Genomic DNA, 71,373 nt, shown 5'->3' on the forward strand with positions numbered 1-71,373 from the left:
CCACAATGAGATGGGAGCTGCAGGTGGAAAAGGCTTTGCGTTTTCCAGCAGCTGATGGAATATTGAGGACGGTAGTGAGGATCCTTAGGTAAGAAATGATGATGCATGCACACGGGACCATTACAGAGGCCATCCCTTCTGTCATGGCCACAACTTCATTGACAGAGGTAGAAGAGCAGGCCAGTTTCAGAACAGGGCTGACATCACAAAAAAAGTGGTGGATAACATTTGATGCACAAAAGGTGAGCCGATTCACCAGGATAACATGTAGGAGGGAGTGGAGGCAGGAGAAAGCTATGGAGAAGATCGCTAGCGACATACAGCGTCTGTGGTTCATAATAGTGACATAGTGGAAAGGGTTACAAATGGCTACATAGCGGTCAATGGCCATAGCTGCCAGGAGATAACTGTCAATGTTTCCAAAGACCAAAAAGAAATACATCTGTGCCAGACATTGAGCATAGGAAATGGTCTTTGCATCTAATAAGAAGTTCACTAACATCTTGGGGCTTATGACTGTTGTGTAGCAAATATCTGCAAAGGACAAGATGCCCAGGAAGAAGTACATGGGGTTTTGGAGTTGAGGATCAGAGCGGATAGCCAAGATGATGAGCAGATTTCCCATCAGGGTGACCAGGTACACGACAAGAAAGAGGGCAAAAAGTGGCTTCTGGTCCTGAGGGCGAGAGGAGAGTCCCAAGAGGATGAATTCAGGGAATCTTGTCAGGTTGCACACTTCCATGGACTTATATGCACCTATAGATAGACACCACTGTCAGTAAGTGATTCTTGTCATCTGGGACATGCATCTTTCTTGTTCATACACTGAAAAGTTATTAATAGAGCTTAAACTCCAATGTTTTTCTTCCTGAATATGGAAAAATTAGAGCTAAAATGTGTTGTAACTTATTCTTTTAAAATCTTTGAGATAGATATCTAAAGAAACAGACAAGTGAAGAGGGAGAAAGGGAGGGAGAGAGACTAGGATGGAGAGTTTGATTTTCTTTTCATCCTCCTTACTTTGGGCTGATAATTACCATGGATTAAGGCTATGAATCAGGTTCAGGTCAGCTTCAAGTCAAGGATTATCCGTGGCTAATCCACATCTAGATAATCATGAGATAGCCATCTTACCTAGTTTGTGGTTGATGAATAACCACCCTTTTAAGTCAAGATACTTCTTTCCACATCATCTACAAGGAAAGCAAGGAAGTCATTTAAAGAATATTGAATTGAATGTAAACAGTTACAGGGAAGAGCAAGATGGAGGAAGGGAAAGAGAGAGAGGGAGTGAACTTGTGTGAGAAAATTCTCTCCAAAACTTCCCTGCTTTTTGGCTGACGATTTATATCCTGGGTCAGGGGACCGTGCCTCCCAAGTAAACTAGGGTAAAGGAAGATCCAACTTTAGAGTATAGATGCAAACCCCCACCCCTCCCCGCAATTAACATAAGTTAGCTCTTTTATTTAGTGTCCATTGAGAACTCAGACATTCTCAAAGTTGATTTCTTACCTGGAGAGGACATTGAGCTCTTGCCTCATGTAGTCTATTTATTCCACTCCTTTCATTTATGCTCCATGCAATCATTCATCAGAAAGAAGACAAAACTGTGTCAGAAGACAACGTACAGAAAAGATACTTGATGAAACTCTCCTAATACTTCTTGAATCCAAATGCTCCCTTCCTTGGATTCTTATCATCTTTCATAGTATATATACTCATATTCCCTGCGTCCCTCATGGGAGTATCCTCTGAGACTACGTCACTAAGTCTCTGGTGTTTGATGAAGAAGAGAGTAAGAAAAGGAACATCTGTGAACTTAGTGCAGGATTGTCTCCAGGGATCCAGAGGAGTTAAAGTGTTCTCCCTTTCCAGGTGGCCCACATCCCTCTTCTTGACCCTCTGGGTACAGTGCAGTATCTGCTTAGCCTGGCATAGGTGTTGGAGATAGACAATGATTTCTGTCCCTGGCACTTACAGCCTTTCTGGGGGCTCACCTTGGAGATGTTGTCCCATGTGGCACTGAGGGCAGAGCACCAGGCAGGACGCCAGGGTCCAGTTTCCCCTTTGAACCTATAAAGCTTTGATTAGGTCTCCCCTTACGACCTCCATTTTTCTGAAGAACAACTACTCTGTACTGCAACATTGGTAACCTTCCACTCCACCCTTCCTCACTAGAAACATCTGCTAGTTTAGTAGCTTTGGCATTATGACTGTATCCTCTAACAAAAGGGAGTGTTATAACCTTTGAACCCAACCTCAGATTACCCTTCCGTTGTTAGCCAATCCCCATTGCTTGTAATTACAACTAGGGAGGCCACCATCTTCGGGTCTTTACTCTTCTCAGTTTGTGAAAGCGCACAGAATTCATACATCAAGGTCCCAACATGCCCTGCCAAATACATATTAACCATTTCCTGTGACTTACTGATTTCTGTTCACATCTTACAATTCACTTACCTCACTTATATTTCTCCTTTCACCTGGGTCCCCAGGCTCAAATGCAAACTTTTACAAAAAGCATTCTTTGATGACCTAATGGAATGTCTTCTCTGCTCTCTTCGTGTATGCATTGTCATTAAACACGAATCACATTCATTGTTGCATAATTTTTCACTTAGAGGAAGACAACTAGCATTTATGTCCTCAGTGATATATAAACTTTTTTCATGCAAACCATACTACAACCTTATAATGTATACTTATTGTCTTCATTTTTATAGTGACTTAGAAAAACAGGGTAACTATTAAACATAACTTGAACCAAAGGCTGTTTGAAGTCAAACCATGTGGTTAAATCACTACACTAAAAGGCCTTTCTGTTTTGCTCTGACCAAGTTAAAATTTTATGTTAAGGAACAGCTTTCAAATGACTGATGGAAGCAAAATTTTGCCTTCTTTTTTTCTTTGCCTGATTAAACTTGAAGGCATATACTTTAAGAATAAGTACTACTTTCCTTTGGAATGCTAATTCAAATGCAGGGCTGATCCCAGAAACTATGTTCTATATTTTGTGTGATCCAGCTATCATATTTTATAGATAGATGATATCTGAGACTCATATTTTCCCACAATTTAACATCTCTTATATGGGATGAATGTAACTCTATGGCATGTCTGAAATTATTGGCAGCAGCTCTTCTCAATGACACATTAAAATAATGCATCTTATGCTCAATATCACTAAGTATTTTGACATGCAAATCAAAACTATAACGACAGCACCTCACACCTGTTAAAATGCCTATTATCAACAAGACAAGTAATAACAAGTGTTGGGGAGGTTATGGAGAAGAAGGAACCCTCACTCACTCCTGCTCAGAATATAAACTAGTATGGCCAACCACTATGGAAAACAGTATGGAGGTTCCTCCAAAAATTAAGACCTATTGTCCTCTGGGTATGTACTTGAAGCATTTGAAAACAATTTGTTCACAAAGATGTATCCGCCCCTATGTTCATTGCAGTATTATACACAGTGACCAAGACATGGAAGTAACCAAGTGCCCTTTGATAGAGGATTGAATGAATAAAAAGATATGGTACATATATACAGCAGAATATTACTGAGACGTAAGAAAAGATGAAATAGTGCCATTTGCAATAACATGGATGGATGTTCAGAATATCACAATAAACAAAATAAGTCAGAGAAAGTCTAGAACCATATGATTTCATTCATATGTGGGATATAAAACTGAAAACAAGAAATGAACAAACAAGATAAACAAACAGAAAGTCATAGACACAAACAATAGAATGGTGATTACCAGAAGGAAGAGGGGTACAGAGGTAGTAAAGGGCAAAAGGGGGCCAAATATATGATGACAGAAGAGTTGGCTTGGGATACAACATGTAGATGATGTATTACAGAATTGTACACTTGAAAATGATACAATTTTATTAACCAATATTACCCCAATAAATTTAATAAAAAATAGTGCACCTTACAATTTCCATATATATAGAAAAGGAAATGAGAAGGAATCAGGACAGTACATTAGGAAAAAAGCGATTAAACATCAGTGAGCAGGGGAGAGGGGAGTGGTGGGGGGATAATGGAGACAGTTGTACTTAAACAACGGTAAAAAAATAAAAGAAGGGATGGGAAAGTTTAGGAACAAAAAAAGATGTAAGACATATAGAAGACATGTAGTAATAGGGCAGAAGTAAGTCCTTTTATAGCAGCAATTATGTTAAAGGTAAATGGATTAAACTCTTTTAATTAGAAAACAGAGATTGGCAGAATGGGTTTAAAACAAAACAAGTCATGATTCAACCATGTACTGTCTATAAGAGATTCACTTTAGATTCAAAGGCAAATTAAAGGTGGAGCGCCAATATCTCTATGAACAAAGAAGCAAAAATCTCTCCATAAAATACTAGCAAACCAAATACAACAATACATTAAATGGTTTGTACACCATGATGACACCATCATTTGAGTCTACCTCCTGCCTTTTCCCAGAACTCATCAGAATAAGGACCTGGTAGCTGTCATTACACCTTTGGCCAAGCCTTTTGTATACAGCCTCTGCAACAAGGATGCCAAGAGTGCACTCTGAAGTCTGGTTGGAATGAGGAGGGCGGGCTCCTGATTAACCAGCCATATTCATTGGGTGAGGGAAGAAGTGGGCAGATGTGAGCATGGCTGATTTGGGAGAGGCGAGAGGGAGGGAGAATCTGGACAGCTCACGGAGCTCCAGATTTTGCTCTTATTGATGCAGTACTCTCACAGGGTGTGGAAATTCTACATTCATGCCACATGGACTCAGGGCTTCCTCATCAGCAGGCCTTGGACCCCTCAGGCCATTGACCTTCAGTCACTAAAGTGGATATAAATGAGTTCCTAGGCCTGGGTTGTTTAATTCCAGGGTTTGAAGACATATGACAGTTCTGTGAAGTTCTGAATTGAAGCAGACACAGTGAAGTTAATTATAATCACATTTAATTTGGTGTGCTTTCTGTGGGAAGTGTGTTGGTGTATATCAGAAAGTTAGTGGAAGAGGACAGATCCATGCGGATGGCAATTCCCTACCTATTCCATTCAGTGAGTAAAATACATACCCAAGAGTGAGTGTAAAATGGGGGCCGTGATTCTGCTATTCCATATGTTGGCTCCAGTTTCCATAGGCTTCTAACAGTGTGAGCATCTTATTTTGACATGCGTGAATTTTATTTTATATATTTTATTTTATTTTTTTTTAATTAATTTATTTACTTTTTAAATACATTTGTCTCTGCCTTCCCCCCACCTTCCCTCCCTCAGCTCTTCCCCTTTGGTTTTGTCCATGAGTCCTTGCTATATGTTCCTTGACTTTCCCCTTCCCTTCCCTTTCCCTGCCCCCCCCTTCCCTCTTGTCTCTGTTGATTTCTTTTCCTTTCAGTGTTGCTGATCATATTTGCCTTGCTTCTTTGCATTGTTGGTTAGGTTCCGCTTATAGGTGAGATCATATGGTATTTGTCTTTCGCCCCCTGGCTTATTTCGCTTAGCATGATGCTCTCCAGTTCCATCCATGCTGTCGCAAAGTTTAGTACTTCTTTTTTCTTTCTGCTGCGTAGTATTCCATTGTGTATATGTACCATAATTTTTTGATCCAATCATCTACTGATGGGCATTTAGGTTGCTTCCAACACTTGGCTATTGTAAATTGTGCTGCTATGAACATTGGGGTGCATAGGTTCTTTTGTATTGGCGTTTTGGTGTTCTCAGGGTATAGTCCCAGCAGGGGAATCGCTGGATCAAAAGGCAGTTCCATTTTCAGCTTTCTGAGGAAATTCCACACTGCTTTCCATAGTGGCTGCACCAGTCTGCATTCCCACCAACAGTGGACTAGAGTTCCCTTTTCTCCACAGCCTCGCCAGCACCTGTTGTTTGTGGATCTGTTTATGATGGCCATTCTGACCGGTGTGAGGTGGTACCTCATGGTGGTTTTGATCTGCATTTCTCTAATGGCTAGTGATGCAGAGCATCCTTTCAAATGCCTCTGGGCCCTCTGTATCTCCTCCTTAGAAAAGCATCTGCCCAGGTCCTTTGCCCCTTTTTTTGATTGGATCGTTTGTCTTCTTGGAGTAAAGTCGAGTGAGTTCTTTGTATATCTTGGAGATCAAACCTCTATCTGATGTATCATTAGCAAATATATTTTCCCAAATGGTTGGCTCCCTTTTCATTTTGCTGATGTTTTCTTTAGCCGTGCAGAAGCTTCTTATTTTGATGAGGTCCCACTTGTTTATTCTTTCCTTTATGTCCCTTGCTTTAGGAGACATATCAGTGAAAAAATTGCTGCGTGGGATATCTGAGAGTTTCCTGCCAATGTTCTCCTCTAGGACTTTGATGGTGTTGCGACTTATATTTAAGTCTTTTATCCATCTTGAGTTTATTTTTGTGTATGGTGTCAGCTGATGATCCAATTTCAATTTTTTGCATGTAGCCATCCAGCTCTCCCAACACCATTTGTTGAAGAGGCTGTTATTGCCCCATTTTATGCTTCTGCCCCCTTTGTCGAATATTAGATGTCCATAGAGACCTGGGCTTATTTCTGGGCTTTCTATTCTGTTCCACTGGTCTATGGATCTGTTCTTGCGCCAGTACCAGATTGTTTTGAGTATGGTGGCTTTGTACTAGAGTTTGATGTCCGGTATTGTGATCCCTCCTACTTTGTGTTTCTTTCTCAAAATTGCTGCGGCTATTCGAGGTCGTTTATGGTTCCATATAAATTTTTGAAATGTCTGTTCTATTTCTGTGAAATACATCATTGGTATCTTAATAGGGATTGCGTTGAATCTATAAATTGCTTTGGGTAGTATGGACATTTTGATGATATTAATTCTTCCAATCCATGTGCACTGTATATGCTTCCATTTATTTGTGTCTTCCTTAATTTCTTTTTTCAATGTTGTATAGTTTTCTGCATACAGGTCTTTTGTGTCTTTGGTTAAATTTATCCCTAGGTACTTTATCTTTTTTCGTGCTATATCGAATGGTATATTTTTCCTGATTTCTTCTTCTTCTATTGCATTGCTGGTGTACAAAAACGCCTTTGATTTCTGAATGTTGACTTTGTATCCTGCTGTTTTGCCAAATTCACTTATTAGGTTGAGGAGTTTTTTGGTAGAGTCTACAGGGTTCTCTATGTACACTATCATGTCATCTGCAAACAATGATAGCTTTACTTCCTCCTTTCCTATTTGGATGCCTTTTATCTCTTTCTCTTGTCTGACCGCTGTGGCTAGGACTTCCAATACGATGTTGAAAAGAAGCGGTGAGAGCGGACATCCTTGTCATGGTCCCGATCTTAGCGGGAAAGCTTTCAGTTTTTCCCCGTTGAGTATGATATTGGCTGTAGGTTTTTCATATATGGCCTTTATTACGTTGAGGAATGCCCCATTTATTCCAATTTTGCTGAGTGTTTTGATCATAAATGGGTGCTGTACCTTGTCAAATGCTTTTTCTGCATCTATCGAGATGATCATGTGGTTTTTGTCTTTTCTTTGATTTATGTGGTGTATCACGTTTACTGATTTGCGTATATTGAACCATCTCTGCATCCCTGGGATGAATCCCACTTGATCGTGATGGATAATCTTTTGAATGTATTGCTGGATGCGGTTTGCCAATATTTTGTTGAGGATTTTAGCATCTATGTTCATCAGTGAAATTGGCCTGTAGTTTTCTTTCTTTGTAGGGTCTTTATCTGGTTTTGGGATCAGGGTGATGCTGGCCTCATAGAAGGAGTCTGGCAGTCTTCCCTCCTCTTGGATTTTTTGGAATAGTCTGAGAAGGACAGGGGTTAGCTCTTCCTTAAATGTTTTGTAAAATTCTCCTGGGAAACCGTCTGGCCCTGGACTTTTGTGTGCTGGGAGTTTCTTGATTACTGCTTCAATTTCCCCAACTGTTATCGGTCTGTTCAAGCTTTCTGTTTCTTCCTCCTTCAGTGTTGGAAGATTATACTTTTCTAAAAATTTGTCCATTTCATCCAGATTTTCAAATTTCTTGGCATATAATTGTTCATAATAGTTTCTGATAATCATTTGTATTTCTGTGGTATCAGTTGTTATTTCTCCTCTTTCATTTCTGATATTATTAATTTGGGTCCTCTCCCTTTTTTTCTTGATGAGTCTGCTTAAAGGTTTGTCCACTTCATGAATCTTTTCAAAGAACCAGCTTCTGGATTGGTTGATCCTCTGAATTGTTCTTTTTGTCTCTATGTCATTCAGTTCTGCTCTAATCTTGACTATTTCCTTCCTTCTACTTGCTCTGGGATTTATTTGTTGTTGTTTCTCCAGTTCTTCAAGTTGTAGTGTTAGGTCTTTTATTTGAAATGTTTCTATCTTTTTAAGGTAAGCCTGTATTGCTATGAACTTCCCTCTCAGGACCGCCTTTGCTGTGTCCCATAGGTTTTGGACAGTTGTCTGTTCATTTTCATTTGTTTCCAGAAATTTTTTGATTTCTTCTCTTATCTCATTATTGACCCATTCATTGTTTAATAGTGTACTGTTCAGTCTCCATGAGTTTCCAAGTTTGTGAAGTTTCTCTTTGAGTTTGATTTCGAGTTTCAAGGCCTTGTGGTCTGAGAAAAAGTTTGGTATTATTTCAATTTTCCTGAATTTACTGAGGCTTGCTTTGTGTCCTATCATGTGATCTATCTTTGAAAAACTGCCATGAGCATTTGAAAAGAATGTGTATTTTTCTTCTTTGGGATGTAAGGTTCTATATATGTCAGTTAAGTCTCTTTGATTCAGTGTTTCATTCAGCGCCACGATATGTTTATTAATGTTTTGTTTGGAAGATCTGTCCATTTTTGACAGTGGGGTGTTGAAATCCCCTACTATCAGTGTGTTGCTATCTATATCTTTTTTGAAGTCATCCAACAATTTCCTTATAAACTTGGGGGCTCCTATATTGGGAGCATATAAGTTTACAATATTGATGTCTTCTTGATAGATTCTTCCTTTAAGTATGATAAAGTGCCCCTCTGGGTCTCTCTTTATGGCCTTTGCTTTGAAATCGACTTTGTCTGATACAAGTATGGCAACGCCAGCCTTTTTCTCATGTCCATTTGCTTGGAATACTATTTTCCATCCCTTTACTTTCAATCTGTGTAGGTCTTTTGCTCTGAGGTGGGTCTCTTGTAGGCAGCATATGTGTGGGTCATGTTTTCTTATCCACTCAGCTACCCTGTGTCTTTTGATTGGGGCATTTAGTCCATTCACATTGAGAGAGATTACTGATAGAAACTTACTCATCTTTTCTCTTTGTACTTGTGTTCCTCTCTGTCTCATTCTTTTCCTTCATCTGCTTAAACCAGTCCCCTTAGCATATCTTGGAGTGCTGGTTTGGTAGAGATGTATTCTTTTAGCTTTCTTTTGTCTGGGAAACTCCGTATTTCTCCTTCTATTTTAATGGAGAGCCTAGCTGGGTAGAGCAGCCTTGGCTGTAGGCCCTTGCTTTTCATGGCTTGGAATATTTGTTGCCATTCCCTTCTGGCTTGGAGTGTTTCTGTTGAGAAGTCAGCTCCTAGGCGTATCGGGGCCCCCTTGTATGTTACTTTCTCCTTCTCCCTTGCTGCCTTCAGGATTCTCTCTTTGTCTTTGACATTTGCCATTTTAATGATGATGTGTCTTGGAGTGGACCTCCTTGGGTCCTTCTTGAGTGGGGTCCTCTGTGCCTCCTGGATCCATGAGAGCCTTTCTCTCCTCAAATTAGGGAAATTTTCCATCATTACTTTTTCGAGGAGGTTCTCTATCCCTTGCTCCTCTTCTTCTCCTTCTGGTATCCCTATTATACGGATATTATTGCGTTTCAGGTTGTCCTGCATTTCCCTAAATGCTTCTTCATTCTTTTTGAGCCGTTTTTCCATTTCTTGCTCTTTCTGGGAGCTTTTTTCTACCTTATCCTCCATCTCACTGATTCGATCCTCAGCTTCATCCAGCCTGCTTTGGATTCCTTCTACTGTGTTCTTCAATTCAGAAATGGTATTCTTCATATCCTCTTGTGTCTTCTTGATAGTTTCTATGTCCTTTTCCAGGCTGATATAGTTTGCTGTAAGATCCTGATAGTTTCTCTGCAGTTTCTCATAGTTCTCCTTGAGCTGGCTGAGCTCATTGAGCTTCCTTAGAACCATTGTTTTAAATTCCATATCTGATAGTTCCCTTGCCTCTATTTCATTGAGCTCTCTCTGTGGGGAGTCCCCTTTTCCACTCATTTGGGGAGAACTTCTTTTTCTTCCCATTTTTGTGAGAGTCTGTTAAGTATTTTTGTCCTTTACTTTTCTTTCTGGGCTTGCCTCTGATGATGTCAGTTGTTGACCCTATAGGGCCTTGAGTTGTTTGTTTGAGCCTTTCAGGAGTCTAATGCCTGTGTCTGACTCCTGCTTGGAGCAGCTCTGTGACCCCTTCGGTCAGGGCTGGGCTATTTTTTGGGATCTCTTTGCGCTCTCACGAGAGCTCCTTGAGCGCGTTCCCAGCGCGGCAGGGTCCCCCACCTGCCTGGGCTCGCATGTGTTTGCCCCAGACCAGGGGGCTTTTCGCGACCTCCCGTGCTCATCTGACCTCCCTGGCACGCGAGCTTCGCGGCACTGGTCAGTGTAGGGTCTTCTATTGTGTGTTTTCCCCGCTTTTGGCTCTTTGGGTGCATTGCTTGCCCTCGCCAAATGGGGACTACGGAAATGGGAGGAAATCAGCTCTAGGACTCTCTGGTTAATCCTGTTTCTGGTCTCTCCTCCAGGGACTCTGGGCAGCTCTACTTATTTTGTGCGCTGCTCCGCAATCGCGGCGGGTAGGTCAATTTATGCCTGCCCTTGCCCCTCTGTGCAATCCCTCGCAGGCCGTATGGGTGCCAGTCTGTGTGAGGCCTTGCCGGCAGGTGCAAGCGTTCGCCAGCCCGCGTGGGTCACACACACGCTCGCCAACCCTCGCCAGTCACTTGGCGCAAGTGTGCGCGCCTGCTCTGGGTGTTTTGGGGGTGTCTGTGTTTGCTTTTCGGCTTTTGGCTCTTTGGGGGTGTGGCCTCTTCCAGTGCAATGGAGACTACGGCAAGGAGAAGGAGTCAGGACTCCCCGGTTCCTCCTCCCGTTCTTTCCCCAATGCCTCCGTTTCTAGTCTCCCCTCAGGGGCCTCTGGGCAGTTCTGTGACCCCTTCGGCCGAGGATCCAACCCCTGTGCAGACTGCGTTTCAATCGCAGCCAGTCTGGTTCATGCGCGCCCCGCTTCTGCCTCTTTGGGGTCGCGCCTTTCCAGCCCACAATGGAGACTACCGAACGGGGAGGGAGTCGGGACTCCCCGGTTCCTCCTCCCGTTCTTTCCCCAATGCCTCCGTCTCCAGTCTCTCCTCAAGGCTCTCCAAGCCAGTCTGCACTCAGCCCCGCAGCTCACACGCGCACAAGCTGTGTGCGGAGCGCACAAAAGGCAGGTTAATTGATTCCCTTATGCCTGAGCGAGATGGTAGCTGCAGAGTGGGAAGTGCGTTATCACCCGGGCTCCACCGGCCGCAGTGTCAGTTCTCTTCACAAAGTTTTCCTCACCAGTCTTTTCCCAGGCACCAGCCCACCCTGCTGCCGCCTGTACCCAGCGATCAAGGAGGGTGGCTGCCGCTGCAACTTTTGCGTTTGCCCTTTAAATGTCTTTTTGCATCCCCAGCCACTTGTCTCTGGCAGAGAGCGCCCCTAAGCTTTTTGGGGTTGCGTTTTGTCTGTATTTTCTCGGCTTTAGCTGCTGTAGTTTAGGGGTTCCTGTTTATGATTCAGACCCCGTTCTTCTCGGGGGGACGCTAACTGGCCGTTTCAGTGTCCCTCTGGTGCCAGTGCCCGTGCGCACCCAGCCCACCCTCTCGAGCCTCCACCGCAATTCTCACCCGTTGGGATGTGTGAGAGTCGAATCTGCTGTCCGCGGCACCAAGGCTCCTTTCCCACTATCGCTCCACTGCTTTCCAGGTGATTACTCCATTATTTAGTTGCAATTCCAGTTTGGTTTTGGGAGGAGGTCAGCGTGACTCCCTTTCACTCCTCCGCCATCTTTTTCTCTATTTTATATATTTTAAATAATTTTTCATTGAAGTTTAAGTAAAATACATAAAAAAATTCAAATTACATACTTTGCTGCATAAAACAACGGCCAGTGAACTATTTTAACAATGGAGAAAACAAGTAGGCTGACATAGCTTTTGGGAGCTGGATATTGTTCTTTATTTTGTTAGCTTTTAAGAGATTCACAATGATAATTTAAAAAATTTTGAGATATAATTAACATACAACATTGTATGAGTTTAAGCTATACAATGTATTGATTTGATACAATTATATATTGCAATATGATTACCACCTAAGTATTAGCTAACACCTCTATCACATCATATATTATCATTTTTTTATGTGGTGGGAACGATTAAATAATCTTTTAGAAACTTTGAAGTCGATAACACAGTATCATTGACTATAGTCACTATACTGTGCATTCAATCTCTAGGACTTATTTATCTACTAATTGCCAGCTTGTACCCTTAAACAACACCTCCCTGATTCTCCTACTCTCTGGCCCCTGGTAACTACCATTCAGTTCTCTGTTTTTATGAGTTCATCTTTTTTAAACTACACATATGAGTGATACCATACAGTATTCCTCTTTCTCTTCCAGACTGTTGCACTTAGGCTTACCCTCAAGGTCCATCCATATTGTCACAAATGGCAGGATGTCTTTTCTCCTGGCTGAAAAATATTCCATTGTATTTCTACCATTCCATAGGTTGCCTTTCCATTGTTTCTTGTGCTGTGCAGGAGATTATTAATTTGATGTAGTCCCACTTGATTTTTTGTTTTGTTGTTTGTGCTTTTAGTGTCATAACCAGAAAATTGTTGCCAAGGCCAATGTCAAGGAGCTTCTTCATTATGTTTTCTTCTAGGATTTCTATAGTTTCAGGTCTGTGTTTAAGTCTTTAATCCATTTCAAGCTAAATTTTTTTATATAGTACGTGATAAGGGTTCACTTCCATTTTTCTGTATGTGGTTATCCTATTTCCCTGGTACCATTTGTTGAAGAGACTATCCTTTCCCCACTGAGTGTTCTTCATTACTTTGTCAAAAATGAATTGACAAAGTTACAGGTTTGTTTGTGGACTCTCAATTATATTCCATTGACATATATGTCTACCCTTTTCCAAGTGACACATTCTTTTTATTGTGGTAGCTTTGTAATAAGTTTTGTAATAAGTGTAAATCCTCTAACATTTTTTCCCCAAGATTGTTTTGGGTACTCATGGTTCCTAGCAACTCCATATGAATATTAAGATTCCGTTTTCTATTTCTATAAAATAGTCCATTGGGATTTTGACAGAAATGGCATTGAATCTGTAGCTCAATTTATGGGTACTTGCTGTTTTAACAATATTAAGTCTTTCAATCCGTTACTTGATCTGTATTTCCATTTATCTAGGCATTCTTTAATTTTATCCATGTTTGGTAGTTTTTAGTATACAAGTCTTTCACCTCTGTAGTTCAATTTATTCCACAATATTTTATTCTTTTGATGCTATTGTAAATTGTTTTTGCTCTTGCAGATTATTCACTGCAAATATATATGTATATTATTAGCAATATATATAAATACAGCTGATTTTCCTTATTGATCTTGTATTCTACAACTTTGCTAAAGTATATTAGTTCTATTCATTTATTAGCTCTAACAGTTTAATTGTTTGTGGAAGAAATTATGTAGTTTTTTTGTAGAATTCTCTACCGTCTGGATTTGTCTAATTTTATTACTGTATTGTATCAGTATGTGTTCCTCTGTACTCTGTATTTTCCATAAGTTTGAAGTTGAATGTAGACGCTTGATCTGATTCATGCTTGACTTTTGGAAAGAGGGGACTATTTCATAGGTGGTAGTGTGTTCTTCCATCAACAGGAAACATATCAGATATGTATGTTACCTTTTTGTTGCCATTAGCAACTGTTGCTCTTTTATGTCTAGATCCATTTATTAGAGCAATAATTAAAGCAGAGGTGTGCATGAATAAGCAGGAGTAAGGAGTCAGGTGGAGTGTGGAAAAAACAGCCTAAAATCCAGGACTGTCTGCTTAGAGTGAGACTGGTAAAAATGAATCACATCCAACCATTTTTCAGTCCCCTTATCTCCTACCTCAAATACTGGGGTGGGAGGGCATTTGACAATACCATCAACCTGTATCTGTTAGGAGAAGAGTTCACTTCCCCAAAGTAAGTAGGGCTGTTAAAGAAAGTCAGATAAGTAGATGATCTGCAAACAGAAATAAATGTCTTACATTTTTTTTTAGGAAATTAATTACATTTTGATCAATTATAATCTCTTTCTGTTTACACTGAATTTTGATCATATTTACCAATTCGTAGTTTGGTTCTCTAGCTTGGGACTGAGTTTCCTCTGTGCAGGTCAGTGGTGGAAAATACTGGTATATATTCAATTTGTGACCATTTCCATAATGTATAATCTATATCAATAAACCATATGTCATTATTATTATATTTTAAAATAAGACCAAGAATCTCTCCAGTTGGCGTATAGTCTCAGATTTTTCGATGTGGTGCTCCACCTCATGCTGTTTCTTTTATACTCAAAAGACTTGTTTAAATCAAGTATTCTCAGGATGATAGTTCTAAAACAGGTCAGAAAAATGGCTAAAAGAAATCCAGCAAAAGGATATAATTGGGTGAGGGCAAGAGATGAGGGAGTCATTGGAGAACAGGCTGGAACCATGCCCGTGGTCAGAGTTGTCCTGCTGCTGTCTCATAAAGCCTCAAACTTTGCAACTAATGCATCTGAGTTAAGTATTTGTATTAAGAGCAAACACTCAATAATTACAGAAAGGATTGGTTGGAAAAGATAGTTTCTTGAAATGGTGAAATGAGCATCAGTTTCCCCTTGGTGTTTCTTCTTGCCCAGCTGTTGACGTTGTGCAAGGCTGTGGTGATCCCCAAAGGGTAGACCTTCCCTACAGACATACTTGTTTTCAGAAGCTTGATGGGTTTTGCCTCGGTGAGATCTAGGTATAAGCAAGGAGAAGCAGCAGACTCCTAAACTACAGCCTAGTTTCTGAACAAAGGTAGAAGGGCTCAGCCCATTCTAATCAATATTTTGTCTGAACACCACTGGAGGCTTCTGTAGTTGATAGAGTGTCAGAGTGCGTGCATGTAAGTGAGACTGCGTCATTGGGCTAAACTGCCCTAGGGAACACTTATGGAAAATTACACAAAAGGAGTCCCTAATTTAGTGTAAATGTGGCTAAAAGCTCTAATCAGGCTTTCTAACTTGAGTGCATGATGTTAGATCCAGAGAAAAGTCTGAGAATAAGGCAGCACTCTGCCCTAATAGTAAATAGAAAAGGAAAAGAAATAAGACATTGGAATCCCCTTGTAGAAAGTAGTGTGATATGCGTACCAAGAAGACCAATGAATAGAATGAGCTACGAATAATACAGTCAAGGGAAACAGAAGGATAGAGAAATTTTCAGAAATAACATGGAAAGATGGGTTTTTCAGTGAAAATATGAAGGTTTAGCTGGAGAATGTAGTCATGCAATCAGGCAGGATATGGAGAGATATTTCAGTTTCCAGGTACAAGAAATGTGAGACAGAGGACCTAATTTGTTTTGTGAGAATTTAGAAGATACGTTCTTGAGACAGAGAAAAAGAAGTTCTGATTGTATATATCAGATTCAATATCTGTGAGTCATCAACTGTGGGTACAGATTAGTAATAGAATTTAGACCAAGAAAACAGTAAATAGTGCATATTCCTAAGATTTAGATATTGATAAAACAGTGAAGACTCATATGTGCCTTTGTGTTTTTGTCAAAGAAGGACAAGAACAAGGAGGTTTAGGGCTTGACATGCCAACTCCCTCCCTTCTCCACGCCTCTAGATGTCTCTTCAGGTAGAACCGGGAAACCTGAGACACTTTTTGGTCTTTTTCCAGGGATTCTTCCTTTTGTTTTCGTTTCCCAGATTTTGGTTTAGGTTACTATTTTAAGGTGTTCAAATCTGTATATGTGTGTATCTTTATATCTCTTCTACCAAATTACTCTTCTCTCTGGCATCAGCATCTTTTATCCCTCAGAGTTGCCTGAACAGGACCCACAGAGCTTAGCTCTGATGGGAGTAATGTTGAGATATTAGAAAATAGGAAAGATAAGGAGGTGAGTCTTGAGGAAGTCAGCCAATAATAATACTACCACTGCTTATTACTCTTACTGCACATAATTAGTTTTAAAAAATAGCATTTTGCTGTACTTGGAAGAAAATGGACTCTATGTTATTACATTCTTATCCTGATAATGGATAAATTTATATTCTTTGCTACTTTTTTCCTCTTGGAGACCACTTTCTTCTTTCCCCCATGAAGAGACTTATATCATCTCCCTTTTTTCTCATCTCTTCCTCTCTTTCACCTTCATCTTTACGTCAATATAGATGCCTCTATGTGGCCACTGCCTTGAATGAGTAATAGGATCACAAGAACATGTAGTCTGAGCTGTATCTACTGACACAGAAAAGCATACAGGAAGGAATAAAGAGGAAAGGTAAGTTTTATTTTTTAAGCTCCTGCTTTATGTGTGATCTTTAGAGTAGAGAAAGCACCAAAAGAGATGTCCTTAAGATTCTTTATCTCAATGTTAGGGGCATTCTCCTTTAGTTGGGTGAAACACTGGACTCATCAAGGAATAAATGAAACCATGATACCATGATACATATCTTGGCTCTGCACTGAAAAGTATTTACAGTTATGCTCATATAAATGTTGTCTGTTGATTTGTAGCTTTTACCTGAGAGAGTTGCCTATAGTTACAAGCCAAAATTTATAATTTTTCAATCTTGACAATAAACAAATCAAGGTACAGCTTTCCAAAGTTTGGGAGGATGCAGAGGTAGTAGAAGTCGATATAATGAGAAATACAGATTTAAGTATACTATTTAAAAAGCAAAATAGCAGCCCTGGCCAGGTAGCTAGGTTGGTTAGAGTGTTACAGGTTCAGTCCCTAGTCAGAGCATATACAAGAATCAACCCATGAATACATAAGTAAGTGGAACAACAAATCTCTCTCTCTCTCTAAAATTAATAAATAAAAAATTTAAAAAGTAAAAATAACTAGGGAACTAAAATAATCATTAAAAGTGGGTAAATGAGAAAAAAATGTAAACAAGATAAAATTTTATCTTTCATAGTAGAGAGATGAAAGATATCTTAAGTTGATAAAATTGTTATATAAATGTGTAAGCAAATAGCGTATTATTTACAGGCATAATGATATGAGTCACTAACTCTGGCTGGTGTGGCTCAGTGGATTGAGCACCAAGCCTGCAAACCAAAAGGTCGCTGGTTAGATTTCCAGTCAGGGCACAAGCCTGGGTTGCAGGCCAGATCCCCAGTAGGGGGCACTTGAGAGGCAACCAACTGATGTTCCTCTTGCGCAATGACGTTTCTCTCCCTCTCTGTCTCCCTCCCTTCCCTTCTCTCTAAAAATAAATAAGTAAAACCTTAAAAAAAAAAATATGAGCTACCAGAAGAGTTAAAACTAAATAAACATGGAGATGGGCAATCTTAGAGTAAGAGACCTCTGCTTTTTATTATATGTTCTTTTATACTCTCCTATTTTTCAATTATTTTTCTTACATTCATAAAGAAATACAGTATTTCATCAAAATTTCCTTATCCATATAGCAACCCCTAAATGTTACTTCTTTGGTTTACCATGTAGATCTACCTGCAGGGAAAACCTGAACTGAAAAACCCATATACATGAGAATTCTACTATAAGATTTTATTATTCATTGAAAATTAATCATTAATAAAATCAATGATTGATCTACCTATAGGGAGCACCTGAATTGAAGAGACATGAAAATTCAATCTACTGCAAGATTTTATTATTCATTGAAAATTAGTCATTAATGAAATCAATGATTATATTAATCACTCCAACCCCAGGTAAGCTCAGTTGACTTCATGGAATGAGAACGCCCCTACCAAAAGAACAGTAGCTTCTGAACATACAAAGTTAGAACCAAATCTTCACTCCGGTGCCCCCATGATAGATGGAGAGACTCAGACATCTGGCTGGAGCCTTCACCTCTTTCCCTTCCTTCTCCAGCTGTGACAACCAGCCAAGTGTGGTGCTTCAGTCCAACGAAATTACACAGGGTTAAGTCTAGGTTTTGTTACTCAGATCCTATAAGACCTTCAACACAATAGTCTCTTTGTTTTAGTTTCCTCTTCTGTAATATGGGACTGAAAGTACTGTAGTTTCTACCACATGGGATTGTTGTGAGGGTCAAATGTGTGATATTTAGTATGCTTTTTAGCTCATACCAAGTACCAAAGGAATTCAGTGTAAAGTGGTGTCTTCCTTCTTATACAGTGAATTTTGTAAAAGCAGGGACCATGTGTGATTTATCCTACTGTCTTTAGTATCTATCAAATTGAAAGATTCTCAGTGATCAATAAATGAACTTGGAATAAACTCAGGAGTGAGTGAGTGAGTGGATGGGTAAAAAGATAATGGCAAGGGTAATAAAGGGAAAAATTCTTTTGAAACTAGGGACATCAATGCAAGAAAAGATGTTTCCTAGGACTTATCCCAGAGTAAATTTCATATTTGATTTTAACACTTGCTTTTTTCAGGTATGTGGATTGTGTCTTATGGCCACTAGAAACAGGACAGAAGTAACCAACTTCATCTTATTGGGCCTGTCCAGCTGGCCAGAGATGCAGCCAGTTATTTTTGGGATTGTCCTTGTCATGTACCTGGTGGCAGTTATGGGCAATGCCCTGTTAGTAATTGTTGCCCTCTCGGACCCCAAGCTTCAGACCCCCATGTATTTCCTGCTCAGCCAGCTTTCCTTTAATGACATATTTCTCACAACCATCATTGTTCCCCAGATGCTGGTCCACACACTGTCTGTGAATAAAACCATCTCCTTTAGCCACTGCATGCTCCAGCTGTTCTTTTTCATGGCTGTGGGCAGCATGGAAGGCCACTTGTTGGCTGCCATGGCCTATGACCGCTACATTGCCATCTGTGACCCCTTAAGATACTCTGCCATCATCAGCCACCGCTTCTGTCTGCGCATAACCTTGACCTCGTGGGTGGTTGTCAGCCTCAACAGCCTCCTTTACAGTGTGTTGGTCACCCATTTAACCTTCTGTGGCAACCAGGTCACCCACTTCTTCTGTGACATCACACCCCTGCTGAAGCTCTCCTGCACCCGACCAGTGGTCAATGAAGTGCTAATATTTACTGAGGGGGTAGCTGTGGTGGTCAGCCCGTTCTTCTTCATTTTGGGTTCCTACGCCCGCATCGGTGTTGCCATAGCCCGTATGCACTCAGTTGCTGCCTTGTGCAAAGCTCTGTCCACCTGTAGCTCCCACATCCTGGTTGTGCTGCTCCTTTATGGCTCTGTGATCCGCATGTACCTCCGGCCGTCCTCCAGCTATGACTTGGACCAGGATCGCCAGGTCGCCGTCTTTTACACAGTAGTTACTCCTATGCTGAACCCACTGATCTACAGCCTGAGGAACCAGGAGGTTAAGGGGGCTCTGCGAAGGCTTTCCAAGAGACTCTGCACCTTAGGAAACTTCCAGCCTGGTTCCCAGGCCAGCCAGGCGTGGCGGCACATCTCCTGAGCCCAAGGAGTTAAGGCCTAACTTGAAAATACCTCAGACAGATGAGTTGCACTCCTAGTAACTGATGTGGTTCACATTCCTGTGGGATGATCTTTCTCATTGGCTCCCTCTTGTTTGGATTTGGGAAGAAGTGAGTTTTTTGAATAACTAGTTTTCATCCCCTAGAATCTCATCACTTTGGAACTGAAAAGATACTTTTAAATATCATCAAGCTTGAACCTCTCATCTTTCAGATGGAATATGGAGCATTGGGGATTACTAAGCCAAATTATTACACAAGTATGGCCTGCAGAACTTTGATCATTACATGCACTGTTTTCCAGAGAGAAGTCAAAGTGAGTTACAATACCATTATACAGAAGAGTGATTTTTCAGTAAAACGGTTTCTTAAAATTATAATAATTTTATGGTTTCTCATTATTCTCAACTGACAGTAATAATAAGCAGCTCAACACTTACAGTAACCGAATTATTCCATCTGAACCTTAATGTTTTCATAAAAGACAGTGTAGTTCACTGATAATAGAGAGCAGCGGAGCCTTCACAGTGGCTCTAACACCAGGAGGCAGTGGTCCACTTTGGGTCATGTACAGAAAGCAGAGCTGCTTAGATGCTAGGAGAGACTGGAATGCAAAGAGGAAAAAAGAAAGAATCAAGGGTGGACTACAAAAATGAGTGGGATAATTATTTATATGTAGAAAGTTCTGTGGAAGTGGAAGCCCATAGATATGGTGGGGGAGTGGGGTGAAATCAATAACTTGTTTTTGGCCATGTTAATTTTGTGATACCTCTCCAAGTGGAGCTATTTCACAGGCAGTGAAGTACATACGTCTTGAGGCTCAAGGCCTTGTTCGGAGGTAGAAATGTCACAACAAAATGTAAGTGATATCTGAAGCCATGGGGCTGGGTGAAATCACATAATGAGAGACTAGAGGAAAGAGAAGAGAATGATGAACAGAGCCCGAGATGGTTGCTCACTCCAGCATTTAGAGACCTGGGAGAGGAGATAGCAAAGGAAACTGGGAAGCGGCTATTGGCAGGACAAAAGAGGGAAAGTTTGGTATGTGTGAATCCTAGGAAAAAGTGTTTTTGGAATATGGGAGTGGCCACTCTCTCAAATGCAATTGAGAAGTCATTAATGAGAACAGGTAATTGATTACTAGATTTGACAAGATACAGATTATTGGAAACTTTGGCAAGGACAGTTAAGTGAAGTGTTGGGGAAAAATTACAATTATGTGCCAAGAGAGTGAATAGAGGCTGTCATAACAGGTGTTTCTCAAGTATAATTTTTTTTAAGAAGATAGGCAAAAAGTGGAGTGTAACTTGAGGACATGAGTCAAGAGAGAATTTCTTCTAATTTTTGTAAAGACTAGTGACGTTAAGCATCCTTTGCTAATAGAAATAATACAGTATATAATGAAAAAGTCAGGATTCAAGAGAAAAAGTAATAAATTGCAAGATAAAACCCTGGAAATGAGATGCACATCTGTTCAGGGGATGTTTTTGTCTAGGAGATGAGCCTTCTCTTTCCCTGTAACAAAAAAGAAGTCCGAGGATGCAGATGGGCTGGTGAATTTGATGGCAGGAAGGTGGCATATACTTGGAGAGACTTCAGGTGAGAGTAGTGGAGAGCAAGATTGTTCTAGAGAATTGTAGAAAGAAGTGATGTGAAATATGCTAGCGTTTGAGAAAATGAAGTACTAGGAAATGTTTTGGTAAGCCTCAACTCTGCCAATACTGAGTGGTGCCCGTTTAGATTTTTCATTTACAGGTTTAGTATTAGTCATGTCAGCCTGGTTGGGTGATATTCTCCAACAGTTTTTACGTAATCAGGTACAGTCATGAATAAACAAAATGATGGCTTTACCTTGGGCTAGGATTTTGCCAGGTGGGACAAAAGGGAACAAAAGAAATAAGGGTAGTTTACAGTTCTGGGCTGTAAAAATATATTCTTGTAAAGGTGGGAAGGAAGAATATAAATTAGGTGATGGATAATGAAAAATGATTTCAAGGGATAATAGATTTCAGTGGTGAAAGAATAGAAGCTGATAGGAAGTGAAAAGTTTAAAACTGAGATTTCACCAGCAGTGCAATTATTTGTAAAGGCAAAGTAAAAGATTGTTGAAGCTAAACAAGTCAGGAACAGAGAATTCAAGCTGTTAGATAAACCATTTATATGGATATTAGTGTTTCCAAGAGTGATAATTAAATAGTTGTGGAGAGAGTTAGAGATTTAGATGCTGAAGTCATCAAGGAGCAAGGGAGAAACACCAGGAAGTTCCCTTATTTTCTTTTTCTTTTCTTTTTAAAAAAAAAAAAATTTTTTTTACAGTTTTTTTTTTATTTTTTTCAAATACATTTGTCTCTGCCTACCCCCCACCACTTTTCCTTGCCCCCTCCCTCCTTTCCTCCCTCAGCTCTTCCCCTTTGGTTTTGTCCATTAGTCCTTACTATATGTTCCTTGACTTTCCCCTTCCCTTCCTTTTCCCCGCCCCCCTCCCTCCTTCCCTCTTGTCTCTGTTGATTTCTTTTCCTTTCAGTGTTGCTGGTCTTATTTTCCTCGCATCTTTGTATTGTTGGTTAGATTCCACTTATAGGTGAGATCATATGGTATTTGTCTTTCGTCCCCTGGCTTATTTCACTTAGCATAATGCTCTCCAGTTCCATCCATGCTGTCGCAAAGTTTAGTAGTTCTTTTTTTCTTTCTGCTGCGTAGTATTCCATTGTGTATATGTACCATAATTTTTTGATCCAGTCATCTACTGATGGGCATTTAGGTTGCTTCCAACACTTGGCTATTGTAAATTGTGCTGCTATGAACATTGGGGTGCATAGCATTTTTGAGAAAGAAAAACAAAGTAGGAGGGATCACAATACCGGACATCAAACTCTACTACAAAGCCACTATACTCAAAACAATCTGGTACTGGCACAAGAACAGATCCATAGACCAGTGGAACAGAATAGAAAGCCCAGAAATAAGCCCAGGTCTATATAGGCATCTAATATTTGACAAAGGGGGCAGAAGCATAAAATAGAGCAGTAATAGCCTCTTTAACAAATGGTGTTGGGAGAGCTGGACGGCTACATGCAAAAAATTGAAATTGGATCATCAGCTGACACCATACACAAAAATAAACTCAAGATGGATAAAAGACTTAAATATAAGTCACAACACCGTCAAAGTCCTAGAGGAGAACATTGGCAGGAAACTCTCAGATATCCCACGCAGCAATTTTTTCATTGATATGTCTCCTAAAGCAAGGGACATAAAGGAAAGAATAAACAAGTGGGACCTCATCAAAATAAGAAGCTTCTGCACGGCGAAAGAAAACATCAGCAAAATGAAAAGGGAGCCAACCGTATGGGAAAATATATTCGCTAATGATACATCAGATAGAGGTTTGTTCTCCAAGATATATAAAGAACTCACTTGACTCCACTCCAAGACGACAAACGATCCAATCAAAAAATGGGCAAAGGACCTGGGCAGACGCTTTTCCAAGGAGGAGATACAGAGGGCCCAGAGATATTTGAAAGGATGCTCAGCATCACTAGCCATCAGAGAAATGCAGATCAAAACCACCATGAGGTACCACCTCACACCGGTCAGAATGGCCATCATAAACAGATCAACAAACAACAGGTGCTGGTGAGGCTGTGGAGAAAAGGGAGCCCTAGTCCACTGTTGGTGGGAATGCAGACTGGTGCAGCCACTGTGGAAAGCAGTGTGGAATTTCCTCCAAAAGCTGGGAGGCCCCTCTCACCTTTCTCTTTTGATCCTACACCCATTAAACTGAAGAATTGACATTTTAATAGAGATGATGGCCCTTGGACCTTTTCCTCATGTGCAGCAGCATTGATTGGTCAGCAGACAAACACCCAGTAAAACAGACAAGTTCCATATTATCAGCTAGAGAAAAGACCAGCAGTTGCTGAGACAAAGGAGTGTAAGGTACTCTGAATTGTACTGCTAGTGAATTTAAGGAAATTCAGGCTTGAGGCCTATGACAGTGCTTAATTGTGGAACATCTGTATCTCCTGTCCTTATTCACTGGACATTTGTCATTATGTCCCTTTCCCCATATTGTAATATCTCCCCATTTCATTTATCTTGGTGGGAGACAGAACCCCCCTCTATCTGATAGAAAGTAAAAGCAGTCGTGTTGCTCTCCCAGTTTCCCTGTGAACGGGAGCATGGGCGAGTGACCAAGACTTGGCCAGTCACATGTACCACCTTATTTTGAATCTCGATGTGGCGGTGCAAAGAATAAAAACTGGGCATTTCTTTCTGGAGAGCTGGTTTTCGGGTCTCCAAGGGCTATGCCCTGTGACTATTGCTGGTAACTCTTGTTAGTGAGGACACAAGTGGCAGTGAACAGAGTTTGATGGCTACAGCAATGGGCTCATCAGACCAATTCTGCAATATGATTTTAACGTTGTTCTCTTCCACTTTATTGAGCTTAGTTGCTTAGTCTTCTTGGAAAATCCATATATATTTTCAATAAACATTTCCTTCATGAATCAATGAGAATTAGTTTTTGTCACCTGTATCTAACTAACTCTGAGAGTTAGAATCCTGGTGATTAATGGCAGGTCCAGAAAACAACTCACTTATAATCAAAGCCATGCTTGTGTTTCACGCTAAGTACATAGTTTCATGTGCTTGGTGTTTAAGGGATATCTCAGGACAATATCCAATGAGAAAAATCTGTGATATGTACTTAATTTAGATATTTCTGGGAAGTTTTAAAGTAAACAGATATGTGATAGACAGACTATTTCCCCAGAATCACAGATAAAACTTGGAACTGTGTTTTGGGGTTTTATCTAAAGAAAGAAATCCGTATTCTGCTCTTGCATTACCTGAAGGCTCCTTTGACACCCCCATTTCTCAGGCTGTAAATGAAGGGGTTCAGCATGGGGGTCACCACTGTGTGCATGACTGTCAGGATGCGACCCTTTGCCACCGAGTAGCTGGTAAGAGGCTGGAAGTAGACCCATGCGAGGGTGCCATGGAAGAGAGCCACCACCATAAGGTGGGAGCCACAGGTAGAAAAGGCTGTCCCCTTGCTCTTGGCTGAGGGGCTCCGGAGGACCACTGAGAGGATGCAGGCCAGCGCTCTGCTGATTACAGTAACACCTTCTGTGTGAGTCATCAGGGTGCTGAGGTGGGTGCTGGTGCAGGATAACTTCATCAGAGGGTAGAGGTCACAGAAGAAGGGAGGGATCCTGTTGTCTGCACAGAAGATCAGTCGGCCCATAAGAAAGGTGTGCAGCAGGGCATGAAGGTGGGAGAGGATATGGCACAGAGCCAGCATCTGCGAACACAGCATTTTGGTCAGAATCTTAGGGTAGCGGAAAGGGTGGCAGATGGCAATGTATCTGTCACAGGCCATCAGAGCCAGGAGGAAATTTTCCATGGATGCAAAGGGTATGAAAAAATAAGTCTGGACTAAGAAGCCCATGTAGGAAATGATCTTTGTAGGAGAGAAAATGTTCTGAAGCATCTTGGGGACAGTGGTGGAGGTAAAGCAGATGTCTGCCAAGGCCAAGTTACTGAGGAAGATGTACATGGGGGTGTGGAGGCATGGAGTAGAGATAATCAGTGTGATGATGGCAAAGTTGCCCAAAACGGTGATTGTGTACATGAGTAGAAAAAGAAGGAAGAGTGGGATCTGTTCTTCTGGGTGAGCAGAAATGCCCAAGAGAACAAAATGCAATACACTGGTCCAGTTGACATTGTCCATCTATTGCCAGAAGAACAAAAAGGATTATTGCTATTTTTTATTGAGGTATGATTGACATTTAACATTAGTTTCAGATGTACAATATGATGAGTCAGTGTTTGTATACATTGTGAACTGATCATCACGGTCTGTCTAGTTAATGCCCCTGTACTGGCATACAGAATTACAATTTTTTCTTGTGATGAAGACTTTTAAGATCTACTCTGTCAGCAACTTTCCCATATGCAGTATAGTATTATTAACTCCAGACACCATGCTGTACATTATGTCCCCATGACTTATTTATTTTATAACTGGAAGTTTGTACTTTAGGACTCCCTTCACCATTTTGCCTTCTTCCCCTATCCTTCACTTGTGGCAACCACCAGTCTGTTCTCTGTATCTCTGTATTTTTTTCTTTAGAGTCTGTGTAATAATGAGATCATATGGTACTTGTCTTCCTCTCACTTATTTCACTTAGAATAATACCCTCAAGGTCCATCCATATTGTTGCAAATGGCAAAGTTTCGTGTGTGTGTGTGTGTGTGTGTGTGTAAGACAGGTTGTTTCCTGTCTGAACTATTGTAAATAATGCTTCAGTGAACGTAGGATTGCACATATCTTTTCAAGTTAGCATTTTTATTTACTTTTTTAAAAAAAGATTTTATTTATTTTTAGAGAGGGGAAGGGAAGGAGGGAGAAAGGGAGAGAAATATCAATGTATAGTTGCATCTTTCGCGCCCCGTGCTGGAGACCTGGCCTGCAATCCAGGCATGTGCTCTACACTGGGAATTGAACTGGTGACCCTTTGGTTTGCAAGCTGGCGCTCAATCCACTGAGCCTCACCAGCCAGGGCTTGATTACTTTGAATATATAAATACCCAGGGTAGATTTTTGGATTATATGATAGTTCAATTTTTAATTTTTTAAGGAACCTTTATATTATTTTCCAAAAAGCATTATTTTTCATAGACTTGGACTTTGAGCAGGCCATTTAGTTACTATCACTTTTGTTCCCCAATGTAAACTACACACACTGTTGATAAAGGGATCAAGTGCTTAATTATTTTCCAAAATAATGAGGTATGAAGTTTCCATTATTACTAACATCCTCACTGTCACCATGGTCAACATTTATAGGACACTTACCTTGACTTTGCTGCATTATCACATTTACTTTTTGTAATAACCAAGTGGAAGCCATTATTATTATTCTAGTACAAATTAGAAAGCTGAGGTATAGAAATTTTAAGTTCATAAAGGGCAAAATCTGAACTTAAAACCATGTTTATTTGGCTGCAAAGACTAAGCTAGTGACGCTGTAGAACATGACTCCTCAAATTAAAACCAAGGCATCTCATTCATGGTAATAAGACCTGTTGATGGGCTATGCAACACAGGTTGTTTGTCCAGCAGTTTCTGTTTTGGGGAATGCAGACCCCGGGTGTTACCCAGTGACCTCTCAGAGAGTACACAGGCATGGTTTTAGGAGAATCAGAGTCCAGATTCTCTGCTTCTGTATTTCTCTTTTCTAAAATCATTTTGTCTTCAAGATGTCACCTATGCATTCCTCTGTCTTCCACCTAACAAGTGAAAGACATACGGTAACCCATCCAAGTCTTACTAGATGCATGGGCTCAGGATAAAAAACCTCAAAGGAGCCAAAGGAAGGGGCAATTAGAAGTATTAAGAAAATGAATGACTTTAATGAACAGATAACAAATTCATTTTTAGATCAAGGGGTTTCCAATTCTTTGCTCTAAAAAAAATTGAAGGGGACCTAATCTAGTTGTCAGCCCATCATTAAAGCTAATTTTTGATAACATGCAGCACTAGTTACTGTCATATTACTTGGACAGCTTTTGGTACTCTGCAATCTCAAAGGACAAGTCCGTTATTTTTTAACATTAAATCTAAATATCGACCAACAGAGGCAACACTTTGCAGTGGACTAGAACTCTGGCTCTGTCATTTAACAGCCATATGACCTTGAGGAAGTCACTTTCCCTCTACCTAGGTTTTCTCATCTGTAAAATGGGGGGATTTTAATGGCACTTTACTCATAAATTTGCTGGGAGGATTAAATGAGAGTACCTGTTCCTTGGCAGGTGTTCAGTAAATGTCAGCAATTATGACTGTTAATTTTCAAGTTTGTCTACAAAGAGTCTCCAGGTTTTGAGGGCAAGGACAGTATTTTGCCACACAGGTCTCTCTACAGTGAAGCTGCCCCATGTCACTGTCTTTAAAAAGTGGTTCACAGACCTAAGCAAAGTTCTGTAAATCTGCTCTCTCATCACAGGATAATCATGGTGATTTGGTCTGATCCTAACTCATAGCTTTCTGGGTGGAGATCAGGGTTGGCCGTCCACAAGTGAGCTGTGTCTGCGGCTATCCCAAGAATACTTAAACTTCACAGTTAGGTGGTTGGGAGAAAAAAATGCAAACAATTAATAACTGCCTCTGTGTAAGGCACTTCCACACGCATTGCCTCCTATAATCCTTACAGCGGTCTCAGGACACTGCTAGCCGCAGCAGTCCCTTATCCTCATTTCATGGGTGAGGAGACCAAGCAGAGGGAGTTCCTCTATGCTCAATGTGGTTTGAAGTGGTTAACTCAGCGCATGTCAGTGTTGAGTGGCCTGGGTGGGCTTCATGCTTGTGTCTGGCTACTCGAGTGCCGGGTGTGTCTGGCTGCATCACACTGCCCCTTCAGTTCACTCAGCGTCTTCCCTGTGGATTTATTTGTCACTCCCGGACTGTCTGCTTTTATATCTCAAATTAAAGGATGTTGCCATAGTATAACTTAATAGGGTTATTCGATTATAAAAATGTAAAAATTCATAATATGCTATTGAACTATCCTGAATCAATTTCAGTATGGTAGGGTGATGAATGAGAACTAAAGTTGTAACCACATTTATTGAGCACTGAGCGTAAACCAGGAATTGTTCTAAGAGCTTTATACATGTGTTTTCCGCTTGATGATCACAGCAGTTCCGTGATATAAGTGTTATTACCTTAATTTATAGAAGAGGAAATTGAAGCCCAGAGAGGTTCTCTGACATGCTCAAAGTCGCAGCATTAGCAGGGGGCAGAACCGGAATTTGAGTTCCATCTGACCTCAGTGTCTGTGCTCTTAACCCCTGGGCTCTGCCCTCCCCTAAGCTTTCCCTGACCTCGCCAGTTCCTACTTTCCTCTTCGTTTCTTCCTTTTCCACTGTGCTACCTTGTGCATTTGGCCAGTGGTAAGTGTCTATCATGGTTTTTCTTTTCTTTTCTTTTTTTTAATAGTTGTAACAACTTATTTTCTTTTTTAATTTAATTTTTATTTTTTATGCTGTTACAGTCGTTCCTGCTTTTTCTCCCTTTTCCTACCTCCACCTAGTCCCACCCTCTCCCCTCCTCAAGCCAGTGCCCATGTCGTTGTCTAGTCCATGGGTTGTGCATAAATGTTCTTTCGTTAAACCCTTCACCATCTTTCATCCCGCCCCCCTACCCCTTTCTGGCATCTGTCAGTCTGTATTATGTATCTAAGCTTCTGTTACTAATTCATTCGTTGGTTTATTGTTTTCATTTTATTCCACATATAATTGAAAAGTGTTCAACATCACTAATCATCTGAGAAATGCAAATTAAAACCTCAATGAGATATCACCTTATATCTGTCGGACTGGCTACCATCAGTAAATCAACAAACAAGTGTTGGTGAAGACGGGGTGAAAAAGGAGCCCCAGCGCCCTGTGGGTGGGGATGCAGACTGGAGCAGCCACTGTGGAAAGCAGTGTGGAATGTCCTTAAAAAATTAAAAGTGCAACTCCCTTTTGACCCAGAAATTATACTTCCGGGACTATATGCTAAGGACCCCAAAAGACCAATACAGAAAATATATGCACCCCTGTGTTTATAGCAGTGCTATTTAGAGTAGCTGAGATTTGGAAATAGTCTAAGTGCTCATCAGTAGAAGAGTGGATAAAAAAGCTGTGGTACATTTACACAATGGAATACAGTGCGGCAGTGAAAAAGAAAAACCTCTTGCATTTTGCAACAGCATGGTTGGACCTGGAGAAAATTATGTTAAGTGAATTAAGCCAGTCAGTGAAAGGAAAATATCATGGTCTTTCTAGTTTAATCCTTACTATAGAAGTAGGGAGTAGATAATCATTATTAACATTTTCAGATCATGAATTAAGGATCAGAAAGATGAATTAACTTCCCCAAGGTTACAGAGCATAGGATTGGAGCCAGGTTGATTATAGATTTGTCTAACTCAGAGGCAGTGCTCCTTCTATCCCACCTTACCCATTTAACACCCATGTTTCATTCTTGTCCTGCACTTGGTTCTCCTTGTTAGTCAGTCATTTTGATTAGACTCTCCAAATTGGATCAGGTGGCACTGCATTTATGGTTCAGGAAACATGGGATGTTTCTGCTCAGTTCTAGGGAAGGCCTAAGAAAGGGACTCAGCCCTACTCGACAGTTAGCGGGCTATGGCTCCTGCCTGGGTCACTGCCCATATAACTCCTGCGACAAAGCTCCCCGTAAGGATAGAGAGAGCCCCAGAAGTGGTTGGAGGGCAAGTTGCCCGGAACCTTGAAACCTTCCTCAATCTGCCTCATAGCGGACAGCGATTATCCCGCTTGACGCATAGTGCAGCATATTGACTCCCTGCAGGCAGTGGAGAGTCATGTGGTGTGCGGCAAGGGGGTGGGAAGCCAAGAATGGGGAACTAATGGAGAAGAACCTTGCTTTACAGAAGATGTGGAAAAAGAAGCTGCAGTGTGGTGTGTAAGAATGTGTCTTGACCCAGGGATCAGAAGATTTGGCCTTTGGTCTCATTCTGCCATGAAAATTTTCTTTGAGACCTTAAAATCATTTTATTTTGGGGGACCTCAGTTTCTCCATGTGGGAAATTGGAGGAATAGCACTTGCTTTCAGATCAGAGGTTTTGGAAAAAACAAAAAGGACTGTGGACATAAAAACCCTTTAACGAGTCTAACGAAGCAATGAGAAGTCATTTGCATTACAGTTGTGTAGAAACTTAGGTCTCCTTTCACAGATAGGTCCCATAACTTCTGGCAGTATGACCCCTAGACTTTCTGATAATGGAGTTGCCTTTCATTCCAAAGCAACCTTTGTAAATAGAGGAGGCACTTGGATAACAATCTATTCTCTGAGTTTCTCTGTTTGATCAGTAATTCCTAGAAGTTTTCTGTAAAGAAAGTCTGGGCAGTTGCTAAGAAAAGACAAAGTGGACAACAATGTTCAGGGGCTGATTTTTTAGATTATCCAACCCTGATTACCCATAATGCCTCCCCAACTGATTGATGCTCTCTGGAATTCCATTGGAATATCTCTGAATCAGGGAAACTTCCTGGAACGGAACACTCCTGACTTTCTAAATTATTCTTTTTTGTGGTTAAGTTTTAATAAGGGGAGGGGAGCAAGTCTATGAACACACAGCATATCTGAGGGCGGTATAGGGAAGAGGCTGCAGGGAAAGAAGAAAAAAAGGAAGACAGTTCAAGACAAAGAAGGCAGAGACAAACTTCACAACATGCACGATATTGTGTAAAGGACTGAACTGGAGAAAGATGGCCTTCCCTCTGGGAACTCCTAGGAGCCTGTGTGGGAATAGTTTGAGGTGCGCAGGAATGGCTGTGCGGGTGTGCAGCCCTCAGTGCAGGCACTCACCTCCCCGCGGCCCCCGGCTGGATGGGGATGGGCCAGGCCTGGCACATCCATCCTCCCGCAGGCAACATGCACCATTGCTTGGGAACAGAGGAAGGTGCCCAGCATGGAAGAAGGAAGGGCATCAGGGAAGGGTCGAAGGGCAGGACAGCCTGACTTCTGGGGGTGCTTCTGCTTGTCGGGCAAGAAAGCATGTCCAGGAAAGGCACTGGGAGTTTTGAGCATGTGCTCTTGCCTGAATCCCATGGTTCTCCCAGCACAGTCCCCAAGTGTGCCATTAGCTGGACTCACTGCCTGCTTCGGGACGTGGGACCCTCGAGGCAATGCTTCGGCTGTTAGTGTTAGTGACTGTGGCTTGGCAGCTCCGCTGATCCCAGGAGAGTGGCCGGGACCCGGGAGATCAGCCTGGACACGGGGTTCTCTGATGTGTGCTCCGAAATTTGGCACTGGGAAGAAAGCCCAGAAAAACTTAGATATGGTCACAGCATGGATGGATGTCTCCCTACCTGCGTCCTGGAAGATGTAGCCTTCTTTTAAGTGATACACTCTACTTTTATAAAACATTTAGCTGTGAAACATGTATTGAAAACTGAGAGTCTGTTTCCCACCTTCCGCACTCCTCTCCAGGAGTAATCTCTTAATGTTCTGACATGTACCTATTCATACACTTTTCTGTGCACATATGTGTATGTACAATTTTGTTTCTACAAAAATGTGTTCATTTGTTCTGGCGCTTTCTTTGTTTCTCTCATCTCATATATTTATTACAATCTTCCTATGTCACCATCAGGCCTACCTCATTATTTAAAAGTGTTTTGTAGATGTACCAGAAGTTATACACATTTCTCTACTCACGCCACTTACCTCCTTTTCAGGGGGTGAGGGAGAGCTATGGCAAAAGCAACACTACATCGATATTCTTTTACAGGCATCTTTGTGTCCATATATTTTTCTAGAAATGGAAATGCTAGATGAAAGTATTTGTGCATATTTAATTTCATCAGTGCCACCAGACTGTCCTTGAAAAGTTAAAACCAATTTATCCAGCCTTCAGGGGCACATGGGAACGCCCTTTTCCATGCCTGACAGCACTGTTGGCTAGCTCTTTACTGCTTCCCAATCTGATGAGAGGAAAAGAAACAATACTTTATGAGAGTTTTACTTTTTATTTTCCTAATTGCTGGGGGCAGTTTTTTTTTGACCGTTTTAGTTTTTCCTTGGACCATTTTCCAACTACATGCTTGCCCATTTTTTCTATGTGGTTTTTTTAAAAACTGATTTACATGTCATAAAGAGATATTCTCCTTTGTTTTCCTTCTTGACCTGACTCATAACTCTCTAGGTGTCTTCAGTATCCAGCTTGGATGGACATTTTTTTCTTTTACTTGTGTAGTGTTTATTCTGAGTACACAAATCATTAGTTTCCCTAGAAAGTACAAGGTGATCTTGTATCAGTCAGTGCTCAAAAATCTGAAACACACATGGACATAGACATCACTGAACGCACATAGTTGGCATTAATAATAGCTCACATATGTTCAGTGTTTACTGTGCACCAGACACTCTGTTTAAAGTGCTCAAATGCTTTTTATGTCTTTTAACCTCACAGTAACCATATACATTACCCCCATGTTCATTGCAGCATTATTCATGATAGTCAAGATAGGGAAATAACCTAAGTGTGCTTTATGGAGCACTTAACTGTAATCCAAGTTTGTTCATATATTATTTATTGCTCAGAGGAATCCCGCAATGTAGTTGTTCTTCCAGTTTTGCAGAAAAAAGAAACAAGAACTGAGATAAATTATGTTCCCCAAGTTACATAGTTTGTAAGTGGTGGGCTTTTGCTTCTGACTTATAACTTCTGACTTGAAGTTTTTGGTTCTTGTCACTATAACTTGGGGACAAGTTAATATAATTAGAACTAGGGTATATGTGTGGAGGGGCTCAGACCAACATAATCCAATTACTTTAATTTATAAGCGAGGAAACCAAAGCTGAGACATTGAGTGATTATCTAACAGTCACACAGTTCATTAATGGCAAAGCTGGCCCTGGAACCTGGAACTTAAATTAAGGCTTTGTTCTTCTTCTATAGTACACTACTTGTTTCAGTGTAAAGTGCGAGGTTATCTATCTCCTTTGTATTTCATTCTACTAGACATAATGAATCTTTTATTCTTGGGTTAGAGAGATCTATATCTTCCATAGTTCCTTTATAACTTGAGTTGAACAAAAATTTGGACTTTTATTTTCATTTTATATGTATACAAGTCCCCACGTGTGAACGTCTCTCAATTATCCAGTAAAAATAAACAAGAGCCATGTAGGAGTGGGTAGTACACTTCTCAAAGGAAGGGGACTTCACAAAGATGATTGGCGGTTACTGTTATCACTGGTCCCCTCCCTGTCCTCAGACATCAATCTGTGCTTTGAAATATAAACATGAGAAAAAGAGAAACCTCAGGTTCAGAGAAGCTACAGTGGTTGGGCTCTCAGGAGCCCAATTTTTGACTCAGTTCTGAGTCTTGGAGTGAGGACCCTAAGGTCCTAAAAAGAGTGTTAGAGTGTTTTTCTTCTGAGTAGTTTTCCCAGTGCCCCCTTCATATCGCTGTTCCTCAGGCTGTAGATGAAAGGGTTCAGCATGGGGGTGACCACTGTGTACATCACTGAGAAGACTTTGTTCTTTCCACCTGAGGGGGATGAAGGAGGACATAAATAGACCCCAATAGCTGTACTGTAAAACAGAGAGACCACAGAGAGGTGGGAGGTGCAGTTGGAGAAGGCCCTTTGCTTACCCTTTGGGGAATCAATTCTTAGAATAGCCAGTGCAATGTAAAAGTAAGATGTAAGGATGCAGACAAAGGGTCCAATGAGCAGCGTTCCTGCCACAAGGATGAGCATCAGGTTATTCACATAAGTACTGGAGCAGGCCAGCTTCAGGAGGGGGACCAGATCACAGAAGAAATGGGGGATGGCATTGGGGCCACAGAAGGAAAGCCTGGTCACTAGGAGGGTGTGCACAAGGGCGTGGATGGTAGTGACCACCCATGACCCAGCCACCAGCAGGATACAGCGCTGGGAGTTCATGGTCATGGCATAATGGAGGGGGTGGCTGACGGCCACATAGCGGTCAAGTGCCATCACAGCCAGGAGAAAGTTGTCCAGATCTGCAAATAGGCCAAAGAAATAGAGTTGTGCAAGACATTCACCATAAGAAATCAGTTTACTTCCTGAGCCAATATTATTTAGCATCTTGGGAACTATTGTAGAGATGAAACCAATGTCAGAGAAGGACAGGTTGGCCAGGAAGATGTACATGGGGGTGTGGAGGTGCATGTCAGAGCCAATGGCCAGGATGATGAGCAGGTTTCCCAGCACGGTGACCAGGTACATGCCCAGGAAGAGCCCAAACAGGAGAGGCTGCTGCTCTGGCCGTGCAGAGAGGCCCATGAGAAGAAACTCATATATGCTGGTCTGATTTCTTCTGTCCATATCTGCAATTCTGTGTGAAATAAATTATATTAACTATTAGTAGCAAAAAAGTAAATAATGCTGTGTTGAAATTTTTTGAACCCTTAAAAAATTATGTGGTTTAGACAATTGTGTTTGGTAAAGCTTGAATTTATAACTGTGCACATCAGAAAAGACAATTTGTAAAGTTAAAATTGGTGTCAGTACTTGAGCAGATATCCAAGGCTCCTTCAAACGATTTCAGCTGTCCCCACGAAACGTGATAGGTAGCATGAAAATGTGCTTTGGGCTGCACATGTCCTATCAGTATACACCAAATAATGATTATTTCCCTGAATGATTATGTAATTAAATAACATTTAGATAGTCACAATAATTAAAATAATTAATAGTATATATAATATGATCATATAGATTAAGTAAAATAATTATAATTAATTTAAACAATTTTTAAAAAGGTAAAATTGCAGAACAGTGTGTATGTTTATAATTTAATTTTTGTAAAATTGAAGCATAAATGTTTGTATATGAGTAAGGACACTGAAAGAACACATTCTAAAGGTCAGTAGTATTTACTCCTGAGGAGTGAGTGTGGGTCAAAGGTTGTGGGTGCCACCTTCTGTGTTACTCAGTTTTACCAGGATATATTATCTTTGCAATTAAAAGATTATTTTAAAAGTATGAAGGATGTGATTCATTGAAGTAATCCAAGTGACTACCCCGAAGGCAGCCTGGAGCTTTGGGGGTTCTGACAAGCTGACCAGGGTGTAATCTCTGAAAGGCAGCTCTGACATATAAGCAGACCAAAAATCAAATGCCTTTGACCCTGGGTGAAGAAAATAAAAAGTGATAGAGCAAGAATTTTTCATCGTAGCCCAGTCCCTCCAGGCCCTTTAAAATCTTCCCAGCTTTCCCGAAGAAAAGGCTCTAGGAAATGGATAAAATACTGCTCCAATTCCCTCCGACATGGCTGGCGATTGCTTGTGCTTTTTCTCTGCCAGCATTGATGTTCTGCACTCACCTGGGTTCCTCCACCTTGTTTGAACCTCTTTGTCTGGATGTAAAAAATCTAAGTTTTGACAGTATATTCTAGCTTCTGACTCCTTTGCTCTCACAGGGCTTTCTTATATTTAGATATTAGATTGATATATTGTAAACCTAAATAAAAGGTGTCAAGTCCTCATTTCATCTCCCCAAAATACACCTGTTTGCTTCTAGCCCTGTCCAGAGGAGAGAATCTTTTTATTTGAAGCTCAGATATCTTTATTTTCCATAGCAGCTGCAGTGAGGCTACACCTGGGACTTCATAACTCGAGAATCTTGGATATTATGTTTATCCAATCCAGATCCATTGCTCTGATTCAATGAAGAAGTCAGAGTAGTAATAATAACAACACTGGTTGAACATTAGCCATGTGCTGGCCACTAGGTTCTCTTAAGTGGTAACTCTGTGCAGAGGTGCTATCATTATGTTTACTTTAAAGATGTAGAAGCTGAAGTACAGAGGGGTTAAGAAACTTGCCAAAAGCCACACATTTAGGATTTGAAGTAAAATTGTCCGAGGCAGAAGCGTAAGTTCTTTCTTTTGCTGTACTGCTTTTCAGTGTTCACAAACCACATTCTGACTCTAGTTCAGCTTCCTGCATATTTTCAATAGGGAGAAAATGCATCATCAGCAAATTCATTCATTCATTCATTCATTCCAACTTTATCAAGATATAGCTGACAAAAACTGTATATATTTAAGGGTACAATGTGATTTTTTAATATGTTTAGTACATAATTATACATACATTGTAAAACGATTACCACAATCAAGTTAATTAACAATTCATCACGTTAGAGGATTTAAATATTCAATTTGGCAGTTACAGTTCATGGCAAATGAGGATATTTGGTACTTTGGGCTTATGCATCAATCTTTTGTGAGTGTGATTGATGTGAATCAGCCCACTTCACTCCAGTGCTTGGGTAAGATCCCATTTCTACACTTGTAAAGCTCATGTCCTCAGATCACAATTTTTACATGAGAGGCTCAGGCTTTTTCCTTTATGGTCAGTCTCTCTCTCCCTGCCCCCCGACTCCCCAACTGCAATTAGATCCAGATATAGGAGCTTAGCATATAACAGGAAATACAGTGATACATTCTGTTACATTCATTCAACTGTATCACCTTTACAGTGAGAATTACAAATAAATGAACACTTATTCCAGTTTTCATTTTTCTTGCTCAAGGGTAAATTAACCTTCAGGAATCTCATTAATTACTAGAAGCATACAGCACAAACAGTGACACTGATCCCAGATGAAAATGTACAAAAATGAATTGATATTCTCAGAATTCTTCTGATGTTCTGGACAAATAAACTAATAAAACATAGAACAATTGGCTTTTGGGGAAATGGTATGTCCCGTGTTTTCAGCCTTTATTATGACAGATGGTCTAACACCCTGGCCAAGGGTCTGAGCTGGAGGAGTGTATCACAACCACATGGGGAGCATTTCCTGTGCTCCCCCCTCAAAATGGAGTTCCCAGTGTAGCTATACACTTAAAACCACTGCATTAAACTCATTTAAAAAAAAATATTTATTTAGAGTTGGGAAAGGAGGGAGAAAGGGAGAGAGGTATCAGTGTGTTGCCTCTTGTGCATCCCTTACTGGCGACCTGGCCTGCAACCCAAGTATGCGCCCTGACTGGGAATCGAACCAGCATCCCTTTGGTTCACAGGTCAGCACTCAACCCACTGAGCCACACTGACCAGAGCAGGACTCCTTTATGCACTTTCAAGAAGAATAGTTAGGTTGCATAGAATAAAGAAAAAAATCTAGTTTGCACTAAGAAAATTTTGATTTGCCTTCTATATCAAACCTAATTATATGCTTTGAATAATTCATTTAGCTTCTCTGAACTGTAGTTTCCCTTTCTGTGAAGAGGGATAACTGAGTCTATGTCAGAGGCTGTTGGGAGGTTTCTTATTGCCTCACATCAGGAAAATGTTGATGCTATTCATGACATAATCAGCCCTTCATGATTCTGTCTCCATCAGTCTATCCAATGACACTTTCCCCTTATGCCATGCCACTTGACATTCTTGCTTAAGAATCCACTCGCAGTCCTCAAACAACTCATCCTATCCTGCCGGCATGCCTTCGCTGCTTAGCTCTTCCACTTCCTGAAAGACTCCTCTTTTTCTCCGCCACCTGGCAGGAGCTCAGGTGTCACCACCTGGGGATGTTGCAGTTCATTGCTTTATCCTCTGTGCTCCCACAGTCCCGTTTACAGGTCTCTGGTAGAACACTTGACATATTGCCTTACAATTACTTATTTATCTCCGTTACACTGTGTGTCGCCCAATGCCAGGAACTCATCTTTATTCATCTTGTTTCTTCTTAGTACGTACTTGGTAGTCATCTGTTGAATAAATCAGTGGATGGGTGGGCTGTAAAATGGCATTTTAAGCTATGATGAAACTGTATGGTGTTATTGTTTAGCTACCAGCATTGCCTTTTACTTTTAGAAATAGTTAATAAAACAGATGACTCTTACATGAAGATCTTAGGTTGCTTAGCATACCTTCTAGTATAGAAGGTGTTAAAAATTGTTTCTGAAAATGAAAACATTGTATTGTTCATGTTGAATTAGTAATCAGTTGTGCATTTTCACAAGTACTGAATTCATGGTTTATTTATATCTTACATTTGAACGAAATATTGTTTTAATTTAAAAAGGATGTAGAGAAAATGAATGCTTGGGATTCAGATTTAATATGAACATATCTTGATGTGCCCCTTCCCAGTGCTGAGAGGTGATATTGCCGTTCTCTCGCATTTACATATTTGAAAATAGCCAGCATGACCGCACATGCTCCATCCGCATGTCAGGCCCCTCTCAGGAGTATATGGGGGCTTTAGGAAACTGGTTTCAGGGACCAGAGGGTTAAATTTATAACCTGCCAGAGTAGTCCTCTGGATCAAAGCTACCTAGCCACCCCACCCTTTAGGAACCAAATGACGTAAGTCACTTGTCTTATTGTATGAATGAGTAAACAGATCTCAAAGAACTGCTGTACTCTGTCCAAGTTCAGCACTACAACTTATACCAAAAACAGGATTCCTGAAACTATGAACCATTCTGCTTCTCTTGACTAACCAGAAGAGGGGACAGGCATATAGCCAATGACTTACTGTCAGTCCTGAGTTGGGCCAAGAATTGCTCCTTATTTCTTCCTGTTAAGATAGACGTTTGAATATTCTGTTATCATTTCTCACTTGTCAAGACTGAAGAAATCTTTTTTGATGACCAAATGGAAAGACAGCATCTTCCCCTATATTTAAGACATAAGAGACCCAGGCATGTGGAAGCGTCATCTGCTCTCAGGAAGGAGAAATGAGAGCAGGGCATCGTCAATCCTGAGCCAGCCAGGTTGACTAAGATCCCAAGAAAAACAAAGTTACCTGCCTGCGGTTTCCAGCACAGTCCCCAGAGCTCTCTAATGGAAGTTGCAGACATCTGGGAATACCGGTCTCTAAAATACCCATTGCGGGGGGAAAAACCTTGGTTCACTGCCCAGTGCTAGTCCCAGAGCTCTAAGTGAACTGCTCTGTGATTTTATAAAGTTCACTTATCCTCTCTGGGCTTTGGTTTTCTGAGATAAATAAGTCAGAAAACAACATGTCCTCTCACAATAGAAATCTTAGAGTTAACATTTTTGTCATTCTGGAGCATATAAAGTATATCTTATTGTGGTTTTAATGAACATCTCTCCAGTTCTTAATGATGTTAAGGACATTTTCATCATTCCTATAACTTCTTTATAAAAAGAGTCTGGCTCATTTTTATTGGAATGATTGTCTTTTGGTAATGATTTGTATGAATTTTAATTATGATTTAATTAATACACTCTCTAATTTTCTTTTAGTTTAAGCCTTTAAAAATCCCAAAATTTTATCAAGATATTTGACCATCTTCAATTTCCATACATCTTGCATTACTTCCTAAAAATATTTATCTTTTAATTTAGGCGTGTCTTCCGTAAGTCTCTTTGCATGTTAAACCTTCTGAGTCTTTATGTATCTAAGAATATTTCTATATGTCTCTACGTTTGAATGGCACCTTGCTGGATATAAACTTTTGGGTTCAAAGTTTGTATTCCTCTTGTTCCCTAAAAATATTTCAGTGTCTGCACTCAGTACAAGAATCGAGAAATCTATTGACTTAATGACTACCATTCCTTTGTAGGCAAACTTCCCTTACTCTCAGGTATTTGAAAGGCAAGGAATTTCCAGAGTTCTTTGAGAAACTCTAGTTGCCATTGGCTGGACCAAATCACAGTGGCCCATTGCTGAAGCTGTGTAATTGGGGCCCGTTGTTTCCCAGGGCGTTTTCCAGTGCTAAAATGACTGCTCAGGGTTTGACCAGTTGTGCTGACCGTTGTGTTCCATCCTCAGTCGGGGATGTCCTGGCTGAAGGAGTAAAAGGTGATAGTCCTCCAGTGATCTTGACTAAGTAAAGGGAGCAGGGAAGACAGAATTTGCTGCTGCTCCCAGAGGAATAGCTGACCAGTGCCAGTGTCGGTTGTAGTCTGCTGGGTCTGGCTGGGGCTTCTCCACTGGCATGCTCGGCAAAGTGGTACACCCATTGTTTCCTACCATTTTTCCTCAGTGACCAATGACCCTCTTCAAAAGTTTTCCATTTGATGAGGCATGTGCATTAATGACTGCAGCGGCAGTGTGGGCTATTTTTTATGCCATGTACACCCAGTGGAGCAGAAGAACAATTGCACACTAATCTGTGAATGTTGGGGTGGGCATGGCACACCCATTTCCATAAGTGAAATGGATCCTGTTATTACTTGAGAATCTGAGGGAATTCAATGTTAATTTGAGGATCATGAGATATGCCAGCCAACTGGCACATCTTGACAGAAGTTACAGGTAATTCTGAGCCAGAACTATACAGGCCCAAGAGCCATTTAGTGCACCCTTTCATCTGCTAGTTGCATAAAATCTTCAATAGATTTTCAATTTTCAATCACATCAAATCTTGGACTTCCGTTTTAGTTTTTAACCTGTATTTTCATTCATTTATTTATTTGTTTGTTTGTTTGTTTGTTTATTGAGTTGTCATAGGACATACTTCAGAGGGGGTCTTCTCTATTACCTCCTGGTAGCCAGCTTCCTCTGCCAGGCAGTCCCGACTTCCATCACCAGGAGTAGGAGAATCCCCCATTGTGCTGCCTTACTCACTTTATGGGCCCAGGGCCTAAGCTGGTAAGAGGGCCGCCTTGCAGCATGTTGATATGCCACAGCACTTAAGAGGACCCCAGTCACTGCCGACCCTTTTATACAGTAAGCCAACACGGTCATAATGTTCTCTGGCTTCTCAGAAGAAGTGGGGTAAGAAGTCATCAGAGCCACTTTTCTTAATTGTTTGTGCTACAAGACACCATGGGATTCCCCCACTACCTCCCACCCCGCCCCATAACCCTCAGTGTTAGGGTCTTTGAATTAACTTTTCCCCCAACATCCTCTCACAGGGCAGCAATAGACCTCCTTGCTAGGCAAATTCTCAACCTAGCTTTCTGCCCCCACATTCTGTTCCTACTCATGATTGTCTTCCTTATCCTCATGGGTTTCTCAGTTTTAATATTATTGTTATAATTCTAGATTTTTTGTTTACTTCATTTTCTCAAGAATTGCTTTGGTGGGTAAGAGCCACCTGTCTAAGCTGATCACACACTTAGCAACAACCTGAAATCCAAAGGCTTAAAGGAGTCAAACAATGCCCCTTCCCTCAAGGTAGCAAGGCCTGATAATCTTTTCGCCAGGTTTGGAGTCAAAGTGTGCTGTGCTGGCCTCCTGTCCTGGCCTCCTCTCGCCACAGTTTGCAGCTTTCCGAGGAGATACCCCAGAGCAACCATCACACTAAGATCAGTGAGACGCACATGTCCTTGGACACAAAACTTATCAAATGCAAACCACCTGATACACTCTGCACTCCCTCCTCCGTGCTCCTTGGTGAGTGCTGGCCTGGGGAGCCAAAGTATGAAGCTAGAGCCATTACTTCATGTTTGTCTCTGAGGATGAGCCAGGGGAATCATACTCCAGAGGCCCCGAACTAGAAATACTCCTGTGACAATGTGCGCAATTATGTCTAACACTCACCACTGCACTCTAGTTGCGGCTCGCTAGCTGACTCAGTGAAACCAGCAGCGCTGGGTCCCTTCATCCTTCTCAATCGCTATAGGGTAAGAAGAGCCCTGTGTGCTTAAAGCCCCCCCCCCTGAGACCAAAAGGGAGAACACAGGCACAGGGTGGGCTCCTTTGGTGGTGAATGTTGTTTGGGCCAGGTCAATATGGTAGGTGCCGTGAGAAAGGGGCAGATCGCAGCCAGCGTCCCTGCATCCTGGCCCAGACACCCTGAGACAAGTGGTGAGAACCAGCCCCTCACAGCGAGTCACCTATGTCTGCCTCCTGCAGAGGAAGAGATTAAGCTCAGAGGTGGACGTGTTTAAGGACTTGGGAAATGGCTTCAGAGTCCACACTGTATTTACTGTCTTTGAGATTTTGTGCAAGTGACGTAATATCATTGAGCCTCGTGTAACTCATCTGTGATATCAGACAATAAAAGCATGCACTTCACAGAGTATTCGGTTCAATGCTGTAATGTATTAGCGCTTTGGGTTTAGCAAATGGCAGTTCTTAATAATGCCTGTATGTCACATAGCAAGGATGGAAGTAGCCTGGAACTCACATTCCCAACTAATACCTACCACTTTGCTGTTTTGTTTTAACCTCTCTGCCTGCTTGCTCTCCCTTTCCAGGTAAATTGAAGAGTAGGAGAGTTAGAAGAGACCCAGGAAGGAGGGTCAAGGGACCTGTAGTCTAATCTACTAAATAAAATATGACTATATCATTGAGGGCCACAAGTATTACTTTTTCTGCAAGTTTCCTGTATCTCTTTTTTCTCTTTTTTAGAAAGAGTGGTGGCATGGATAGCAACAACCTGTCCAGTATCACTGAATTTGTCCTCTTGGGTCTCTCTGAGAGCCCAGAGCAGCAGCCTCTCTTATTCAGCATCTTCCTGACCATGTACCTGATCACTCTGTTGGGGAACCTGCTCATCATCCTGGCCATCGGCTTTGACCCTCACCTTCACAGCCCCATGTACTTCTTCCTGGCCAACCTCTCTTTTGCTGATGCCTCCTTTTCTTCCACCACAGTCCCCAAGATGCTGGCGAACATCCAGACACATAGTCAGACCATATCATATGGGGGGTGCTTGGCCCAGATGCAGTTTTTCATGATATTTGGGGCACTGGACGACTTCCTCTTGGGGGTGATGGCCTATGACCGCTATGTGGCCATTTGCAAGCCCCTTCACTACTCCACAGTCATGAGTCCGCTTGTGTGTGTGCTCCTTCTCATAGCATGCTGGGTTCTCTCCAGCCTTACTGCCCTCTTACACACCCTGCTCATGGCTAGGCTTTCTTTCTGTGCACGTAACACCATCCCTCACTTCTTCTGTGACGTGGTGCCCCTGCTGCAGCTCTCCTGCTCAGACACAAGCACCAACCAGGTAGCCCTGTTCACCGTGGCCTCCACAATACTTACTGGTCCTCCGGCCCTGATTATCCTGTCATATGTACACATCATCGCTGCCATCCTCAGGGCCCCGTCTGCCTCTGGAAGGCAAAAGGCCTTCTCCACCTGTGGGTCCCACCTCACTGTAGTCTTCTTGTTCTATGGTACGGCAGTTGGTGTCTACCTGTGTCCCCCTTCATCACACGCAGGGAGTAAGGACAGGGTTGCAGCTGTGTTTTACACAGTGGTGACCCCCATGCTCAACCCCTTCATTTACAGCCTCAGGAACAGTGATATGAAGACTGCACTGAAAAGGCTTTTTGGAATTCACAACTCTCTCCTCAGGGACTCTTAACCCTATATCTGTATCATCTGTATTTTGAAGTTACACTCTGGAGAAACTCTGGGCTTATGGAGAAATAGTATCCCCTATTACATTTGCTTAGCTTTTAAAAAATGATCTGGAAATCATTCTCTTAAACCCCCCAATCCTACAATGTATATAGTGAGTGTATTTCATAAAGGCCAGGTACTATTGTAAGTGTCAATATTTTCTTGGTGTCTGGTGATCTCAGCTAGACTGGGGCAAGATTAATTAAAACTTCATTTGTGTACTGTTACTCTAATGAAAGTGTGAATTTTTAATGTGCAAATCAACCAGCATTTATTAATGTCTCCCATTTGCTAGGTACTTTGTCAGGCAGAGGCGATACTGATTCCGTGCCTTTATGGAATCCACCTTCCCATGTGGAATGTGGTTGCACATATTGATGCAGTTAGCGACAATACAGGTCCAATCATGATGATTTCTTCATAAAGCCTAATGTTTACTTGATTCTACTTTTTTATCTCTGTAAATGTGTTATGCCAGTTAGTTCCCCAATTATAACCATGTCAGATATGGTACTATGATTATCACATTTTAGAGATGGGGAAACTATCAGTAAATGGGGAATGGAAGGTTGAAATTTATTTCTTTTCTGACTCTGGAGTCCAAACTCTTACATGCTTAAGTATCCTGCTTCTCAATGCTAATGTTTGTACCAAGAGACAGATTCATGTTAAGCTAATATGTGTACGCTGATGCTACCATGTACCAGGCACTGTGCTATATACTATTGGCAAAATGAAAAAATGAGGAAGATACCATCCATGTTTATACATGGTAGAGACAGACACATGTTCAGTTTAGTGTTAATCCAGTCAGATGGTGATAGTTTCCATAGCAAGTGTTGGAGCATAAAAGGAAGAAGAAAAATCTGTCAGGTATAGTTTTACCTATGAGGTGACATTTTATTGAGCCTTAAAGTATAAGCTCATTTGAACTGGTGAAGAAAGAAGAGGGAAGATTCCACAGGGGCAGGCTATTTACCATGGAGGTTATGCTTGTTTTTGGAGCCCATTATAGCCCAACTTTGGAAATGTCTGGTTATCTCTTTGAAGGTGGGTCTTGCCTTTCTTCACCAGTTCAGTTTCCATAAAGTCCCTCGGTCGATTCTCTTCTTTGTGGCTCTCTCTCCTTATTATTTGTTGTCAATGCCTTTGCATTCTGGCTGTAGATTAGTATTTCCTGGTGCTCCAGAACTCTCTAGAGAAGACATCCTAGTGTCTTTCATAAAAACAAAATAATAAAAAAGGTAATTCCAGTGCAACCAGGTTTGAGTATACTGCTGTGGGATTTTTGTCCTGGCAGCAAAAGGACAGATGAAATAAAGTATGAAAATACCTAGTTCATTATTTACCCAACTCAGATAAAAATCACTGGGGGGTGAGCACCAAAAAGTTCCTAAATACTTTATACTGGTTGAGTCCTTTTATACCTAGTCCAATTTTTTATTCCTTGTCTGCTGTAATTCTCTGCCTCTCCAAAAAAGTCCTTTGGGACTTGCTACACACTATCTCTGAATAACAGTTGTTTCATTTTTATGTATTATTTTAAATTATACTAATAATAGTATTAGAGCGAGATATTTATCACTTCCAAAGAGTCTACTTGTACCCTCATTTTTGTGCTTCTACCCTCATTCAAATAGATAATCAGATAGATTGTATATTATTCTGCTTACTGGAAGGATTTCTCCTCACCATTATTCTTTTTGTTGTTATTGTTTTCTAAACACTAAGTTTGAAGTTATTTCCTTCCTTCTTCTTACTTTTGGTATATATCTTGTCCTTCTTTTAATAACTTCCTAAGGTAGAACCTATGTCATTTATTTGATGCTTTTCCCCTCCTTCAATGTATGTATATAAAGAGATAAATTTCCCTTTAAGCATTGCTTTAACTGAAGCTCGTCAACTTTGATATATGGTCTTTTCATTATCTTGCATATCCAAATATTGTCTTACTTCCCTCATGATTTATTTTTTGACTTACGATTTTTAGAAGTGTGGTGGTTAATTTGGACTGGCTAACTGAAATAAGCCAGTCAGAGAAAGACAAATATCATATGATTTCACTCATACATGGAATCTAATGAGCAAACTGAACTAACAAGCAAAATAGAGACAGGCTTATAGATAGAGAATGGGCTGACAGATCTGGTGGGGTCGGGTAAGGGGTGGAGGGAAGAACAAAAATAGAAAATTGTCTCATGGACACAGACAACAATGTGATTGTGGAGGGGAGGGGGATGGGTGGAGGTAGAAGAGGGTATAAGGGGAATCAATGGTAATGGAAAAAATACAATAAAAATAACCTATTAAAAATATTTATGGCTTTTCTACATATTGTTATTGGTTTCTTTAAATTTTTTTTGTTTTCATTTTTTTACATTTGTTTATTATGAAATAATTTCAGACTTGCAAAATATTGCGAAAATAGTAAAAAACATTCTTATTTACCTTATAACCAGCTTCCTTGATAACTACAGTGAAATTACCAAATCAAAGAAGTATTACTGATAAAATTCTATTAAATAATTAGCAGACCTCATTGATATTGTGTCGCTTGCCAGTCATGTCTTTTTTCAGGTCCAGCATCCAGTCTGGGATCACACATTGCCTCTCACTGTTAGAATTTCTTTTAGTTTTGCATAGCTCTTCTGTCTTTCATGATCTTGACACATCTGAAGAGTACTGGACAGTTAGCTATTTTGCAGAATGTCCCTCCACTTGGAGTTGTCAGATGTTTCCCCCTGATTGAACTCAAATTATGCCATTGTGACATCACAAAAGTGAAATTATAAACTTATTATATCATATCAGGAAGTAAATAGTGTTGGCATATTTTATGACTGCTGATGTTTGTTCTGGTCTCTTGGTTAAAGTGATGTTTGTCTTTATTTGTAATATACATTGAAAATGTCTTTTTTCAGTTTGTCAGTTGTCTCTTATTTTGTTTACAGTTTTTCCTTGCCATGAGCAGTTTTAAATTTTTATGTAATCAATTTATCAAAATTATATTAACTCTTGATTTTGAAGGAAAGTTGTTTTCTTTACTGAAGTTAAAGAGGAGTTTACCAGGTGTCTTTCTAGTACTTGCATGACGAATGGCGACACATTTGTCTCAGAACTTTTATTAAAGCTGGAGACAATTTCCCGGTACCAGAGATTCACTCACTAGGAAAAGGTTAGGGTGCACATGTCATCTTGTGCATTAAAAATGGCAAATGTTGCCATGGCTGCTGTGGCTCGGTGGATTGAGCGTCGGCCTGTGAACCAAAAGGTCGCTGGTTTGATAACCAGTTAGGCCACATGCCTGGATTGCTGGCCAGGTTCCCAGTTGGGGGTGTGCAAAAGGCAACCAGTTGATGTTTCTCTCACACATCAGTGTTTCTCTCCCTCTTTTTCTCCTTCCCTTCCCTCTCTCTAAAAAAATTAATAAAATCTTTAAAAAAAATAAAATGACAAATATCATATGATCTCACCTATAAGTGGAACCTAACCAACAATACAAAGATGCAAGGAAAATAAGACCAGCAACACTGAAAGGAAAAGAAATCAACAGAGACAAGAGGGAAGGAGGGAAGGGGGGCGGGGAAAAGGAAGGGAAGGGGAAAGTCAAGGAACATATAACAAGGACTCATGGACAAAACCAAAGGGGGAAGAGCTGAGGGAGGGAAGGAGGGAGGGGGCAAGGAAAAGTGGTGGGGGGTAGGCAGAGACAAATGTATTTGAAAAAATAAATTAAAAAAAATACAAAAAAAATGACAGATGGCAAGCTTCTTTCTGAGAGGGGGTGGAAAGGAAGAGAAGGGAAGGGAAAGAACAGGAAGAGAGAGGAGAGGAAAAAAGAGAAAACTGTTGTAAGCAGTATTTGCAGATTATAGAATATGTGTTGACACTCTGCTAAGCACTTTGTATGTGTTATCTTTTTGAATTCTCACAACAGCCTTAGATAATTACTATAGTTATAATTACTATTCACTTGTTTATATTTGGAAACTGAGACACAAGGATGTTGATAACTTGCTGAAGGTCATACAAGCCGTGAATGGTATATCGAATACATGAGCCCAGGTATTTCTGACTCCAAAATATGTCTTATTTTCATTAAAAAAAACTATTTTAAAATCCTGAGTATGTCAGTGAGATCTCTGTAGTCACAATTATGTAGGGAAGAAATCAAGAGTGCAGTGCAGTTTCCAAAATTTCTCCTGTGTATTATCAAAAAATCCTCTGCGGGTTGTTAGGATATATCCTTAGAAGCATCCCTGGGGAAGATGCAGTAATGAAATTAATACAGGTATCTTTTTAAACAATTTTGTTAAATTTATTGGGGTAACATTGATTAATAAGATTATATAGGGTGGTACAAAAGTAGGTTTGGTTTACAGTCATAAGTACACTAAACATAGTTTATTCCTGTATTATTATTTATCAATTTTATTTTCTATACAAACGACTGTAAACCTACTTTTGCCCCACCCTACATAGGTTTCAAGTGTACATTTCTATGATACATTATCTGTATATAGCATTGTAGATCCACCACCCAAAGTCAAGTCTCCTTCCTTCATCATGTATTTGACTCCTTTTACCTTCCTTTAGTCTTCCTCCTACCCCCTCCCTCTGGTAACCATCATGCTGTTATCAATACAGTTATCTTTTAAAATAGATCTAAACATAGACTGCTGGCATAGTGCTGAAGAATGACAGTTGAGTAGGCTAAACTTGGTGAGAACTCCAAATAATGTGGTCCAAGCACCGTTCTCTCTGATTATGTGGCTTCATTCCTGTCATTTCAGAATACCCAACCAGAGACTTATACTAAAGCAGGGGCGTGGTTCCTTGTGGGGTATACCAGAACCTCTGTGGCTGTTTACTCTTCCATCCTCTACCTTCTTATTTGCCTTGCTTCATCTTCAAATCACTTGCTAGTATTGGGAGAAGCTCTTGATTAGAGCTGTGTGTGTGAACATTATGAAGGACACAAGAAAGAAGAAAACTAGCAATTGAGAGGAATATGTGGATTCATGTCCATTTAGGCATAGAGTAACCATTAAGTGTATGCAATTTGAAATCAGATATCTGTGTTCAAATTCTGGCTTTGCCTCTCAGTAGCTGTGTAACTTCAGGCAAATAATTTAACCCTTTTGAGCCTTCGTTTTCTTTTCTGTGCAATGCAAATGTTTACCTCAAAAGTACATGTTGACTATTGCTGAAGATAATGAAGATCTACCCATAAGATTTGGAACAAGTAAATTTACATATTTATATAGATAGTTATCTTTCTAACCCTCTCCAAAATACTGTATGATAGAGAATAATTTATTACCTCCTTTTGTAGGTGAGGAAATTGTGACCCAATGAGGTTATCTGATTTGCTCTAGATTAGAAAGCTAGCAAGTGGATGTAGATTGCAAGATAACTCTATAAGCTGATTTCCCCCTGAATTCCCCAAATGAAGTCTTTGGCCTCACGGAGATCACAGTGCCCTTCAGCTCAGAAGTCTCCCCAAGGCACTCTTCATGTCTTTGTTCCTCAGGCTGTAGATGAATGGGTTCAGCATGGGGGCCACCACAGCATACATCACGGCTGCAATCCTGTCCTTGCTGGCAGAACCATCAGTGGACGGAATGAAGTACACCCCAATGGCAGACACATAGAACAGGCACACTGCTGAGAGGTGGGAGCCGCAGGTGGAGAAGGCCTTCCACTTCCCACGTGCCGATGGGACCCTCACAACGGCAGCCACAATGCGGACGTAAGAAATGATGATTAGCAAGGGGATCAAGATGGTTAATGCCCCTCCCCAGTATATTAGCACATATTGGTTGGCATAAGTATTGGAACAAGAGAGCTTCAACAGTGGGAGAAGTTCACAAAAGAACTGAGGGATGATGTTGTCTGCACAGAAGGATAATTGAGCCAGCAGAACAGTGTGGGTTAGAGAGTAGGAATGAGAGAGGATTAGGGACATTGCCACCAGCAGAATACAACATCTGGGACTCATGACCAAGGTGTATTGAAGAGGATGGCAGATAGCCACAAGCCGGTCATATGCCATCACTGCCAGGAGGAAAACATCGAGACCAATGAACCATAGGAAGAAGTAGATCTGAGAGAGGCATGCAGCATAGGTGATAGTATGCCTGCGGGCCAGGATGTTCACCAGCATCCTAGGGACCGTGGTAGATGATAAGCACAGGTCAGTGAGGGAGAAGTTGGCCAGGAAAAAGTACATGGGGGTGTAAAGGTGTGGATCAGATCCAATGGCCAGGATGATGACGACATTCCCCACCAGGGTGACCAGGTACATACTCAGGAAGATGCCAAAGAGGAGAGGCTGCTGTCCCTGCTGCTCAGAAAGGCCCAGAAGGAGGAATTCAGAGACACCAAATGTGCGGTTTCCCGGTTTCATCCTGCTGGTGTAACTAAGGCATAAAATGGAAGGTGGAGCTTCAAAAACTTTTCTTGCCCTAATATTGTCTTGATGAAAAAAAAAGGCATAAAATAAAGAGGAATCAGGATGTTAATAGCTATTAACCAAAGCTTAACTCTATGAATAATTATTACACCCATTTTATTGATGAAGGAACTGAGTCTCCTAGAAAGAGAGAGGTAAAGTTTAAATCTGGAAATTCTGACTTTAGAGTCTTTGATCTTACACTTTTCACTAATCTGGCTTTAGTGAGGCACCAAAAACTAATCCACTTATTCATTCCACATTCAATGAGTACTTACTATGTGCCAGTCCCTGCTATAAGTACCAGAGAAAAGGTGGTAACAAATACAGTAAGGTTTCTGCTCTCCTGTAATAATATTTAAATCAGAGGAGTCATGCAATAAGCGCACAAACAAAAAATAAGTGCTAAAATAAAAAAATATACTGATGATAGCAGATTACTTTAAATTTGTTGTCAGCAAAAACTCACTATGAAAGAATGGATAAGAAGACTCCAGCTCAGGAAAGAATTGGGTGGAAGAGTGTTTCAGATACAAGGAACCGTAAATGCAAACATGGGATAAGAACAGGCATTTGGGAGAGGGGAAAGAAGAGAAGTGTGGCTGAAGTATGGTGAGCAAAGGAGAGTGGTAGGAGAGGAGATGGGCAAGGCAGGCAGGGGCAGGTCCCATGTGGCCATGGGGTGCACACTCTCAGCACAGGAACTTGTGGTCATGGGTGCGTGTTTAAGCAGTGTAGACAGTCCCTATCTGATTTATGGTGTGGAAAGATCACTCTGCTACTGTCAAGAGAAGGATTGCAGGGACAGGAATGTAAACAGGGAGTAAGGAAACACATATGGAATTCAGAGTGATTTTGGGCCATGTTTTAGAGAGGTTAGCGACTTGCTCAAGGAACCGTACATGGTGGCTCTAGGCTCTACAGTAAAGACTTTCCTTGTCTCCTGCTGCACCGGTAGAGGTAAAAATAGTGAAATTCTCTGAAATAATAAGGAAAGAATTAGGTCATTTCCTTTATCAACAGGTGCCATTCAAAAATCATATAGCTAAAAGAATCAGAGAAATGATCTCTAGACTCTTTTCCAAATGGCAGAATCCTGGGAATGTCCTGGCAATGTAAGGGGACTAAAAGAGGAGCCAGTGATGTGGGTAGTTCTTTGTCATTCCTAGACGGTGAAAGAAGGGAAAAGGCAAAGGTGTCAGGGACCATTTGCAGGATCATAGATACAAAAATCACTTATGATGTGTTTACTGTGTTCCAATGGTGTCTGTCATTGAAGCCATACAACCCATATGCCACAGTTACCTCGCACTTTCAGATCAGGAAACAGAGAGCTCCAAGAGACTAACTGACTAGCCTGACATTGTGTAGCTAATAAGAGGACAAGTCAATAGCAAACTAAGATCTCTCTTCTGCCCCACCTGGAACTTTGTCTATTGTGCAGTTCTACCTCCTAGAAGAGACAGACTTTTATTTTCTCATGGGAACTATAGATATTTGTCAGCTACTTTGGGAAGGTAAGTGTGAAGTCAGTCCAACCTTTAGATGCCTCCACGGTGGGTCTACGGAGCCATGTTTGTCACTTTTCACCTATTCAAATATTCCTTATGCCAGGAACACCTGTAGGCACTAGGCATTGGAAGTTAAATCAAGGCAGGCACAGTCTGGGTGCTTACAAACTGATTTGGGAGACTGACACTAAGCAAGTAAACAAGTGAACACCTAATCAGAAACTCTGATTGGTATTGAAAAGGAGAGATATGGTGGTATCACCTAGAAAGTATAATTTAATGGCCTAATTTAGCTCAGAGCTCAGGGAAAAACTTCTTTGAGAAAGTTAAAAGTAATTTGGGGTCTGGAATAGTTATTAGCTATATCATGAATAGAAGAAAAGAGAGCAGGAGTATAAACTTTTCAGCATACATGAATGTCCAAACAAGGTAAAAAGGGTCTGGCTGGTACAGGAATACCAGTGTGGCTCCATAATAGTGAGCAAGATGATAAGTCGCATGAGATACGATCTGGGCTCTCTGGCCACAGGTGATGACAGTACCGTGGAATCAGCTGATTCAGAGTCAGGTGGGTTGTCTTCTAAACTTGGAATTAGTGATATAGAGAGTTTAGCCTGTTAGTTTTGTGCTCTGAAGATAAAAGTTCATGCAGGATTTGAAGTTCAGGCAGAGTTGGGCAGTCTCCTGGCCACCGCAGCCTTGCATAAACCCTTGTTAAAAGGAAGAGGAACTATTCTGCACAGATATATCTGCACGGAAAACATTGGAACAAAGCTGGAGAAAAGAGCAGTCAGGAGGTGTGGCATCTCAGAAGGACAAAGAGTAGCTGACTCCTGATTTTCCAGTGTAATTTCATTCTCGTGAGCCTTTCCCTCCATAATAAGAGACAGAATGACTTAGTGCTCAAGATTGCAGACTCGGGGATAAGACAGACGAGCCTATCGGTCCTGCCCCTATCATCTATGAGCTCTGGGCAAATCACAAAACATCACAATGATCATAGCAACAATAGCAAGAAGAGTCAATGAGTATTGACAGTTAACATCCTGCCAGGCACTGTGCTAAAAGTGCTTTACTTACCTTATCTCATTGTATTTTTACTATCTTATGAGATGAACTCTCTATTTTTCCAATATGAAACTAAAGTGTAAAGAAATGAAGTGATTTGTTCCAAATGAGGCAGCTGGTGAGTAGAAAAGTCCAAACTAGAGCCCTGGTCTGTCTGACTCAGTACTTACCCGACTGACTCCAACCAATCTTAGATTTTACTGAGCAGCGAGCTTCTGAAGCTTTAACACTTTCCCTCTGGACAATGGCAAATTCATCATAGTCCCTGCTAGAGACTCTGCCTCTTCCTCTGATTGGATGGAAATGTAGGCAGCCATGCAATAGATTTCTGGGGCCACAATAAATGAACCAAGAGGGCCAGAGGGGGCTCGTTGGGAATATTTGGTAGTGTTGGAGACACCAGTGTTCTCATTAGTGGAAACAGAAACTAATTATTTCTGAACCCTTAAGGAGGGCACTGCTATTTTCAGGTAGGATTCCTGTTCTACTTGCAGACGCTCAGAGAATGTTTCTCTCTCTAGTCTTATCACTAGAACTGTTCTGAGCTTGCCACTGTTGCCCTATTCACTTCTGTCTGTGACTGAGAAGGAAGAACTTGGGTAACAGGTGGAGAAGACAGTAGAAATGAGGCATCTCTTTTCTCACCTGAACTTGACATTGTCTTAGTCCAAGAATCTTAGCCAATATTCTAACCCTTTTTTGTGTGTGTTGTTATCCTCATCAAATGCAACCAGTGTCTTTTGTAGAACAGAAATTCTTAAATTTAATGTGGACCGATTTATCCATTTTGTCTGATATATTTTGCTCATCATTTTGTTTGTGAGAGTCATCAGTACTTAGTATGTATTTGGCTTATTTATTTTTATTTTGTTCCATTATGTAAATATATCACAATTTTTAATCCATTATGATGTAGATGGGTATTTAAGTTTTTTTCCAGTTTTGGACTATTATGAATAGGGCTGCTGTGGATATTCTTGTAATTATCTTTTATATAATATTTGCAGAATATTACAGAAATATTTTCAATTTTTTTAAGTACATACCTAGGAATGAAAATGCTAGGTCATGGGGAATACATTAACAGATACAATCAGTTACACTTCAAAGGGTTTAGACCAATGTGTACAACAGATGCTCTTTTCTGAAGTTTCAGCTTCATGGATTCAGTTACCCAAGGTAAACCACAGTCTGAAATATAAAATGGAAAATTCCAGAAATAAACAGTTCATAACATTTTAAATTGCATGTCCTTCTGAGTAGTGCGATGAAATCTCGTACCATTCCGTTCCATCCCCCCCGGTACATGAGTCATCTCTTTGTTCAGCGTATCTATGCTGTATGCACTACCTGCCCCATTAGTCACTTTGTAGCTGTCTTGGTTATCAGGCCTGTTGTCATGATATCGCAGTGCTTGTGTTCAGGTAAGCTCTAATTTGTCCAAAGTGCAAGAGTAGTGTTGTTGGCCATTTGGATATGCCGAAGAGAAGCATAAGTGCCCCCTTTAAGTGAAAAAGTGAAAGTTCTAGACTTCGTAAGGGAAGAAAAAAAAATGCTGAGGTTGCTAAGGCCTACAGTAATAGTGAATCTTCTATCTATGAATTTGTGAAGAAGGAAAAAGAAATTTGTGCTAGTTTTGCTGTTGCACCCCAAACTGAAAAAGTTATGGCCACAGTGTGTGTTAAGTGCTTGGGATGGAAAGGCGTTAAATCTGTGGGTGAGAAAAGTGAACAGAAAACCTGTTCTGCCTGAGGGCAACATGTTGCTCCAGAAAGCACTGAGCCTATCTGAAGCAGAGGATCTCCTGAAATAAGTGACATCAAGCTGTTTACAGCAAGGAAGGGATAGTTTCACAGATTCAGAAGTAGGTTTGCATTTTAACATCTCACATCATCACAAGGGTGAGTACAGTACAATAAAATATTTTGAAAGACCACATTTATACAACTCTTATCAGAGTATATCATTAGAATTTTTCCATTTTATTGTTATTGTTGTTATCTCTCACTGCCCCTAATTTATAAATTAAATATTACAATAGATATGTATATATAGGAAAAAACAATATATATAGGGCTTGGTACTATCTCAGGTTTCAGGCATCCACTGATGGTCTTGGAACGTACCCCCTGCAGATAAAAGGGTACTACAGTGCCACCACTTGTGCCTAAGGGGGTTTTAGTTGATTCACATCCCCATGTTTGTGAGTCCTTTTTCCTTTTTGCTCATTCCCTCCACCCTCTAACCTCTAGCCCCTTGGCTGTCATTCTGCTCTCTGTCTATGAGTCTGTCTCTATTTTGCTTGTTAGTTCAGTTTGTTCATTAGATTCCACATATGCATGAAATCATATGGTATTTATCTTTCTCTGACTGGCGTATTTCACTTAGCATAATGTTCTCCAGGTCCATCCATATCGTCACAAAGGGTAAAATTTTCTTTTTTACAGCCAAGTAGTATTCCATTGTGTAAGTGTCCAATTGTTGTTTTATCTACTTATCTACTGATGGACACTTAGGCTGTTTCCATAATTTGGTAATTGTAAATAATGCTGCAATGGACATAGTGGGGCATATGTTCTTTCAAATTAGTGTTTTTGTTTTCTTTGGATATATTCCCAGAAGTGGGATTACTGGGTCAAAAGGCAGATCCATTTTAAACTTTTTGAGGTATCTCCATGCTGCTTTCCACTGTGGCTACACCAATCTGCATTTCCACCAACCATGCAAAAATGTTCCCCTTTCTCCACATCCCCTCTAGAACTTGTTTGTTGATTTATTGATAGTAGACATTCTGACAGGTGTGAGATGGTATCTCATTGTGGTTTTAATTTGCATTTCTCTAATTATTACTGACATTGAACATCTTTTCATATGTCTGTTGGCCATGTATATTTCCTCTTGGGAGAAGTGTCTATTCAGGTCCTTTGCCCATTTTTAAATTGAGTTGTTTGTTTCTTTGGTGGTACATTTTGTAAGTACTTTATAAGTTTTGGATATTAACTCCTTACCAAATGTATCAGCAAATATGTTCTCCCATTCTGTGGGTTGTCTTTTTATTTTGTTGATATTTTCCTTTGCTGTGCAAAAACTTTTTAGTTTGATGCAGTCACATTTGTTTATTTTTTCTTTTGTTTCCTTGCCTGGGGAGATACATCCAATAAAATATTGCTATGAACAATGTCCAAGATTTTGCTGCCTATGTTTTTTTCTATGGTTTTCATGGTTTGGGGTCTAACATTTAAGTTTTTAATCCATTTTGAATTTATTCTTGTGTCTGATATAAGTAGGTAGTCTAGTTTCATTTTTCTGCACATGTTGGTCCAATTTTCCCAGCACCATTAATTGAATAAACTATCTTTAGCCCATTGTATGTGCTTGCTTCCTCTGTCAAATATTAATTCACTATAAAAGTATGGGTTTATTTCTGGGCTTTTAATTTTTTTCCATTGATCTAGCACCTGTTTTTATGCCAGTACCATGCTGTTTTGCTACTATGACCTTATGGTATAGTTTGATGTTAGGTAGTGTGATTCTTCTAACTTTGTTCTTCTTTCCCAGGGTCACTGTTGCTGTGGGCCTTTTGTGGTTCCATGTAAATTTTTGAAATATTTGTTCTAGTTCTGTGAAGTATATCATTGGCATTTGATAGGAATTGCATTGACTCTATAGATTGCCCTGGGCAGTATGGACATTTTAATGATGTTATTCTTCCATTCCATGAACATGGTATGTGCTTCCACTTATTTGTATCTTGTTTAATTTCTTTTTTCAATGTATTATAATTTTCTAAGTGTAGGTCTTTTACATTGTTGGTTAGGTTTATTCCTAGGTATTTTATTCTTTTTGAAGCAATCGTGAATGGAATTGTTTTCTTAATTTCCCTTTCTGTTAGTTTGTTATTGGCATATGAAAATGCAACTGATACCTGGATATTAATTTTGTATCCTACTACTTTGCTGAATTCATTGATCAGTTCTAATAGTTTCTTGGTGGAATCTTTCAGGTTCTCTATGTATAGTATCATCTCATCTACACATAATGAGTTATAATTCTTCCTTTTCAATTTGGATGCCTTTTATTTCTTATTCTTGTCTGATTGCTGTGGCTAGGACTTCCAATACTATATTGAATAAGAGAGGTGAAAGCAGACATCCCTGTCTTGCTCCTGATCTCTAGGGGAACACTTGTAATTTTTGCCCATTGAGTATAATGCTGGCAGTGGGTTTATTATGTTTAGGTATGTTCCTTCTAGTCCCCCTTTGCTGAGAGTTTTATCATAAGTGGGTGAATTTTATCAAATGCTTTTCCTGCATCTATTGATATGATCATATGGTTATTACCTTTCATTTTGTTTATGTGGTAAAGTACATTTATTGATTTGCAAATGTTGTACCAACCTTGCATTCCTGGAATAAATCCCACTTGATTGTGGCATATGATCTTTTTCATGGGTTGCTGTATTTGGTTTGCTAATGTTTTGTTGAGGATTTTAGCATCTGTATTCATTGGCGGTATTGGCCTATAATTTTCTTTCTTTGTAGTGCCTGGAAGTAGGATAATGCTGGCCTTGTAAAATGGGCTTGGGAGTCTTCCTTCCTCTTGAATTTTTTGAAATAGTTTGAGAAGGAGAGGTGTTAGTTCTTCCCGGAATGTTTGGTAAAAATTACCTGTGAGGCCATTAGGTGCAGGGCTTTTGTTTCTTGGGAGTGTTTTTGATTGCTGCTTCAATTTCAAGAAGTGTAATCTGTCTATTCAAATTCTCAGATTCTTCCTGATTTAGTTTTAAAAGATTATATCTTTCTAGGAATTTATCCATTTTGTCCAGGTTGTCTAGTTTGTTGTCATATAATTGTTTATAATATTTTCTTACAGTTCTTTGTATTTCTATGGTATCAGTTGTTATCTCTCCTTTTTCATTCCTGATTTTATATATTTGGGTCCTCTTTTTTTTTTTCCCTTGATGAATCTGATTAAGTTTGTTAATCTTGTTTATCTTTTCAGAGAATGAGCTCTTAAATTCATTGAAATTATGTATCATTTTTTAGACTATTTCATTTATTTCTGTTATGATCTTTATTGTTTCCTTCCTTTTACGCATTTTAGGCTTTGTTGTTCTTTTTCAGTTTCCTTTATTGTAAAGTTAGATTGTTTATTCTTTCTTTCTTTCTTTCTTTCTTTCTTTCTTTCTTTCTTTCTTTCTTTCTTTCTTTCTTTCTTTCTTTTTCCTTTCTTCCTTTCTTCCTTTCTTCTTTCCTTTCTTTCAATAGAGCTGTAATGCTATGAATTTTCCTCTTAGGATTTTTTTCCCTATGTCCCACAAATCTTGCATTCTTGTGTTCTCATTTTCATTTTCTTCATGGTATCTTTTGGTTTCTTCCTTGATCTTTTTGATGACTCATTCATGTTTAATAATGTTATTTAGATTACATGTCTTTTTGTGTTTTTCCATGTTCTTGTGATTGATTGCTAGTTTCATAGCATTGAGGTCAGAGAAGATGCTTGATATTATTTCAATCTACTTAAATTATTGAGACTTGGTTTGCATCCTAACATGTGGTCTATCCTAGAAAATCTTCCATGTGCACTTGAAAAGTATCTATATTCTGCTGTTTTGGAGTAAAATGCTCTGAAAATATCAATTAAATCCATTTGATATGGTGTGTCATTTAAGGCTGCTGTCTCCTTGTTGATTTTCTGTCTGGAAGATCTATCCATTGATGTCAGTGTGGCATTAAAATCCCCGATTGACTGCATTTCTCTTGATCTTTATTTCCATCAAGATTTGCCTCACATATTCAGGTTCTCCATGTTGGTTGTATAAATGTTTACCAGGGTCATATCCTCATGTTGGAGTGTTTCCTTTATCATTATGTAGTGTACTTCTCTGTCCCTTACTATAGCCTTGGTTTTAAAGTCTGTTTTGTCAGATGTAAGTATGTAACTTCAACTTTTTTTCCCTTTCCTATTTTCTATGAAAATAGCTTTTCATAGAAAAAGTATTTTCTATGAAATACCTTTTTCCATCCCTTTACTTTTAGTCAGTGTGTGTCTTTCAACCTGAAGTGGGGCTCTTTGAGGCAGCATAAGTGGGTGTTGTTTTCTTATCTGTTCAGCTACCCTATGTTTTTTATTTGGAGCATTTAAGCCATTGACATTTAAGGTGATTATTGATAGATACGTATTTAGTGCCATTTTTACCATAGACTATTTTCCTCAGTTTTTTTCTTTCTCTTTTTCTTCTTCTTTTTTCTTTCTTTTTTTATTGTTGTTCAGTTACAGTTGTCCCCATTTCCCCCCTCATTACTCTCCCCTGCCCTACCCACTCCCCACCTCCCACGTTCAGTCCTCCCCCCTGTCGTTTTTGACCATGGGTCCTTTATACATGTCCTTGATGACCCTTCCCCTTCTTTCCCATTATCCCCCTCCCCATGCCCTGCTGATTGCTGTCAGTTTGTTCTGTATTTTCATGTCTCTGGTTCTGTTTTGCTCACTTGTTTGTTTTGTTGATTTGGTTCCACTTAAAGGTGAGGTCATATGGTATTTAAAGGTGAGATCATATGGTATTTGTCTTTCACTGCCTGGCTTTTTCAGTTCCATCGATGCTGTCACGAAGGGTAGGAGTTCCTTCTTTCTTTCTGCTATGTGGTATTCCATTGCGTAAATGTACCACAGTTCTTTGGTCCATTCATTTACTGATGGGCACTTAGGCTGTTTCTAGCACTTGATTATTGTAAATTGCACTGCTTTGAACATTGGGGTGCATAAGTTCTTTTGAATTGGTGTTTCAGGATTCTTAGAGTATAATCCCAGCAGTGGAATTGCTGTGTCAAAAGGCAGTTCCATTTTTAGCTTTTTGAAGAAATTTCAAACTGTTTTCCACAGTGGCCGCACCAGTCTGCATTCCTACCAACAGTGCACTAGGGTTCCCTTTTCTCCACAACCGAGCCTGCACTTGTTGTTTGTTGTTTTGTTCATGATGGCCAATCTGAGTGGTGTGAAGTGGCATCTCGTTGTGGTTTTAATTTGCATCTCTCTGATGGCTAATGATGCTGAGCATCCTTTCATATGTCTCTGGGCCCTCTGTATGTCCTCCTTGGAAAAGTGTCAGTTCAGGTCCTTTGCCTATTAAAATACCAATGACATATTTCACAGATACAGGCCAAACATTTCAAAAATTTATATGGCATGGATAGAACTGGAGAACATTATGCTAAGTGAAATAAGCCAGGTGGTGAAAGACAAATACCATATGATATCACCTGTAAGTGAAACGTAATCAATAAAACAAACAAGCAAGCAAAATATAACCAATGACATTGAAATGAACAAACTGACAGTAACTAGAGTGGAGGGAGGAGGGAGATAATGGGGAAAAGAAGGGGAAGAGTCATCATGGAACATGTATAAAGGACCCATGGACAAAGCCAAAGCGGGGGAAGGACTGAGGGTGGGAGGTGGGGGTGGGTTGGGCAGGAGAAAGTGGCGGTGGGAAAATGGAAGCAACTGTAGTTGAGCAACAATAAAAAAATTAAATGAATTAAAAAAATAAAATAATTTTTTTAAACCCCCAAAATTTCTGTGGAACCATAAACGACCCCAAATAGCCTCGCAATTTTGAGAAAGAAGAACAAAATAGAAGGGATCACAGTACCTGATATCAAACTATATTACAAGGCCATTGCAATCTAAACAGTTGCGTAGTGGCATAAGAACAGACATATAGATCAATGGAACAGAATAGAGAGCCCAGAAATAAACCCATGTCTCTATTGTCAATTAATATTCAACATAGGTGGCAGGAACATAAAGTGGGGTAAAAATAGCCTTTTCAACAAATGGTGTTGGGAGATCTGGACAGCTACATGCAAAAAAATGAAACTCGACCACTGACTCATACCATACACAAAAATAAACTCAAGATGGATAAAAGACTTAAATATAGTTGTGACACCATAAAAGTCGAGAGGAGAACATAGGCAGGAAAATTTGAGATATTCCATGCAGCAATATTTTCACCAATATGTCCCCTAGAGTAAGGGACATAAAGGAAAGAATGAACAAATGGAGCTACATCAAATTAAAAAGTTTCTGCCTGGCTACAGAAAACATCAGCAAAATGAAAAGGGTACCATCCATATGGGAAAATATACTTGCCAATGATACATAGGACAAGGGTTTGATCTCCAAAATGTATAAAGAACTCACACAACTCCACACCAAGAAGACAAACAATCCAATTTAAAAATGGGCAAAGGACCTTAACAGACTTTTCTTTTTCTTAAAGCAAGCCCTGTAACATGTATTGCAGTACTGGTTTGATATTAACAAACTCCTTTAGCTTTTTATCATCCAGGAAGCTCCTTATTTCTTCTTTGATATTAAATGATAGCCTTGCTGGGTAAAGAAGCCTTGGTTGTAGATCCTTGCACTTCACCACCTTGACTAGTTCATGACAGTCTCTTCTGGCCTGAAATATTTCTGTTGAGAGATCAGATGAGAGTCTACTTGGTGCTCTCTAGTATGTAAATACCTGCTTTTCTCTTATGGCTTTTAGGATTCTCTGTTTGCCGTTAAGCCTTGCTGTTTTCTTTATAACGTGTCCTTGTATAGGCCTCTTTGGATCCTACTTTTCAGGGACTCTCTGAGCTTCCTGGACTTGTGTGTCTTTTTCCTTCAACAGATTAGGGAAGTTTTCAGTCATTATTTGTTCAAATAGGTTCTTGATCTTTTGCTCTCTCTTCTCCTTCTGGAATCCCCAGGTATAGATGTTGTTAGGCTTCATGTTATTCCAAAGGCTTCTTTCTTTTTTCTTTTTAAAGCGAAAACAGAAATCATATGCTTTTTTTTATTGTTGACACTGTTACAGATGTCCCCAGTTTTCCACTCCTTTGTCCCTCTCCATCCAGCCCCTGCCACTCTCATCAGCCTTCGCCACATTATTGTCTGTGTCCATGGGCTATGCATATATATTCTTTGGCTAGTGTCTCTCTCTCTTTTTTAATTGTTGTTCAGTTACAGTTGTCCCACCTTTTCCCCCATTGCTCCCCACTGCACCCATCCCCTCCTGCACTCCCACAGTCAATTCCCCTCATTGTCTGTGCCCATGAGTTCTCTGTTGGTGTTCCTTGGCTTGCCCCTTCCCTTCTTTCCCCCATTATCGCCTTTCCCCTGGTCACTGTCAGTTTGTTCTTTATTTCCAAGTCTCTGGTTCTATTTTGCTCATTTGTTTTTTGTTGACTAGGTTCCACTTACAGGTGAGATCATATGGTATTTGTATTTCACCACCTGGCTTATTTCTCTTAGCACAATGCTCTCCAGTTCCATCCATGCTGTCATGAAGAGTAGGAGTTCCTTCTTTCTGCTGTGTAGTATACCATTGTGTAAATGTACCAGTTTTTTGATCCACTCATTTACTGATGGGCACTTAAGCTGTTTCCAGCACTTGGCTATAGTAAATAATGCTGCTATGAACATTGGGGCACATAGGTTCTTTTGAATTGGTGATTTAGGATTCTTAGGGTATAATCCCAGAAGTGGGATCACTGGATCGAAAGGTAGATGCATCTTTAGATTTTTGAGGAAATTCCATACTGTTTTACACAGTGGCTGCGACAGGCTGCGTTCCCGCCAACAGTGTACTAGGATTCCCTTTTCTCCACTACCTTCCCACAATTTGTTTGTTGATTTATTAATTGATGACTATTCTGACCAGTGTGAAGTGGTATCTCATTGTGGTTTTAATTTTCATCTCTCTAATGGATAGTGATGTTGAGCATTTTTTTCCATGTGTCTGTGGGCCCTCTATATGTCCTCCTTGAGGAAGTGTCTGTTCAGGTCCTTTGCCCATTTTTCAGTTGGATTGTTTGTCTTCCTGGTGTGGAGTTGTGTGAGTTCTTTATATATTTTGGAGATCAAACCCTTACACCATAAACCAAAATAAACCAAAGTTTTCTTAAGTTTTCCTCATTTTTTAAAATTATTTTTTCTATTTGCTGCTCTGCTTAGGTGTTGTTTTTTTCCAGTGTCTTCCAAATCACTGATTTGATCCTCTGCTTTGTCTGACTTACTGTTTATTCTTTCCGGTGTATTGTTTATTTCAGATATTGCGTCTTTATTTCTGACTGGTCCTTTTTTATGATTTCTATGTCTTTTTTCATACTGTTGAGTATCCTTATAATCATTATTGGTCTATCTGATAAATTCCTTGCCTCCATTTCATCTAGTTCTTCTGGAGAATTCTCATGTTTTTTCACTTGGGGCCTGTTTCTTTGTTTTCCCATTTTGGTTACCTCTTTGTGTTCATTTCTTTGAAATAGATAAGCCTGCAAGACTTTTGTGCAGATCTGAGTCAGACCCTGCTTGTGACTGGCCTGAGCAACCTGTTCAGAGCTGTCAATGATCCACAGCATGTGGCTCCCTCTCCTGGGCCTGGGTTTGTGCGGCAAGAGCCAGGTCGTGTAACAAGGCCAGCTTTTTATCAGCACCAGGTCATGGGGATCTACCTCTGCCTGCCAGCTTTCTGTAGGGTTAATCAATTAATGTCTTCCAACTGTACTGCTCAGTAGCAGGGCTTAAGCACCACAGGGTGGGGCAGAGTAATTCCTGTGGGCAGGGCTATTGCTTCCCCTCAGGCTGATGCCACTTAAAGGGGAGTACTCTGCCTGAGAAGGATAGCTACTGCAGTCTGGGGAATGACTCAGCACGAGGTTCCTGGTAGCTTTTCCTTCAGTTCCCTACCCAGGGCCATGAGCCTCACACTCTCCTCATGCATCTCTAGTCCACTATGCCCTCCCTCTGTGGATCCTAGAGTAAGTGACTGCAAATGGCATTTTGTGCATTGGTCCTTTAAGAGGCTCTCTATTTCTCCAGCTATCTCTTCCTGGTGGACAGGAACCCTGATGCTTTTCACAGCCATATGTTATTTAGGTTCCTTTCTAGGTTCTGGTGCTTTGGTCTGGGGAGCCCATGTTAAGGTTTAGCTCCACACTTCTCAGGGGGACCCTCCACCCCGGCCACTGAAATATGCCTCCAGGACTTCAGCTGCCCAGCCAGCCCTCTCGTGGGAGCCCAGCCAGCTCTCTGGCACCTCCTCTGTACTCTGTATCAGTATTGCTGTGGTGATGTGCCTTCTTCCTTGGGTCCCTGGTTATAAGGCCTCTCTCCAGCTAGTGTTCATTTGATTATTCAGGATGATTTTTCTATAATTTAGGTGTAATTCCAGTTTGATCCTGGGAGGAGGTTTGTGCAGCTTCCACCTACTCCTCCTCCATCTTCGGTCACACATAAATTCTTGACAATATTTTTTACTGTTTACTTGATCAAACTCCTCAAAGTGCAAGAATAGGTCACAGAATACAGATACTTTTAGCGCTGATAATATATATTATCAATTTATTTCCTGGAATTTTATGCCACTTTATATTCCCACTACTAGCAGTTTTTGAAATCATCCTCTGTATAACATTAATTATTGCCACTTAAAAACCCAATTATATTATCTAACAGTGTTTTAATATATAAATTTGTTATGATATTATTTCCAAAAGTCTTTACATTATGATTCTGTTTTGTGTAAAGGACTAGTTCCATTTTTATAATTTTTTAATTTAATTTTTGTTCAAGTTCAGTTGTCTCCATTCCTCACCACCACTCTCCTCCACTCCCCCACCTCCCACCCTCAGTTCTTCCGTTTTGGCTTTTTCTGTGGGTCCTTCATACATGTTCCTCGGATGTGAGGGGGATCTGGCTGCAATGTCTTTCACCCCAGTGACCATCAGGGTTGATTCGGTAGATCTGGCTCACTAGGTGGGTGTCCCCTTCCTCACTCACTGATCCATGTGCATCCCTCCAAAGCTGTGCACTTGATCGAAGACAACCACCTTTCCAACTAGAGGAAAGGACTGGTATTCAAGTCAAGAGTAGATGAGTAGCTGCGCTCCCCTGCTAGAACCTCCAAACAAGCTCTCAAGGTCCATTTTTAGAACTTTATTGGTTTTAATTAGCTGTCTATATCCCATGGGATAGAGTGGAATTCTTAGATATGATATTAAGTCTCTAAATTTTCACTTACAAAGGAATACTTTTCTAGATTAAAACATCTCAAGTTTGATTATAGGTTTTAAGATGTCAGATGAAACACATAAGTTCTTGGAAAGAGTGAAGCACCAGTGACTTTTATTTCTGGAGTCCTTACTTACTTACTTAGAATACATATGCTCTCCTTTTCCAACTCATTCCCTCTGCATGAACAAATATTCCCTTTATCTTCTAAGTTTTATAAGGGGCAGTGGTAATTGAGAACATGAGAAAAGGAGAAATAACTGAGACATAGCCATACTATATTAAGCTATATTCCTGCACCTAAAATGTTCTGGACTCAGAAATATTCCCAGAACTCTCCTATCCATTTGGTACTTTTAGAACCAGAAAATCAGATTTGGAGGTTGGCACAAAAAATGTTCCAGTGATTATCATGTCACCCCAGAGAAGTAAAGAGGCACCTAAATAGAGCTTTCCCAAGTTTCAAGATCAAGTTCATCCTGGACCAAGTTTTTTAAAAAAAGACAGTGACTTTTTGATATATTGTGTAATAGATGTTGTTTTAAAGGAAGAAGATTTTAAAAGGAAGACGATTGCATCTGCATGCGCTTTCCCTTGGCCATCCTCCCTTCTCCTGTCTGTCCCCTCCTTCTTGGATAGAAGGGGTGGGAATAATAAGACACATAGATATAAAAGAAGAAATAACTGCAAAAAGATAACCACTATAAATCTTTATGACTTCATAGAATACCAGTTTCCACCAGACCACTTTTCATCAAATATTGCCTGGAAATTTTCACCACACTTGATTTATCATTCTGTATTTTAGGGAATATTTTGTGAAAGAACCAGAGAATGAATTGTGTACAAAGTACAAAACTTGCACACAGTATGCACACAACAAATATTGACTCCTTTTCACCTATCTATTAGAATAACAAAGCTTTCAATTTAAAGAAATACCATAAAATATATATTAATTTAATTCTTTATCTCATGTTATAATCAATCAGTATTTATCATAATCTCCACAAGGTGGTATAGTAGAAAGAAGATGAGTATAGAATCAAACTTACCTGGTTTGAGGAAGTTATTTAGCATTCTGGGCCATAGTTTTCACGATTTTCCCTCAAAGTACTGATGTGAACAGCAATGAGAAGGATTGTAAGATGCTCAATAAATGTTTGTATTTCATCCCTTCCCCTCTTCCCATAACCCCAAGGGCAGAATTTCTTGGCTCCAGAGTGTGTCATATCTTAGTTCACTCTGGCTAATGTGCTGGATTTAGAGGTGAAGAATGGGGAATGGTACCCTGCCTTTAATCATGGTTGCTTCACTGGCATCAGGAGAGATACTGAGTCAGAACACCTCATTCCACAGGCAAGTAAAGGAGCAGAAATACCCTTTTTGTTACACCTCTTACTCAGATTTTCCAGATAACCCTTTCTTAAAATCAATCTGAGAGTGGAGGGATTATGGAAATTATGGAGGGGTAGGGGTTGATCAGGATAGCAGGATCAAGTGTCACTGGCATGGGAAGAAGGTTTTGCTACTGCCAAAAAGTTTACCCAGTGCCGCCTTCATGTCTCTGTTCCTCAAGCTATAGATGAACGGGTTTAGCATGGGAATAATCACCATATAGAGAATGGCAGCCCTACTTTCCCTCTCTGCAGAGTGAGTTGATGGAGGAAGTAAATACACACCCATAAGAGACCCATAAAAGAGCAGGACCATTGTGAGGTGAGAACCACAGGTAGAGAAGGCCTTCCACCTCCCTCCAGAAGATGAGATGCCAAACACAGAGCAGGAAATGCGGGCGTAAGAGAGGACGATCAGCATGAAGGGAGTGGTGAGGAACATCAGGCCCATGGTGATGATCATCAGCTCGTTAATGCGGATATCTGAGCAGGCGAGCTTCAGTAGAGCTCTCGGATCACAGTAGAAGTTGGGGATGGCCTTGTGGGCACAAAAGGCCACTCGGGTCAGCAACAATGTATGCAGCAGGGCAGGAAGGTTGGTTAGCACCCAGCACATGCCCAGCATTAGTGCGCAGAGCTGGGGACTCATAGCTGTGCTGTAATAGAGTGGCTGGCAGATGGCCACATAGCGGTCATATGCCATCACAGCCAAAAGGAAGTTGTCAAGACCACCAAACGTAAGGATAAAATATAGCTGTACAAGGCACTCAGAATAAGAGATGGTCCAACTCTGGGTATGAATGTTGGCCAGCATTTTGGGGATTGAGGCAGAAGTGAAACAGATGTCAGTTAATGATAGGTTGGCTAGAAAGAAATACATGGGAGTATGGAGGTATGGGTCAGAGCTGATGGCCAGGATGATGAGCAGATTTCCCACCACGGTGACCAGGTACATGCCCAGGAAGAGGCCAAATAAAAGAGGCTGCTGCTCTGGCTGCTCAGAGAATCCTAGAAGGTGGAAGCCTGAAACAGCAGTTTGGTTCACTCTACTTGCTTTTCCCATCTCTTGGAGTTCTTGTTATCTGTTCAGATTAAACCCTTCCTCCTGCAGTATTTAATTATTAAATCAATTTACAGGTATGTTTTTCTGTAGCCAGAAATATGCTGGAAAAAAAAGAGAATAGATGGACCTTGTCAATGAGCAGTTCTGGATCTTATCAGAGATGTAAAAAAAAAAACAAAAAAACCCATGGGACATTTAGAGAAGAGTCAAGATAACAGCCATTCAAATACAGATGGTGCTTTCTCTGCTATCATAGGGTGAGAGAAAAGAGATCAGGAGGGAAAAGTCAGCATAGGCTCTTTATTGGAGGAAGTAAGAATTGAGCATATCCTTGAGTCAAGATTGGAAAAGTCATTTAAGCTCACTGATCCCCAACACAGGAGATGAGACAGGATAACTTCCTATCTGTTTGCCTTCTCAATCTGAGAATTTAACCTCACCCATTCAGCTGCAGCTCTGGTATTCTTCCCTAACTCGGGGCATAGGATGTGTGGGATGGGGAAGAGAGTATCAGTGATGTCCCTTTCTCCCCCTGTGCTGTTAGGATCCCCCCCCACAAATAGAACAGGGCTACAATTCCTCCACCACTCTGTCCCCTTCGTCCCTGTCCACTTCCCCATTTGCTCTTCAGCACCTGTATTCACTCTGGGAACTGACATTTCAGTTCCCCTGTTCTCTTGGACATCAACACATAAGTACCTATTTGCAGAGACTTACTAAGTGTAGACACTTTGATGGCATTGTTTTATTCTTCACAATGCTATGAAGTAGGTATTATTATTCTCAACATCTTTGCAAATGGTAAAGCTGAGTCTCAGGGATACTTGATGTGCTCGTGATCAGAGAGCTAAAAATGAGAGGCAGATAAATGCAGGTGCATCTGACTCCAAAGCCTGTGTTTTTGTCCCTGCGCCTGCACTTTGCCCCTCTGGTACTTGCTTTTTGTCAGAAGAAGGAAAAGTGAAAGGAACCAGGCTCTAGTTCTCTGGGCTTCAAAGTAGCCACTTTTCTTCTTCTCTCCTAGGACTCAGAGCAAGCTGGTGTGAAAGGCCCTTTCATATTGGCTTTGTAGGATGTGTGACTTTGGAAGCTTTTATGAATACTTTAGTATCCCATTTGTTCTTTGGTTTAAAAAGAGGCTTCTGATCTGAGGCAGAGAATTAGAACATCGATCCAAGAAACTTTTGCCTAGTTGTTGGGCTGGGAAGGGAGAGAAAGAGAGAGAGAGAGAGAAAGAGAGAGAGAGAGAGTGAGGGAGTGTATGTGTATGTGTGTCCCCTGCCCCTTCCAGATTCTCACCTGTTAAAGTATGGATTGGTGTCAGGCATCTTCTCTCTTCTGGGTGGAAAGTTGTCAGTGAGGAACTGCCTACAACTTTTCTGGCTCAGTCAATGAAGCTGGGGTCTGTGGTGTCCAGGGTTCTTTAGGACCACCCAGAGTGTGTGACATTTCCAGCTTCCCTAGGCCTGAGAAGACGGGGGTGTTTCTTAGGGTTTTAAAAGCTCCTAAAACACCACCCCCTCAAGTGCTCATCAGAGCCACCCTCAGGGTCATTGTGCAGCTTGCTCTCCAGCCAGCTCTGGCTGGGTCCTGGGGGATGGAGGGCATCTCTTTCCCAGGGGCAAAAGGTTCAGGTGTGGGTCTTGGGAGTGTGATTCTGAAGCCGCTGGCTGGAGGCCTCCAGGGAGCTCCTGCCTGTGCACTGGACAATTTAATGTCTGCCCTGTACCCTGGGGAAAATGGCATTGAGGGTGACATCAGGGGCATAAATTATAATGTGACTGTTTCTGCTAGAAATTTCCCTAAATAGAGTAATCCCAAATATGAAGCAATCCCCTCAAGTCCTAAACTCTCAATTAAATGAGGCAGCCCACATAAAGCACAGAAGCCGTAATGTGAGACACATAGCAACTGCTGAAAATGTGACATCTGTATTTTTTTACTAATGCCTAGGATTGTACTTGTTGAATTACATGTTCTCACATAATCCAATGAGCTTAAGATAAGGGAACTATTATTATCCCCATTTTACAAATGAGAAAGCCAATGCCCCGTGAGGAAAATGACCGGACCAAGGCCATACAATTACTAGATGATGGAGTGGAATTCCCACCTAGGCCTGCATGACTCTAGAGCCCATGTTGCTAATCATTATACTTCATCCCAGGATCATTGCTCGCTTTCATTGTTAACAATTTCATAGGTATAAAATAATCTCATTGTTCTAACTTGCACGTCTTTGGTTATTAGTAAGATTGAGTATTTGTCTTACTTGATTTTTTACCATGGGTAATTGTGCCTCAAATTATCCTGTTAATATATTTGCCCTTTTTTTCTTTTGTAGTGTTTATGCCTTTAAAAATGACTATTAAAGACAATAAAGCATGATGAAAACAGTATTCTGGGTGGTTTTTTTTTTCCTGTTCTTGACATTCCAATACGTACAGAAATTTTTAAAAATCACTTTTGTAGTCAAAATTGGCAGGTATTTAGTTTTGTGATATTTTTTGTTACTTTTATACTGAAAAGTCCTTTCCATCTCATAGATCAGGGAAATCCATTTAGTTCCTTCTTCTAAATCTTAAGTACCATCTGTAAAATTTTAATTTACTTGCAATTTATGTTGTGATATAGTGAGAGAAAAGGATCTATCCTTACTTTCAATTTTTCGCACATACCTAGTTTTATCAGTACCATTTTTTAATAACCCTCACATTTTCGGTCTGATTGTTAGGAGTGAGCACCTACAGCTGGCTTTTCTGTATCGTCTGGGCCGCTCACAGCATGGTAGCAGGGTTCCCATAGGAGCATCTTGGGAGCAAGCATTCTAAGAGGCCAAGGTGGAAGCTGAATGGGCTATATCAAACTTAGCTTCAGAAATCCTAGAATCTCACTTTCATTGCCTTCTGTAGGTCAAACAAGTCATTAAGGTCAGGCCAGTAACTAAGGGAAGGAAGTTAAGCTCATCTAACAAAGAATTTCTGGCCATTTTTAATTTGCTGCAAATTATTTACATTCTTTCCACACTTCAGGTAGACTCACCCCTTCCCAAGAGCCTCAGAATCTCATCCCATTGCAGCATTAGGTCAGTGTCCAAGATATCATCATCTAAATGAGGACCAGGTGAAAATGAGTTTCTTTAGACCTGGGAACGTGAGAGGCAAGTTATCTCCTCCTCCCTCCACACACAATGGAGATACAGACAAGTGATAACTGCAATAGACACTCCAAACCCTCCATGGGGGAGAGTGGGACTAGGGTGGACAGGGGCACATAGCTGTACATTTGTTGTGACTACTACTAATATTCCACTGATGGATGTACCACAATTCATCCATTTTACCACTGACAGCCATTTAGATAATTTCCAGTTCAGTATTTTACAAACAGTGGGGATATAAACATTCTTATACATGCCTCTTGGGGACTATATATACACATTTTGGTTAATTATGTGCTTATTAGTAGAATTTTGGGGTTCTATGTTTTTCATGTGTTCAGCTTTAGATTTTCCGAATGATTGCAATATGGTGACAATAGTGGATATGAGAATTCTGATTGATCCTATCCCACTAACACCTGGTATAGTCTCTTCCCCCTCTCCCCATGCCAATTTAGCTATTCTGGTATGTATGTAGTAGTAACTCATGGTTTGTTAAATTTATATTGTCCTGATGACTAATGAAGTTAAAAACTTTTTATATATTTATTAAAATATACGATGCTATGTTTTGTGACACATTTTTCAAGTCTGTTAGCTTTTCTTCCACTTTTTATTTTGAAAGTGTTCATTATACTGTATACAAGTATTTTGTGATGTATAAGGCAAATATCTCTTCCTTCTCCAAGGGTTGACTTTCACTCCCTTTATTGGTGTCTTTTGATAAATACTAGTTCTTAATTTTAACATAGTCCAATTTGTTTTTTCTTTATGGTTTTGCTCTTTGTCTCCCAATAGATATTTGTGTAGTGGTTGATTATGAAGATATCTTCTTATGTTTTCATCTAAAATCTTTATTATCTTTTATTGATATATTGATCCATTTGGAATTGGTTTTTAAATGCAGTGTGAGGTACATATCAAATTATTTTTTTCCGTTTGGATATCCAATTAACTCAGATGCTTTATTGAAAATATCATTTATTCCCTATTGTGTTGAAGTGTCACATTTATAATAATTCAGATGATCATTTGTCTGTGAGTCTTATTTCTAGACTGTGTTCTGCTCCATTGGGCAATTTGTCCTTGCCCAATACCACATTATAGTAAGTCTTGATATCAGTGTAAGTCCTCTAAATTTAT

General features: G+C 40.4%; 7 protein-coding genes across 8 annotated transcripts in view; 2 read left to right on the forward strand and 5 right to left on the reverse strand.

Moving 5' to 3' along the window:
* LOC129079609 (olfactory receptor 1L3-like) overlaps nucleotides 1-742 on the reverse strand; it is a 978-nt gene extending 236 nt beyond the window's left edge. The window contains exon 1 of the mRNA XM_054584890.1: nucleotides 1-742. This exon is cut by the window's left edge and continues 236 nt beyond it. Coding sequence (XP_054440865.1) covers nucleotides 1-742 — 742 coding nt within the window.
* Nucleotides 743-18,658: 17,916 nt separating this feature from the next.
* On the forward strand, nucleotides 18,659-19,647 carry LOC129079610 (olfactory receptor 50-like). Its single transcript, XM_054584891.1, has one exon. It carries the CDS (start codon nucleotides 18,664-18,666, stop codon nucleotides 19,645-19,647), a length of 984 nt encoding a protein of 327 aa, XP_054440866.1. The 5' UTR covers nucleotides 18,659-18,663.
* A 4,865-nt stretch (nucleotides 19,648-24,512) lies between these two features.
* LOC129079611 (olfactory receptor 1Q1) lies at nucleotides 24,513-25,400 on the reverse strand. Its single transcript, XM_054584892.1, has one exon. It carries the CDS (start codon nucleotides 25,398-25,400, stop codon nucleotides 24,513-24,515), a length of 888 nt encoding a protein of 295 aa, XP_054440867.1.
* Nucleotides 25,401-33,629: 8,229 nt separating this feature from the next.
* Nucleotides 33,630-41,023, reverse strand: LOC129079612 (olfactory receptor 1361-like). 2 transcript variants are annotated; one of them, XM_054584893.1, is made up of 2 exons: nucleotides 41,007-41,023; nucleotides 33,630-34,554 (listed from the first exon to the last, which is right to left on the reverse strand). In XM_054584893.1, exons 1-2 carry the CDS (start codon nucleotides 41,021-41,023, stop codon nucleotides 33,630-33,632), a joined length of 942 nt encoding a protein of 313 aa, XP_054440868.1. The 2 variants fall into 2 exon arrangements, with proteins under 2 accessions (XP_054440868.1, XP_054440869.1); XM_054584894.1 differs by lacking the exon at nucleotides 41,007-41,023 and having other exon boundaries at nucleotides 33,630-34,565.
* A 1,508-nt stretch (nucleotides 41,024-42,531) lies between these two features.
* Nucleotides 42,532-43,479, forward strand: LOC129079483 (olfactory receptor 1N1-like). Its single transcript, XM_054584731.1, has one exon. The coding sequence runs from the start codon at nucleotides 42,532-42,534 to the stop codon at nucleotides 43,477-43,479; it is 948 nt and encodes a 315-aa protein (XP_054440706.1).
* A 5,523-nt stretch (nucleotides 43,480-49,002) lies between these two features.
* On the reverse strand, nucleotides 49,003-49,926 carry LOC129079613 (olfactory receptor 1361-like). Its single transcript, XM_054584896.1, has one exon. The coding sequence runs from the start codon at nucleotides 49,924-49,926 to the stop codon at nucleotides 49,003-49,005; it is 924 nt and encodes a 307-aa protein (XP_054440871.1).
* Nucleotides 49,927-66,113: 16,187 nt separating this feature from the next.
* LOC129079289 (olfactory receptor 1N2-like) lies at nucleotides 66,114-67,103 on the reverse strand. The gene has a single exon (XM_054584426.1). The coding sequence runs from the start codon at nucleotides 67,068-67,070 to the stop codon at nucleotides 66,114-66,116; it is 957 nt and encodes a 318-aa protein (XP_054440401.1). The 5' UTR covers nucleotides 67,071-67,103.
* Nucleotides 67,104-71,373: the final 4,270 nt, after the last annotated feature.

The sequence above is a fragment of the Pteronotus mesoamericanus genome, unplaced genomic scaffold, assembly GCF_021234165.1.
Source record: "Pteronotus mesoamericanus isolate MK-2021 breed Mesoamerican mustached bat unplaced genomic scaffold, CSHL_Meso_final contig_78, whole genome shotgun sequence".
Taxonomy (NCBI): Eukaryota; Metazoa; Chordata; class Mammalia; order Chiroptera; family Mormoopidae; genus Pteronotus; species Pteronotus mesoamericanus.

Coding starts and splice junctions, on each gene's coding strand:
- LOC129079289 (XM_054584426.1), bottom strand. CDS start 67,070: ATGGGAAAAGCAAGTAGAGTGAACCAAACTGCTGTTTCAGGCTTCCAC.
- LOC129079611 (XM_054584892.1), bottom strand. CDS start 25,400: ATGGACAATGTCAACTGGACCAGTGTATTGCATTTTGTTCTCTTGGGC.
- LOC129079613 (XM_054584896.1), bottom strand. CDS start 49,926: ATGAAACCGGGAAACCGCACATTTGGTGTCTCTGAATTCCTCCTTCTG.
- LOC129079483 (XM_054584731.1), top strand. CDS start 42,532: ATGGATAGCAACAACCTGTCCAGTATCACTGAATTTGTCCTCTTGGGT.
- LOC129079610 (XM_054584891.1), top strand. CDS start 18,664: ATGGCCACTAGAAACAGGACAGAAGTAACCAACTTCATCTTATTGGGC.